The sequence below is a fragment of the Taudactylus pleione genome, unplaced genomic scaffold, assembly GCF_031769625.1.
Source record: "Taudactylus pleione unplaced genomic scaffold, aTauple2 ptg000609l, whole genome shotgun sequence".
NCBI lineage: Eukaryota > Metazoa > Chordata > Amphibia > Anura > Myobatrachidae > Taudactylus > Taudactylus pleione.
The window spans coordinates 18869433-18932817 of record NW_028285011.1 but is presented as its reverse complement, the minus strand read 5'-3'; the positions used below and the strand labels follow the sequence as shown (position 1 = coordinate 18932817).

Below are 63385 nucleotides of genomic sequence, written 5' to 3'. Positions count from 1 at the left end.
CTGGCATGGTCACATCAGATGCAACCACACCAGACTGGGCTTTCCCTGACAGGGTTGCATCTGATGCGACCAGTCAGCAAATCCCACTAAGTGGCTGTGGAAGCTAATCTTCCCTTAGCTGCCGATATCAGAGGGACTGGTCCCCCTGAACCCTCGGGTCCACCTCATTTGTGTCCCAATCACTGCTGGTCACAGTGATCGGGACATGGCGGCACCCCCATCCTGGCTGCAATTGCAAAAAAGAAAGGATCTCTTGTGTCTCCCCGGACCCCCTGCAGTGATGTGGTGGTCTGTGACAGCTGACATCACTGCCAGTGTCGCGCCCCAGAATGCCATGTAAACAGTCCTCTGGGGCCCATACACCGATAGTAAAAGTGTTTGGAGGCCTCCGAGCACCAGTCTGCTGATCTCTGCATGTGCAGAGTTTAGCCGCAGCAGGGGGGGCTGATGATCGGTCCTCCTGCCCTACGCTCCACTGCACTCGGCAAGTCTGAGGGGGTGGGGGTAGATCTGGGGGGAAGGGGGTAATGAAGGTGGCATATTTTGGCCCTGGTGGGGTAGAGGGGGGCTTATGCAGGCCAGTAAAAAAATTATTTGGCTGGGGAGGGTGGGGTTATTTAATTTTTTTTAACATATATATATATATATATATATATATATATATAGTGACACATTGGGGGGGAGGGTGGCCTAAATTGGGCACCCATTTTCCCTGCAGGAGAGGGTGGGGGCTGTGTCACAGTTATCTAATATACCTAGGGGGGTAGGGGTTGTTATTGCTGGGGATCTTTTGACACTGGGGGGGTGGGATGTTAAATTACAATGGGGACCTATGGACAGGGTAGTTGGGGGGGATGCAAAACATCCCCAAGGTATTTTTTTTTAATAAAATATTTTAATAGATTTAAAAAAATACTTTTTAAACGTAATAAATAAAAAAAATGACAATTTCTGTGCGGTTTTGACGAAAATAATTTAGTTAAGTGGTTAAAGGAGTATGGATAAACTAACTTGTTTCAAACAGATGTGCCCTTATTGAATTGAGGTGTGTACTAAGATCATCTTTAATGTTTAGCCATAAAACTTTAAAGCATAACCCTTATGTAGCCCTGTTAGTCTAAGTCCTACACTTGGACATCCTTCAAGCTTTAACCTTATGCCTAAACATTAGCCTAACCTCTAATAACTTCGTAAATACAAATTGTTAAGTTAGACTATGCTTTAATATGATCTTCAGACCAAAAAAAGCTCTAACCGCTTCCCCTAACACAGTATAATTTGTACCATTGGACACTTGTTTTATACTATGTTTTCTTTACCTTTGGGACACGCTTTCACCCTACAGTCTTTTGCTAATTTTCAGAGTCATGAGACACCCTGAGGACTTTACACTATCACAAATCAAAATATTTAGAGCTTGATTGCAAGTCTAAGTCTTGCAGATATCTGCAAACTGTGAGTGCATTGTACAAAGCAATTGCAGACTACATTTGCACCGTAAATATTTACAGAGATGTAAAGTGCGGATGGATTGATCTGTCCATTGATGGACCACTCTTTCTGTGAAATAGGAGTTTCTGGGTGACAACTTGGTGATGACCATGCGATGGCATGAAACTGATCCATCTTGTAGTATACAGTTATTTGTCTAAGTATGCCATTCTTTTTGTAATATGTAGGCATATGCTAGTAATGTAATATTAATTACATTCATTTCAACAGTTGTTTTAATTAATAAATAATGGGTATAAAGAGAAATATTACTATCTAAACTTGTACTTGTAACAAGCAGACTGTGATTATTGCAATTTAATTGTCTTTTGAATAATATACTATATATTCTGGTGCTTTTTCACATTCTAGTATTGATCATGCTTTTATGTTCTAAAGGTTTGTTTTTTTATATATGTCAGATATCAAATATGAAAAATATCAAAAGTGAAATCCAATATACTAATTTTAGATATATTATATTTTAATCATTAAACATACTCTTGCTATGTATTTAAAGGATTCATAGTGGATGTTGTGCACCCAGCATGGGGTGGGTGTAAGTCATGGTTGCCGACTTTCTGGCTGCACCTTCCGAGAGGGAGTAGCCAGATCGGCAGGGCAGGGGGGCATGGCTGGCACAAGGGGATGGCCATTTGGGGGTGGCGGGGGGGGCCACACAATTGCATAATTTTTGCCGATATTGCAGTTATTGTGAAGCCGGGGTGCGGGACCAAAATTACGCGATTCAACGTGAATCGCATCACTGCCCCCCGGCTGGTAATTGCAGGAGGGAGGTCTGCAGGAGGGAGGGAGGCTTGCCTGCCTTTCCGGGAGCCGGGAGGCTCCCAGACGAGTCGGGAGGGTAGGCTAGTATGGTGTAAGTTTTGGTACTAATGATGATGGCTGTGGCTGGGAAAACAGTGGGCAGGCCAGCTTTCTATGTACAAAAGCAGGGATAATTGACATATATGGATGGGAACTTGCATTAGCATAAGGTCATAAGCAAGCTGCCGAGGAAGAATGAGGCTCTTAAGTTGTTGCAGTTCTCTGATCAACCTTATTTGCTTATGCTATTTAGGGATCTATGTACAAAGCCTTGGACAGAGATAAAGTGGACGGATGTAAAGTACCAACCAATCAGCTCCTAACTGTCATTTTACAAATACAGCTTGTAAAGTGACAGGAGCTAATTGGTTGTTTTTTTTTATCTCCATCCACTTTATCTCTCTCCAAGGCTTAGTACATAGACACCTTAGTTAACAATAGGCAGTTTATCACTAGGCATTAAGTAAATTATCATGGAAATTAATTTTGTTTTTATTTACCAGTTACACGGACTATTGTAAATATTTTCAGGACAATGATGTCCGGGTGTCCTGACCTTTGGAGTTTCCTTCTCCAAGCAGCAAAACCATTTTTAATGAGCAATAATATATGTATGTAGTGCACCCTTAGATAAAATAACATTTATACATTCAGCTTAGTGTAACCACTCTATAGCAATTGAACAAGTTTATCCTAAACATGGAAAAACCTCTGTTTATCTCAGAAAGTTGTGTTGTCTGTTTAATTTCAAACATTAATTAGCAATTTTTAAATAAAATGGGTTATTTTTTCAGCTGTTGTGAGTTGCCAAGCAAGAAGTCGGACTGAAGAGAGAGTAGAAGTGTTACTAACAGGAGTTGTTCCTGGCCAGACTGCCATGGCACGATCAAGCAATGATGTCATCACTGTAGAAAAGGGTGCCCATATACAAGAGGAAGTTCAAGTCAGCAATGGTATGATTCTTAAATACTACATGATAATTTGTAACTTGTATACTATATACTAATGCAAATCCGTTCAATAGTTTACAACATGCATACTTAATTTAAGAAATAAACATTTATTTTCTTAGATAAAACATGGTTAAAGATAGCCCAGATTTTAACTTACAGGAAGCACAAACCAATTTTAGCATATAAAACCTCAGTTAAAGATGAATTCACAATGGACCTTAGGTGTTTTGGCGAGTATACTGAAGTGTAAATATTGTGTACAGTTTTTTTTAATCAAAATCGATGATGATTTTAACAAGTTGATGGTTATTTTAATACAAATTTTTTTGCATGTCTCCTTCTTGGTGGCTCTTCATGTACTGTACAAAATGGCCGTCTTTCAGGTTATATTTGCCAGAATATTCTTTTTCCTGATGCAGGTCTATAAAATGTAAAGAATGCACCTTAATTGTATAATGAATTTAATCCATTAAGTAACTAGATATTGAATTTAATTCTTCAAGTAACTAGATATAGGACATTTTAGTCAGTGATGATAGTCTAACCAAATGCCTCCTTTGCAAGGGTGAACAGAACTGCTAAAACTTCTAAAAAGGTGCATTTTGTAATTGTTATTTCTATATGCTAAACATATTATTACAGGAAACTTGATTTTGAAGTTAATTTTTACAGAATTACTTAAGTTTTCATTATTTTTATCTTAAATGTCAGAACATCTATTTTTACTCAAGGGTATCATTCAAACATTGATCACTGTACACTGCCATATTTCTGTGAAAGTCCATGCTACAGTCAAAGTAAATAACCCTGATTAGTTCATCATAAGCTACCATTTTAACCCTATTATATACATAAACAATGAAATCAACAAATGTTTGTTATCATAAACTTTCAATTGTTCTCAACATACTGTACATTTCAATGTACCACCTACAGTTGTGTGAGAGTAGCATTTGACAGTCAGAAAGTAGAACTGTAGATGTTAACAGATGTCACTCAGAATATGCCTACCCTTATTTATGGTTCCATGGGCCACTAGCAATGATGTATTTTCTGTAGTACCCATACCATATTTCTTATATAAATGTACAATTTTTTTAAATATGGGTTTATTTGATTAATGGATATCTGATTTTTGCGAACAATATAGTCGTGCACCCCCATGCTTCCCTTTTATCAAATAACCTATAGGGGCCCATAGTAGATACCTATATATAGGATGCTAATTTAGTGTCCTTATTTAAGTAGTTAAAATATATTTAAAACAAAGTTCAGTTAAGTTTTCATCATGATGTTTGGAAAACATTCTTACAAAGTAATGTAATTAAAGAACAGACAGACTATTTATTAAAAAAAAACTGCTAACACATATTCTTTGCTTTTGGCTGCTGGAGGTTTTCAGCTGTTCTTTTGATTCATTTGCTGGTGTTTTCACAAACAGTGACATCTCTGCGTGGTTATTAATTTGTGCCCTTTGGTGTAAATTTAAGTGCTGTTGCTGAATTGTCTCCAATATGTCATAATAATATACATCTTCATAGCTTTTGCGTTTTCTATCCTTGGCTGCAATTAATTACTCATATTGCTTGGGGTACAATGAGGAGAATAAAATTATATTTTATGTTGCTACAGTATGGTATTTCATTTAAACAAGAAACCTTGGGTTTTTGTGTACAAATAGAAATAACCTTGCTATTGGTATCCAGGTGTATTGATGCTACTGAATTAAAACCTGTTTACGAACGTCAGTGTTTAGATAAAAGGCAGTTATTGATTTGATACATACCATTCTTCCAGGCGAGATTTATAATGACATATTCTGCTACTTTAGAATCCAGAAAAATTTGAAAAATGTAGAGTTCTATTATATTTGGTGGTATTATATTAATAACGTTAAAAACTGCTATAAAATGATATATAGCACTGTCAGACTTTGTTAGCTATCAGTATAAATACAATTTGCTGCACCATGTAAGATTTACAGTGTTATAGTCACATGTGAGTGTTTTTTTTAATAAGATGATTTTCCAGTTCATAAATAGGGTGGAATAATCGCTAAAATTTAACAGGCACTTTTGTAATCCCATATTTTAGCCTCTTAGCCAAGAATAAACTCTTGAGATGCTCAATAATATCAAGCATGTTAGGCAACATTGGTTGAATAAACATAGTCTACATAATAAAACAGAGAGAATTATGAAAAATGATGATCCATGTAAAACCTGAAAATGTCAGACATAATTTAAAGTTCATTAATGTTTTTATGAGTTAGCAGTATTGTACATTTATTTTTTTAAGTTAATAAGACAGAGGGAGCACAATTATTTTAGCAAAACAGTGCGATTGAATGCCTTTCATGTGTGCAAGCCATTACACTGTTCATCTCAACTGCATCGGAAAACAATATTGCTGCTATTGAGTTAATGGGCAAAGTACAGTGAAATCAAGTTCATCCTCCACAGCTCAGGATGGAGGCACCAGTTAATGCCCTTTAAGGGCAAAGAAACATACTCATCTTGTGGAAGTTAGAAGCTAATGTTTTATATTGAACTGAAAGCTGTAAATGTCTCTTTCTTTAAGGTATAGGTATGGTACACATTATCTGAAAACCTTATTAGCCAAAAGTTATGGAAACCCGATAGACAAATTAGTAAATAATTGCTGCTATTTGGTAATGATGTCAGACTTACTGACATGATCGCTGAGCATTGTCTCCTACAGTAATTGTAAGAAGCCGGGTAACCTAATGAGGACAGGAATGTTAAGGACTGTGTGGGGAAAGGCAGAGGTTATTGTTAAATACTTATACAATAGTTTTGGAAATATGGAAATATCTCTTACCTGGAAAACATTCCTTATACTGTCTGTAAATGTGCATATAATCCTGTTAGTGGACTTATCTTGCACACTGATCTGTATTGTGCTTTATGTAGCATAAGTATTTATAAAACCATTGCCACTTATACATTTTTTAATTTGCAAGAAGTCATATGGTAAGGTGTGGCCTTAATTTAAGCATTGATAAGGCTTTACATAATCAACAGTGTTCAACAGATACTTGATTTTGTATTAAATTATTTCCTTATTGGATCCCATTGTATATTAAAATATATACTGTGCTCAAACAAAATGATACCTGTTGGTCCACTAGTACAACTTTATTTAACTACTACTTTATTACACCAGGAAAGTCATGGTTTTCAAAAAAGTGTACAGAGTTTAGATTTAATAATGGCAATAACTCAAAAAGTGCGCGTGTGTGCTGCCAACTCAAAGCGAGTAGCCATGTAATCTGGTCATGTAGATTTAAACTTCAGCTTTAATATCAATAGCAAACACATTGATGAAATATTTCAAGCCAAATAAAACATAATTGCAGATCTACCGTCTTCCTAGCAGAGAGTTGAATTATTTAATTTAATGTGGATATTCTGAATGACAGATGGGTATAAACCTGTCAGACAAGTAGTATATTTGCACTAAGGCTTATACACATCCTAAGCATGTGTGTATATATTTCATTAGGATTAAGCTCAGTAGTAGGTCACGTCCAAATATGCTTGTACTGTAGCACATACACACAAGTGACACTTGGTTACATTAATACAAAACAGTGGTTTCAGTGACAGAAGTGTTTTTTTTTATAAAAGATTATGCTGTAAAGAAAAACACAACATACCAGAGGTATGTGTATGTGAAGAAAAAATTGTCGTAAGGCCTGGTCCAGCACTAAATATAGCCCATTGTGCAATGTCACAGGACCCTAAATAAGCCTGATGTCTGAAAATAATACATTTCAAATGCCTCTGTTTATTATCAGACATGTTAGAAGATGCGGAGATCAATTTGTTGGCGATATCCCTTTATGAAATTGTAATAGCCAGGCAAAAAAAATAAATAAATATAGTCACGTTAATTTTTTGGGAAATGTCCACTCTTTCCCCGAGGATCAAACTGATATCCTCCACAATATATCTCCTCACACATGTTTTGGTTATGAAATATGAGTTCGCTTACAACAAGATTTCAACCATGAGATTCCAGCATGAATGGCAGCTCAGCATACGTAGATGTGTGCATTAATCCAAAAACAGAAAATGGGAGAAAAAACATATAGTTAATATGGTTTTTAATTTTTATAAAAGAAAATTCCAAGAAATCCACTGTAGTGACTACAGTTGAAAGAGTTTCATCAGCTCGGCGCATACGCAAAATGGATGTACTGTATTTTGTTCAGTTTGGTTTAGAGATGAGCGGTTCGGTTTCTCTTGGTTATGTTTGGATCTCTTAAAAACAGCATCTTATTGGCTGTCCTGCTCTCATGTGTTTTGGATAGCCAATAAGATAAAATTGAAACACGCATCTCTAGTTTGGTTATCTACTTAAAATATGTGGCCATATAGGACACTGATCCTTTTACTCTGCACTTGGCCCAAAAACATAGAACTGACATGTGTAGATAAAGAAGTAAATAGCACATTTCCTGGTATATATGAATCATCTCAAGAATTTTTCCATTCACTAAAGGGTAATTATATGTGTGATATTTCCAGGAGTTAAATATAACATAATTACAACTACCATAAATATGTGGATATGGAATTTTAAACTATAACAAAATATTTGAGATGCCTGTTGTTTCAATTAGAAATATATTTTTTTAAAGTATTATTTCTTAGTAAGTATATTTAATATGTAACTGCAATAAAGTGATACCATGACCCTAATGATTCTGATACTGACAACAACCATATCAAATTTGTACTAATTTTAGGTTTCAGCACTGCAGAAGAATTTTTGTATGAAATTAGGTATGAATCTGAAGAATCAAAATCTCAGCTGGAACTATCTGTGGGAATTGAAATAGTGAGAAAAGAACGTGATACACCATCTGGGATTGTTACATTAATTTTCAACATCATTTTTGCACCCAACAAGTCAATGAGGTAAATTGCTACTTATGTACAATTTTATGCTGGGAGTAGTACTTGGTCTCATAACAAGACAGCAAATATGGAGCTTTCAAAACTAATTTCCATTAATGCCACTTTACACTAATTACAGCAGAGTTCAAAAATAAAATTAGTCAAGCCTACATGGCTGATCCCCAGAAGATACACCAGCTAACCTTCACCTGAATCCTCAACAGAAGGTCTCCTAGCTTCCTCTAGCTATTAGATTAATTTAATATGAGAACACTGTCATGTAGAATTAATTTTGACATGCTGTAGCTGTCTTTGAATACTCATTATCAATATGTATTTCATATGAGTGTGTTCTGTGCAGTGCCGGCACACTCAGCTTTCTTGCTCCTCTGCCTTGTTCAGGCCCAGGTAACATTTTAAAAATAGTAAAGATACATTGATTTGTGTGTTATATTAATTATCTTTCAGACACTCTGCCACATTAGTTGTACAGTGTGTGACTGGAGGAATATGGAAGTTCCCCATACAATTTGTTGCCACAGAACCAAATGTGGATGATATTATACAGATTGAAGCAGTTGGCTTAAACAAAGAATCTGTTGTTGGTTTCAGACTAACAAGCCAGACAAGGTAATTTATTTATTTTTTTATTTTTCTTGTTCATATTACTGCCAATTAATAGACATATGTGTATTTACAGTTGAGATGTGCCAGCTCGGATCGGTTTGGATTTTCTTGCCAATTTCGGATTTATCCCACCAAATTTCGGGTCTCAGAAAAAGACAAAACATCATCTTTCATGGACAAACATCATCTTACATCGATCCGAGCCTGCACATTTCTATTTTACAGTGTAGGTCTTTGAGGCTGAGGCAGATGTACTGAAATGATGGGCATTCTATGAGTTAGGGCCCAAAAATACTACAGACACTGAGGTTGCATTTAAAATACAATACAGTTGAGGAAGATGCATCATCTCCTAGGGTTCACAAAATTGTTGGATTCCCTTAGAGAGGTAGCCTTAGGATAGGACTCATATCTAGTGGCAGAATTATCTTTGATGCAGGTGGACCAGTGCTACTTGCTCCAGAGTTGACTGAGGCCCAGTAATGCCAAGACGCTCTCTTCACCCAAGGCTCCTGCTTCCCATCTGATACTTCGGCTTCCGATTGCTGCCTGAGGTGGCCCCCACTCTGCTCTCAAAAGAGCAGAGTGGTGAGACTCATTTGAATGATGGAAGGGGCACAAGAGCAGGACAGAGAGCATAACAGGAGGGCCAGGGAGACTACAGAGGCATTACCATTCCCCTTCCCAGATTTTGCTGTGGAGCCTGGCACTGCATTGTTCTGTCAGTACTCACATGACTTGAAATGAAAAACAACTACAAAAAAATGGTCAAGTGACTTGAAGTTCACTTTGGCCATAACATCTATTCTATAAAGTACTTTCTTTTTCACTCCCAAATTAGGTGAAAGAGCTTTAAAAGAAATACAGTAACAACAACATACGCTGTTGTTCAACTTAGAACCACTCCATTGTAATTAGTAAAATCTTGTGGATATCAGCACACTGTAATGCTGAAGACTTAAAAAATGCAAGAATAAAGCTGAAGGATGCAGATTGTGAACGTAAAGTGGCCCTGGAAAGAATTCTAGAAATGGCCTCATGTGGATGGGACCAAACCCAGTCTAGATGGAGCCAACACAAAAGTAGGCAAGATTAATCCATAATTATCACTAGAAAAAAATCCACAAATATATACACATGCCACCACTAAACCTACTATTACCCTACCCTTTCAACCTTCTTCAACTCACAGCAAACTGAGCAAGATGCTAATATTTTTCAAGACACAACATCAGTTTTTTTTAAGGAAAAATATTATCATTACAGTGTACTGCTTCATATTATGCCACACTGTAGTGCCACCATTAATTCTCATTATGCTACACTTAAGTACCCTAAATAAGTCACAATATAGTGGCCCCAGTAAGTCACATTATAGTGGCCCCAGTAAGTCACATTATAGTGGCCCCAGTTATACTGCACTGTAGTGTCCCCAGTACTTTACATTATACCACACTGTAGTGCTTTCAGTAATTCACATTATGCCACACTGTAGTGCCCTCAGTAATTCACACACTGTAGTGCTCTTAGTAGTTCACTTTATGCCACACTGTAGTGTCCCCAGTAGTTCACATTATTCCACACTGTAGTGCTCCCTATATGCCACTGTTTAGTATCCACAGAGGTCACTCTTTGCAACACTGTAGTGCCCCAGTCAGAGGTTACAGTGCATTTCTACTTAACAGCTCTCTGATTAAATTCTTCTCCAGAGGGCAACTCTGTTGATGTGGTTAAGAGGCCAGTAGCCACAGAGCGCTTTGCAAAGAAAGACAGGCTGACTGTCTGTTACACAAGGGCCACTCCATATACTGTAGACTGGGGCTTGATCCCTGCCATGTCCGGACGATCCAAACCTCACAGCCCACAGCTACTCCTTGCCTTTAACTGCAATGCTCCCCTCCACCCCACTATGCCAATAACCCAAGTCTTTCCACCTTGCCGAGAGTGAAAAAGAAAAAAAAATCACCTTGCCAACAGGCTGCCCCTTTAGCAGAATGTTTGTTATACTTTTGGATGCATTCGGTTCTAAATTTTGATAAAAACTGATTTTCTGTATCAATACAGAATATATTGAACTATGCTTATTATCATTGTTGACCTATAAACTTCTATAGTACAATTGTATCCTATCTGAATACAGTAAAGTATTTAATATTTATTTTCATACATCTTGGTTTTTATTCTTGCACTCTTTTATTCCTAAGAATGAGTGTATTGATACACAACACACATGTATCTATTCATTATTACTGTATGTTCTGCTTGACAAACGCACCAGTGTGCACTGGTTGTTATTTCTTCTACATTTGCGATGGCATTGTCTAGACAGTTTTGTCCTCTTAGGAGATGGGACATACCTACTGTAGCTTATCCCACTCCTCCTAGTTTCACACAGTCTCTACACAGCACCTGAAAGAGCCATAAAAAAGAGCTATAAAAATATATTCTGATATGTTCTATTAATCTGGGGTCATCAAGTGTCTACTGTACATAACAGTAAAATAAGAAAAGTGATTTAAAGATACCATGTGGAGAATATAATAATGTCCTTTCTTAAGAAAGGTTCTACTTGCAATACAGTTAATTAGGAGGAATCCACATCCCTTGTTGGGAAAGAGTTTAACTATATTTTATATAGTTCTTGTTTAAGTATCGGGCCAGCCATGGTGGACAGACCAGAAACACAAAACATAACCTAGAGCAGTGGTTCCCAAACTGGGTGCCATGGCACCCTGGGGTGCCTCAAGGCAAGTGCAGGGGTACATAAGGTTGGTGGCTCAGTACCAAATAAAATTATTTTTAGTCAGTGTGATAGGCAAAACCAGTGCTAATGGCTGCCAATCAAAAAATATGTTGACAAAAAGAAGCAGAGCCCTGTCAACCACAACATAACTGAACCTAAGGGCAGGGCCGGAGTAAAGGGTGGGCGACAGGGGCGATCATCCCTGAGCCCCCACACCTGAAGGGCCTCCACACCCAGCCATCGGGGTTAAAGTGAACCGAAGGAGACGGAACCAGTTCCGCCTCCTCCGGACACCTAACCACGGCGCCGCAGGGAGGCACCATTGGCCAGGCGCCTGCTGAGATTGTAACCAGCGGGCACCTGGCTCCCTTCCCACAGTGGCAACCAGAGCCGGAGGCTAGAGCTCACTCGTGAGCTCCGGCTTCTGGCTTACGTAGTGCACCATGGGAGAGACGTCATGACTCTCCCATAGTTCAGAGGAGCAGCCGGGCGGACCAGAAGGCAGCGGGAGCGGGGCTTAAGGTAAGTATGACTTTTTTTCTTTTTAGCACAAGCGGCTTTTCCACTGAGGGCATTGCTCGGGGGGCATTACTACTGGGGGGCATTACTACAGGAGACATTACCTGGGGCGGGAATGACTCATCATTACTACAGGGGGCATTACTCCGGAAGGGGCATTACAACTAGGGGCATTACTATTGGGGGCACCATTTCTGGGGGCATTACTATTGGGGACTACTTGAAGGTAGGGCATTACTACTGGGGCACTAGTACAGAGGGAGCATTATTATTAGGGGCACTAATACAGGGTCATTTATACAGAGGGTACTACTACAGGGGGCATTACTACTGGTGCCACTACCACAGGGGGCATGACTACTGGGGGCACAGCTACAGGGGTATTACTACTGAGGGCATTTATACAGGGGGCATTACTATTGGGGACACTACTACTGGGGGCATTGCATAGGGGGCACTGCATAAGGGGCAACACTCCTGGGGGCACTACTACTTGGTGCACTGCATAAAGGGCACCACTACTGTGGGCTCTGCTTACGGGGCACTACCACAGTGGGCACTTACACTACTGGGGTCCTCATTGTGCATACCCCCAGTTTGGCACATTTAATAGGGGCCCCCACATGTTTGTTGCCCAGGGGCCCCCACAGACCTTAATCCGGCCCTGCCTAAGGGTTACACATAAGTACAATTTAGTTCATTTAATTTTTGCTGAATTTCTCAATAACAATCTTTTAGCCCATGGGTGCAGTGGAAAAAATGCTAATTTACTCTAGGTGCCGTGATTCAAAAAGTTTGGGAACAACTGACCTAGAGGGAGATGTATCAATCCATAAAGAAAGATAAAGTGGAGAAGTTTCCCATAACAGCCAATCAGCTTCTGTCATCTATCCAGCACAGTCTATAAAATGACAGAAGCTTTTCATTGCTGTTGGCAACTTCTCCACTTTATCTTTCTCTAAGGTTTGATGTATCTCCTCCGGGGGAGATTTAATTTAGCTTGTAAAGTGATACAATTGTGTGAGATAAAACACCAACCAATTCGCTCCTGTCATATTACAGTCTGTTTGAAAAATGACAGTTATGAGCTGATTGGTTGGTGCTTTATCTCTCACAATTGTATCTCCAAGCTTTATTAAATATCCAAATTGATCATATATATTTTCACTTTTGGGTTACAATATTCTAGTGATGAACAGCAACAATGGGCATTGGAGCTTAATAAATAGTACCTTTTATTGTATCAGACAGTTGTATAACTGTTTTTATTTCTTGCTGTTTAGTGGTTAGTGAGTTTATGTGGAATATATTGATAATACCATTGTTCTCTCATTAGTAAGGTGACAGCTTAATCTATATACAAATCTATAAACCACAGAACAAATGTTGTATTCTTAATTGCAAAATGGTGTATTATTGTAATTACATGTCCTTTTTTCACTGGACTACATAATGATTTTCAAGTTTGCTAACTGTAAAATATAAAACTGTTTACTTGTGTTTTCAACTTTTAGTTATTAGTGTGAAATTAGTTGTTAAATAGACATGTATTTCAGCACATCATTTTTTTTAGTAAGTATTTACAGTTGAAATTATTTTTTATAATTGGACAAGCTTTGCTGAGGTTAGGTCACAATGTAAGAGTGGGTTATTTGTATGAATTTAATCTCAGTTGCAAGGGAGGATAAGATTATCATTAGGATATAAAATATGACTATTTATTGTGTTTTCATTGCATTCGGATTTCTGTGCTTACCAGTGAAAAGTTGTTTAAGGTCGAAAGGAGCAATTAAATGGAGAAAGAAATCCTGTTTGCAGAAATGTTTTTTAGGTATTTAAATAAATCCTGATTCCACCAGAGCTTTGTGTTTTATGCTGTAGAAATAATTACTTCTTGAGTGTTATTATGATTACAGCATAAAAAAGAGCTACAATAGTATGCAAGAGCATAACTATTATGAGGCCGGGCAGTACAGTGAGCAATGTCCCAGAGGAAAAAATGTGCTTTAAATAACAAATTTAACATGTCTTCATAACAAATGTATCTAAGTAGTTATGCAACCCTTTCAAAGTCGTCCAACTGGGAGTGCCCCACCAAAATCAGGACAGGTGAAAGATACAGGGTGTTTAAGTTCTATTAGGATAATTAATGCCAATGTTGTGTTCTATTGCCACAGTATGTTGTGTGATGGGTCCCTTGGTGTGTATATAGAGTATCAGATGGTATATATCTTTGTGCAATCACAGGAATTCAGTGGAAGCTGTGATCTTGGTCATAGATGGTTCAGATTGATTACAGAGGACATGTGGTTTGCTGCCATATGCGGAAGCTTAGTGTTTAGGATTCTGAATGGTTTCTGTGCAAAGTCTCTCTTAGGTGTTTAATTAGTAAGGATTTCCTTGGAGGCCCATGATCATTAATAGAAAAGGTATCATAGGTTAAAAAGATAAAATAGTAAAACAGAGCTAAAAATTATGGTACTAGACATGGGTGGATCTACATCCTACAACTACAAGTATAGCTGATTCTTTGGGTTCCAGCACCTGATAAATTCCATTATCTTCTGTGCCCGATATAGCTACCAGGGGATATAGTCAGCACCCTAGCATGTGGGATGGCGGCAATCTAAATACCGGCGCTGGAATCCCGACAGCGTCGGGATCCCAGCACCAGTGTTTAGACTGTCGGCATCCCGAAAGTAAGTATTGGCAGTTAGGTTAGGGTTAGGCACCAGGGAGGGAGGGCTAGGTTTAGGGTGCGCGGAGGGGGAGATTAGGTTTAGGCACTAGGGGGGGAGTTTAGGTTTAGGCACTGGGAAGGGAGGGTTAGGGTAGGGGTTAGGGTTAGTGCTAGCATATTTACCTATGGGTGTCAGGATTCTGACTGTCGGGATGCCGCTGACGGTATTCGTTGCTATACAGCAGTCAACGGTAATGGACAGGTAGGAACTGTTACATGGAGCTAACCCCCCCCTCCGCCCCCTAAAACTGCCACTGTGAGCCAGTGCTATAAGTGAAGGGCCAATGCCAAGTTTCCATTTAGGCTGACTAAGCCTTTTAGCACTTCCTATAAGTGTTACTTCTTATTTCTGCACTGATGTTACTATATTATCATTTCCCAGGTACATCAACTGTGTTCAAATCTTAGGAAATCAGCTCCTGGCTCACGTCTGGGCTGTAATGTTGAATCTCCAGTCAGTGTAATGTTGCTATGGGCCACAGAGAACAGGTTATTTACATTTTTCATGTCACAGCTATATGGTCCTTTGGACTATGCATGTATCACATATATAACTGTTAGAATTTATAAAAGATCATACTAGTACATTAGACTACTTTGAGGCTACAATAACAAATCAAGTTTGGCAGTAAAATGTAACAGTTTCAATAGATGGTGTAAAAATAAGAGGTATAATAAATTGTACAAGACGTATAAAAAGAGTAAAACACTTCTGTCATTGTAAGACTGACTCTTTAAGGTGTATGACCTTTCTTTATTTCCCAGGGCGCGCAAATGCAAGTTGACATAGGTGTAATGGTATTTGAGGCCAAACCGTAGTGACAGATTGAACAGCAGTTTGCTACTGACATTTCTATCCAGATAATCAGTGCTGTAGAAAGAGGAATGCTACACATACATTCAATCCTTTTATACTGCTAAAATTATTCCTATCTATTTTTGATTGTGTTTATTCTGCATTACATTTACATCTTGATCCCTTTGCAAATGTACCCTTTTTCCAGGTAAAATGTAATTACAATTAAATCTTTTTTTTTTTAAATCTTTTGAACAAGGTATCCCGAGCCATTCAGTGCATACTTTTTACCAGGCAGTGATTTGGATTTTTTTGTCTCACCACAATCTGGAGAGTTGCTTCCATTTGGAACTGCCGGAACCCTGATTACAGTTGGCTACAGACCAAAAATGTATATCAAGAAACACAAAGCTACACTAGTAGTGCAGGTAAGTTTTATTCCATACAATGACTACATATTCTTTAAATACATAATAATAATAATAATAATAATAATATTTATTATTAACATAATCATTATCTGTTTATTAGGTGAATCTATATACTACACACTTAGCAGCACACAAAATGGGGAAAGATCTCCCAAGCTAAAATATTTTTTTTTATTTGTGGAAAAAAAAGAAAAAGAGAGAGCTGCATCAAGTAATGCACAAATGTAGTTTTTTATACTCTTCAATATAGTTTATAGACTGTATTAAAATATAATTTGTATATAGCTGTGCTTATGTTATATGTATGCTGTGCATATTTCAGAAATGTAGCATTGGATAAACAGTACGTGAACATTTTGTATTTTATATATGGCATAAGGTGAACAAGAAACAGGATCCCCTACACTGAGCTGTCAGCCAGAAAACAGACCCAATTTAATACTTGCCACTAATAGAGGGGTCTCAAACTCAAGTAGCTGTAAGAGCCATGCAAGGACATTTACGTGAAGGCTGCATTACTTTTAAAGCCAAGATTGATGCATGTGGTCTGTGGGCAAGAAAAACTATTTTTTTCTTTATTGATTTTGTCCCTTTTTTTTCTACTGCAGCCTGCTAATATATTTTAATTGATTGTGTGCCATTTTCTGTCCTTCAAACTCCCTTCTCTATATTATTTGATTGACTTGGTGTAATTTTCTAGCTTAAAAACTCCTTTCCTAGCTATAGCGGGTCTTGTGCTGCCCTACGATGGCCCTTGCCCTCCTCTTATGTGATGTCATGATGTCAAGGAAGAAAGGGGCCTGAAGCACATAGCTGGGCACTGGGTGCAACCTAAGGATATGCCAGGCAAGTAATGGGATGCTTTTCCTGGCATCCAGGAGGTTTCACATAGGCACCACTGGGGCAGTGATGGTGCCGCTCCCTCAGCCTTGCGCCATGTGCAGCAGCACCAGTCAGACACATGTATTATGGCTCTGCTCTTAGCTCTAATCAATAGGAGTACTAATATTGGGGCTGATATATAAATTTTATATCTTACATTGAGAGTGAAACTCAACAGAAGGTACTCTAGTGTCCAGACAGACCCTCTAATGGGTGGCCTAGATGCCCTGAGGTAGCTGTAGGGTTCTCGCAGGTGCCTCCCCAGACAGTGCTGCAAATGAAAAAGGCAAGTTACTCTATCAGTGTCTATCAGTGTATCACTAGCAAAGTGGTGGGGGTCACAACAAGTGTAAAAAAAATCCTTCAAAAACAATTTAATTAAGTTGCTGCTCTTTAGGTTGGGCAAATGTAAAACATGTCTGTGGACAGAATTAGAGTTGGGTGGTGACTGTGTAAGAATATGGCTGTTCAGTATTTGTGTGCTACTGTACAGATGTGCCAGCTAGTTTGTTGCTCCATACGCTATATAGCATGCCATGCATGGCGCGCCACACACCATGCCATGAATTGCGCCACACAGAAAGTTTCGTAATGTAGCGTAGCGTAGCACTGGAAAAAAGTCATAACGTGTAATACAACTTGTGGTTCGGTACACTATACAGTACTGTAGTACAGCGTTTTCCACATGGAATCAGGAATGTATAATAAAGCTGTAGAAGAATGTCTAATAAAGTTTGAAATCATTAAGCTCTGTATTACACACTGACTCTGCGGTTGAAGTTGCACACTTGTACATGAATAAGCCGCCAGTATTTTCTTTGCATGCAAACTGAAAAAAAAAACTTGTGCGCTCCACTCATTGTCCAGAATTAAATGTTTCAGGTTTCCACCTAACTCTAAATGGGACTCATAATTTCTATATGGGCTTGACATAGAGTTAGACACATGTATTCCTTGTTTACGTGCAAAATGCGTATCTTTGTACTATGCACTTTGCATGTGCACAAAAAAAACACTTTCATTCTCATGCAGACTTAGGTGGTTGAATCTTACAATTATGAGTCCTTGTTCTGAGGAAGGGAAGGTGCATGCAAGCTTAGGCCAAGTACAGTAAGGATGTTTTTCTTATAAATACAACTTATCCAAAACAGAACACAGATGCATATGCTCCTGCCAGAATGTGCATTCTGTATCTAGCAAGTGTTTGACTCCTGCTTGAAAATATGCACTGATGATAATGACGTGATGGACTGACTGACTGAATCATGATCCCTCCCACAGTATATAAATTATTAGTAGAGAGGTGCGTGGAGCCCCGTGTTTTGGTTTTGGCAAAACCACTGTCAAAGGTTTTGGTTTTGGTTTTGGCAAAAGCACCCTCAAGTGTTTTGGTTCTTTTCTGTTTTGCTTTTGGATTTCTTTAAAATTAATAAAAACAGCTACAATAATGTAATTTGGGCCTGTTTTTATTCCTACAGCATTAATATCAATAAGTTTAAATTCCAGTCATTTCCAAGTCAATGTTGCCAACTCACAGCGCCTGAAATCACTAGGGAGAGACTTAAGTGCAATCCAGAACACTAGAGATCCGTTTTTAAATCTGAGTTCCGAATTGTGAGAAGACCCTAGTCAAGACTCAGATCTGCTCGGAACCCCAAAGTTATCCCGAACTGGGACTCGATTCTACTCAGAACCCCCTAAGTGTGAGAAATCGAAAACACTCATCTCTATGTAAAACGCACTAGGCAATTTTTAAAATAATTCTTTTCTTTACACAAACAATGGCAATTGGTTTTGTGCACTAGGAACAGGTCTCCTTTGCGAGAAATGTTTTGGGGTGCAGTAGATGGGGGGGATACCACTGCACACAGAACAGTAATATACGCTGCGTCACTTGTCTCAAAACACACTTCTTGAAATACATAATTTGTTAATTGAATTTGAGAACACTGCAGGGTTTTTTATACAACAGGAAAAAACTTTGTTTGCACTTATTTTTTTTTATAACAGGAGAAGACTCAAAACAAAGAGGTCTTCTTGGGGTGCAGCTCAGAAACAGCAAAGTCTTTTTTGGACAGATAATCATTGTACTGCAGTGATAGATTTTCTTGAGAAAAAAAAGTTCACTTTAACAAACAATCAAGCACCACACACAGTATAATTAAGGAGCGGAAAGTGCGCTGAACTGATTGAGGTTACTGTATGTGTAGTCGTAAATAATGTCCTTATACTAAATATAAAACAAATAAGCACTTTTATTTACTCTTAAAATTATCAGGTGGTTTTTAAACCCCTATTGATGATTTAGCACAATAAATATAATAGTATTGTCCTTATTCCCCTGTTCACTGCGGGGAGTCAGTTTCTCCTTATCATACGTTCCCCAGGGATACTGCTATGCAGCTGTCAGTGAGTATAGGTGGTGACAGGTGATCAGGGCCGCCAATAGGGGAGAGACTGCCGGGACTGGAGTCCTGGGCCCAAACACTCTGGGAGCCCGCCCGTCACCTTCTACTGCCACCTGACTGCTACAAACCCCATGGCCCACGGTGACAGACAGTGATGACCCGACGGTGGTGGCCCAGCCGCCCGTGCAAAGTGCCCACTACACTACTATTCCCCTGGCCGGGCCCCCCCTCTGCACAATTAACTCACCCAGCCACGACAACGCCCTCCCGCTCCGCCTCCCGCATTGCCCGGCTAGCCCACTGCTCTCCTCTGTCCTCAATAAAGTTTTTCTGTTAGCACTGTAGTAGGTGGATCATGATGTCATGCTGCTGGATGAGAGAGAGGAGCGGCGGCGACCGGGTGGTACAAAGAGCTGGCGTCCGCTCGAGAGCATACAGGCTGACAGAAGAAGCAGCGAGAAAGGTAAGTTAGGTGTGGGTGTGTTCTTACTCCCAGACCCGGGCCAGGCCATTGACTGATTGTTTATTCAGACTGAGCATGATGTAGTAGACTGTCCCTGCTCCTTGCGTTCTCCTTGTGCTCAATGGAATGGAATCCTCCCCACGTATTCTGGCAGGCTCCAGCTATTTTTTAGATGTGCTCTACAATCTGTAATATAATGCTGTGCCTGCATTTTTTTCTGATTTAAAAACCAATATAGTTATTTCCTTATATATCAAATCCTCCTCAGTGTGTTTCCAAATCAGCATGCACCTCTAGGACAATTAGAATATGGGTCTCCTGCTGCCTGTCTTAACTTAAACAGAAGACAGCATTATACACATGCACAGAATGTATATCACTTCCAGTTAGATTAATAGAACAAAACAACATTTTCTTTTCATTGTCTCACCCACTGTACAGCCTAAATTGCCACATTCAGAAAGTGTTTGTATTAGTGCCTATATAGGAAGCATCAAGCACTGAGGGACTGGCGCAATGCCGATATTTACGCAGAACGAGCGATTGTTTGCAAATGCGCAAATCCCACACTGTGCACATGCAGCGTTTGTGTTCATACAGAGGAACCATTTGCAGAGTTAGTGACATGTAGTCAGTGTTTTTTTGGGGGGAGGGGGGGGCTGGGCGCCCAGGAGCCCTGCCTATTTTGTCAGTCCCGGGTCCCAAAATTTCTGATGGCAGCCGTGGGGGTGATGCTGATGAAACAAACTAGTGTGTGGTCACCTCTACCCTATTTCACTGTGGGGTGTCAGCCTCTCCTTCAGGGATGGCTCTCCGTATAATTTGTGCTCTTGGGATCAATTATACGTTCCCCAGGGAGACTGCTGTGCAGCCATCAGTGAAGGTAAGAGGGGAGGTGGGCAATACATTGTATTGGCGGTGTTCTGCAAGTATACTCACCACTCCATGACCACTCAGTAAAGGTGCTGCCGGTAATCCTGTTATCCCAGATGTTGTTTGGGATAGGTGTTCCAGATGTATTAACTTTGTTAACTTGTCACTCACTGTCATCAAGGTTTTGGCAATGTCCACTGGAGACTCTTTGTGAATGTTGATATAAAGGGTTAATGTATATACTCTCCAGGTCTGGACTGTTCTATAGTGTGTGGAAGTCTGAACACTCTGCCCTCTGTTCTGCTTCATCAGTGCCTGCCTAGTATGGTCACATGTTCCAGCTCATTCCTTCATTGCAGGTATGCTTGTGTGCACTTTGACAGAGCGGGGGTCCCACGGTTGTGTTGGGTATGTAGTCACAGTGTGGTCTAGAGCAGACTGCTTATCCTCTGCCGGGTTGGCACACGTCTGACGACTCAATCTTTAAGTGGGAGCCGCCTTCCTAATGTGTAACCAGTGCACGCTGCTCCTATGCGCCCATTAGCTTCCGGCAGTGTCTGTAAAAGTTAGTGTGGGTGTCCTAATGCGTATCGGCCTCTGATTGGCCTTCCTCAGGGGGCTGTGTCCATGGGTCTGTAGTTAGCTGTTATAAGTAGTGGGATCTGTGCCCCTATTGGTTGCTATGAATGCTATTTGTGCTTCAATCTGTGTTGTTTCACATATGACGTACATATTCCTCATCCTAGCTGGACTGTCTCAAGTTGTGTGTTGGCATGAAACATGCATTAGCTCTGCTGTTAGGGTTGAAGTAATAAACCTAATTCTTCCTTGTTCTTATTGACTAATTGTGATGTCTTTATTTATACATGCAAATATATTTAAAATTATACTGTATTGTACCGGTGTTGTTAATATATCCCCTATTAAGTTAAAGGTGTGTAACTGTTGGACTGGCCTGTTTGATCTTGTATGTACAGTAAGTGGATTTCAGATGATTACTATCTGTAATCCTTTATCTTACTGAGGTTTTTACCCCATGTGTAAATGTTTGCAGAGTTTTTAAGCATAGATAGTTGAAATGATTAGTTCTTATTCTTCCTTAGTATTTTATGGGTTTATTTTCTACCTCCATTTAGGCCCCGTATCGTGGTATGTACCCATAATTACGCAGTAATTACAAAGTTGATTTCATTGTCAATATTTAAACCTCGTGGTATCATGGTTTTCAGGGTGTGTATCCATTTCAAGTCCTCCCTATTGATTTTATTTGTGAAATTGCCTCCTCTCCGATTCTTTTTGATTATTTGGGTTCCTACGTTAAAAAAATCCCACCGGTGGTGTCTTGCCATCTATTGTACCCTGTTTTCTGTTATTGGGTGTTATGTGACTTGAAATTAGTTTGGTCTTGATATCTTTTTTTTTTTTTTGTATGTGATCATTCGTTTTGTTGGTAATAGATCTGCAAGTGTTTTGTCCTGCAATAGGATATGCCAATGTCTTCTTATAATTGTACTAAGTGCTTTGATGTCTTTATTGTATTGTGTGATTAAAGAAATTTCAGGTTTTTTGTTTTTCTTAACTGTATGTTTAAGAATTTTATTCTTTTCTATTTTCGTCATTTCTATGAATGCTTCTACTAGTTTTACATTATACTTTTTCTCTATAAATTGTTTCTTCATTGCATCACCTTGTTCTCTGTATGTGTTGATGTCTGAACAATATTGTCTAACTTTTTTAAACTGGCTGCTCTGGATTTCCAGCAGCCAGTTAGGATGGTGCCCACCATCTGATAGGATATAGCTATTAACATCCACTTTTTACTGATACATTTTAGTTTGTATTTGTCTCTGTTGTATGTAGACTGTGTATGTAGTTGTGAGAACCAGGTTATTCTCATTGTCATTTATGTATTTAGTGAATTCCATCAGTGAAGTTTCATCACCCTGCCAGATGAAGATGACATCATCTATAAAACGTTTCCAAAGGGCCAGATTTGCCGACCAGCTATGCCTGGACCAGATGAATAGGTTTGCATAGCTGGGGGGGGGTCAAATCTGGTCCCCATTGCAGTGCCTGTAGTTTGGCGGTAATATTTCCCACCAAACCACAGGTAATTGTGTTTACGTATGAATGTTATACTATCAGAAATGAATTGTGTTTGTCTTAGGTCTAGATCTTTGTCTTGCAGCAAGAAAAGCTCTTCCGCTGTTGTTCCTTGTTCATGGTCTTTGACACTATATAGAGATGTGACATCACTTCAACACAGCCAATAGTTGTTCTTCCATTTTATTTGTTGAAGAACTTTGAGTGTATGAGTAGTGTCTAGTAAATGCGACTTCAGTTGTACTGTAAGAGATTTGCTGTCAGGGAGTTGATGCCTGACACTATGGGTTGGCCTGGAGGATTCTCTGTACCTTTATGAACCTTAGGAAGGTAATAGAAAATGGGTATAACTGGGTGTGGGATGTCGAGGAATTGATGTTCTTTTTTAGTGAGGATGCCTACTGCTAAACCTTTATTTAGATGTTTCCTCAAGTCTTTTTGATAAGTGTCAGTTGGAACACCTGTGCCATCATTCGTAATCTTGAAGCTTCTTTGTTGCAGTCTTTCATATTCAATATGACAACCCCACCCCCCTTGTCAGCTGGTTTCACTATAACTTTGTCATTATCCCTAAGTTCTTTGAGTGCCCATAACTCTGCTTTGCTTATGCTGTTGTGTTTCGTGTTTTTCAGTTCGCCCCATTTTCCGGGAGTGGCTAGCAAGGGACTGCGTGGACGTACGCAGTCTGCTGGGCTCACTAAACCCACAAGGAATTCTGTCCAAATTATTATCTTTTCTTGAATAAAAGTTATTAATCAACTATAATCCTGGTCTGAACGGTGGCAGCTGATTGTTCTCCAAACGGACCTTTGCTGTATGGTCCAAATGATTATGTACTGGAAAGGGTGAGAACAAGTGCCATATAGTGTAGTAAAGTTAATAAATCTACAGCACACTAGAATAATAAGAAATGCATACCGTATCAGCCTGTTAAATAGGCAAATGGTGTATGGTCTTTTGATCCACTGAGTCCACTGTCTATTCAAGCGTCTTGCTTCAAATACAGTTAGTTACAGGGAAAGAATGAGAATACACTCTCATATGGCCATATTCAATTTGAGGCGAAATTTGATGACGTAATTTTCGCCTATTTGAATTATCCCCATATTCAATTACATTAACTTTTCGTTGGTGCGAAAAGTCAATGATAGAAAAACGGGGATAAGTTTTCACCAGCTTTTTGCTGGTGAAAAAAAGTGCAGAATTGGGGATTAGGGGTGCAGGCTTACAAAAAATAGCCTGCACCCCTGGGAGTATCATTTAAAACAAGACTGCACCAAAACAAGTTTAAAAATAATCAGGACACCCCAAAAAAAATAAGTTAATTTTGGGGGTTTAAAAAAAAAATAGGGAAACAAAGTGCTAAACTGTCTAAATTAATTCAGGTGGGGTCCCCATGTATGCGGCAGGTCTTTCTTCATTGCGGGGACAAGCTGCAGGTGCATTTTTGCAGATTTTGAAAAATAACTTTAGGGACTTAAAAAAAAAATGCTTACCCCCATTTTCATGTATCCCAAATTTGATAGGAATAGTTATTTTCCCCCCAAAAAAATCTAACTGCTATTCTTCACCACTTCTTCATAACCGCAAACATGCACCTGCTGCGGCTATTACAAACTCCGACTTCCTTCAGCAAGCAAACATGGGGGAACCCATAGTGATCCCCCATGTCTGGACATTTTTAGGGGGGTCCCTGGCATATTTCCCAAAAATTCCAGTTTTTTTTGTAGATGGTGCGAAAAAGTCATTTAAAAAAAATAGGGATAATTTTTCAATTACCTTTAGCAGGTGAAATAAAGTGCACATTCGGTGTTTAGGGTTGCAGGATTAAAAATAGCCTGCACCCTTGGGAATGCCCCCTTAAAACGAAATGTGCTAAAAATAGTAAAAAAAATAAATCGGGACACCCCACAAAAAATAACTTTTTTTGGGAGATGAAAAAAAAAAAAACCTGAAAACCACTTCTAAAATAGACAAATTAAATCCACAGGGGTTCCCTTATATGCGGCAGGTGTTTTCTTCATTGCGCAGAGTAGCGGCAAGTGCATTTTTGCAGAATTTTAAAAAAAAATTAGTTTAGGGACTTAAAAATATGCTAGTACCCATTTTCATGTACCCCAAATTTGAAGGGGCCACTTTTAAAAACTAAAAAAAAACGAACTGCTCTTATGCATCACTTCTGCAATATCGGGAAAAAACATCTGCGGCGGCTATTTAAAAATGCAGAACACATTCTGCAGGGCTAAACGGGGTTACCCAGACTGAACCCCCATGTCTGGACATCTTTAGGGAGGTCCCTAGAATATTTCCAGAAAATTCCCGTTTTTTTTCGACGATCCAAATTCGCCGGGTCCCGTTTTTGCTATTTTTAAATTGAATACGGGGATAAAGTGGGCAAGCATCCAATACTTTATCCCCAGAAAATCAGCAAAGTGGACCGAAAAGTCCATACGGACTTTTTGCTCCCAAATTGAATACGGCTCATAGTGTAGTAGTTTAAAATGATTTATTACTAAAAGACATACACAAAACACACATATAGATAGGTCAATACATTTAGTATAATATCAACAGGCTTATCTGAGAAAGTAGCAGAGTCAGGTAGCTTGGGTCACTGCGTCCTCAACGCGTTTCGTCACTTCTGCCTATCTGGCTGGATTTTGTCATATATATGTGCCCATCATCTGTAAAAGCATTAACCTCAGCTGCTTAGTGACTTTTTGCAAAAGATCATACTGTATGTGCCATGTCCTGGCTGGAAACTTTATGTCACAGAGTCAAATTCTCCTTTAATGTAATTTCTGATTGTTAATTCTTTATACTGCTTATACTTAACATGAAGTGTGAGAACATAAAGTCTTCATAAATAATGCTGGCGCCGTAATTTTATCATAAGGAGCAAATAAAACTTTAGCCGGACAATAAATTCCTTGGTGTTCTGTTCTGTGTTAGCTGTATTTATCAGCCACGCCAACACTTAAACAAATGCATTCCACTTTTAGCACAGTCACTTAGTTATCTACGTTCTAATTTAAAAATGCAGCTCTGCTTATTAACAGTATCAGTTAATGTCTATGGCTGCTGCCTGGAGAGGGTTTGTACATGACTGCTAAGTTGATTGGTAGATGTTTGTTATATGTTTTGCAAGATGCAATGTAAAAAAAATAATATATAAACATAAATAAATAAATGAAAATAATTAAAAATTATTAAAAAATGTGTCTAGGACCGGCAATGTCTGAATATACAGTGGACTCAATATATAACATGAAATAAGGGTGTTTATAGCTCTTTTTGTGAAAATATGCATGTTAGTCCAGGTAACTGACAATGGGGCTGTGGGCCTGATTCAGAGCCGGACGCAATTAGCGCTTGCTCGTCCAGAAAATAGGGGTGGCTATTCAAATGAACCGTTCGCTCTTTGTGGTCTGTTCACGCCTCTAGGTCTGAACAAGCGAACAAAACTTGCGGTCGTTTGTTGGATAAATACGCCCCCTGGCCGCTCGCATCCTACGTCATGTCCGTTATTTCGATTAATCGAGTACATCGACCAGCGTATGAACTGCTCGCTATTCTTGTGGTTGGTTTTTGCTACCACAATCTTGCGAGCAGTTCTGGCTATAAAATAACCCAGTGACGTGGTCAATGACGCTGCTGTATTAATTATGCACACCCATAAAACGCCCGTTTTGACCTTTAAGCACGCCTGCGTTCGGATCTCCACTCCCCGTTTTCAAGCACCTTCCCATGTTACCACCCACATATGCCTCATTCTGTCACTCAAATTATCAGGCATTCACTATTTTGCGAGCACATGAATTTCGACCGCACTGACTGGTTCGCGCATGCGTATAACGATCCGTACGCATGCGCAGTTGGGCAAACATCGCTCGGAGCGAACGAGCGGCCGCTTACGAGCGGCTCTGAATCAGGCCCTGTGTCCGGAGCACCGGCTGGTTTACTCACCCTACCTTTCCCTAGCGGCAGTATGAGCTGATGGTTGCTGGAGTCTTGCAGCAGTCGGAACGGGCTCAGGGCCTGATTCAGAGCTGCTCGTAAGCGGCCGCTCATTCGCTCCGAGTGATGTTCGCACAACTGCGCATGCGTATGGGTCGTAATGCGCATGCGCCAACCAGTCATTGCGGTCGGAAATCGAGTGCTCGCAAAATAGCGAGTGCCTGCTAATTTGAGTGACAGGATGAGGCGTTTGTGGGTGGTAACAGGGGAAGGTGCTTGAAAACGAGGAGTGGAGATCCAAACGCAGGCGTGCCAAATGGTCAAAACGGGCGTTTTAAGGGTGTGCATAATTAACAATGCAGCGTCATCGACCACGTCACTTGGTTGTTTCTTAGCCTGAACTGTTCGCATGATTGCGGTAGGAAAATCCAACCACAAGCACTGCGAGCAGTTCAGACGCCTTTCGATGTACTCGATTAATCAAATAAATAGCGGAGATGACGTAGGATGCGAGCGGCCAGGGGGCGTCTTTACAAAATAGCGAGTGCATGTTTCGTTCGCTCGCTCAGACATAGAGGCGTCAACAGACCGCAAAGAGCGAGCGCTCAATTTAAATAGCCGGCCCCTTTTTCTGAACGAGCGAGCGCAAATAGCGTCCGGCTCTGAATCAGGCCCTCAGTCTGCTGTGTAAATGGCCCGTCTGACTCCGCTTTCACTCGTCCAGACTGTGTCCTCTCCCAGGCTCTAAGCAGAGAGCAGCTGTTAATGTTGGGAGTTCTTGCTGCCTCGTGTGCTCGCATCCACTCTATGTTGACATCAGTATGGGGTCCTTCTTACACCAACGCGTTTCATCACGGATGACTTTATCAAGGTGTCTGTGAGGTGAATTTTGCCTCCTTTTATTCCTGAGGGACTGTTTTAATTGGCTAATTAATTGAATAATTGGATAAATGCCTTAGATCCCTCTTTTGCTTGTTCTTGGGAGATTATAAAATGAGGCTATGTGTGTTATACCACATAATCTGAAAAAAAAAATATAATAAAAATTTACTTTATTCGTTTGTGTGCAAAACATAAATTAAACAGATGTATTTAAAATATACGGATGTCTTTAAAATCAATTGATGTGTTCTAAAAAAATAGCTACAAAGAGTCCCTTTAGTCATAGTATCAATTGTGTGCAGCGATGTATACAGATTGTTGCCAGGTCCTATTAGAATGAAAAATACTGTATATATGGAAGTATTTGATAAATGTAAAAGATAAGATGCATAGATATTATGTATGAATGTTTTTATGAAGGATGTTATGATTTAATTAATAAATTGTGTTTAAATTTGTAAGGATATACAGTATACGATATTAACACTGCTGATGCATAGGATTTATTCCTCATCTTCTGTGTCTGTTGATTGGTACACTGTTTCAGACTTTTAGAAATGCTCCCAAATCAAAGTCTATCTATGTTCAGACCTTTTGGATGGAGAGTTCCCATTTTAAAAATCCATTCAGTTTCTGACTTTGAGATTCTTTCTAGTTACTGACCCCCTCTCCAGTCTTTTTCAATTTTTCTTTTTGCTAAGAATTTCATACCTCTCGGATCGTTTGATGGTATAGTAGAAAGTGATTGGAGACGCTGTGTGCTGTGAACCCTTTGTTAATGTTATTAATGTGTTCTCCAATCCATGTCTTCAATTTTCTAATGGTGCTGCCAATGTACTGAAGGCCGCACGGACACTCCAATAGATACACAACAGCTTCTGAACTGCAGCTGAGATTCTGCTTAATGTCAAATTTTATGTTTTTGGCATTTGAACAAAAGCCAATGACTGATTTTTTGCTGTTGATGCCAGTATCTCTGCATACTTTGCAATTTAAACAAAAATTAAATCCCTTTTGTTGCAACAAAGGGGTAGACCTTTCTGGTGGTATACAGCTTACATTTAGAATATTTAGAGTGTTTGGGCTTTCTTATAGATTACTCTCGGTTGAGTCGGGACTAGGTCTTTTGCTTCTGGGTCTAGTTTCAGTAGATGCCAGTGCTTTCTCAGGCTTTGTTCCAAGCCTTTTGTGTAGCTGTTATATTGCATTTTGAAGAGAGTTTTCATAGGACTCTGGGCCTGATTCAGAGCCGCTCGTAAGCGGCCGCTCGCTCGCTCCGAGGGATGTTCGCACATCTGCGCATGCGTATGGGTCGTAATGCGCATGCACCAACCAGTCATTGCGGTTGGAAATCGTGCGCTCGCAAAACAGCGAGCTCCTGCTAATTTGAGTGACAGAATGAGGCGTTTGTGGGTGGTAACAGGGGAAGGTGCTTGAATACAGGGAGTGGTGATCCGAATGCAGGCGTGCCAAACGGTCAAAACGGGCATTTAATGGTTGTGCATAATTAACAAAGCAGCGTCATCGACCACGTCACTTGGTTGTCTTTTAGCCTGAACTGCTCGCAGTGATTGCGGGAAGTAAAACCTACCACAAGCACTGCAAGCAGTTCAAACGCCTTTCGATGTACTCGATTAATCTAATAAATAGCGGAGATGACGTATGATGCGAACGGCCAGGGGGCGTCTTTACAAAATAGCGAGTGCATGTTTCGTTTGCTCGCTCAGACATAGAGGCGTCAACAGACTGCAAAGAGGGAGCGCTCAATTTAAATAGCCGGCCCCTTTTTCTGAACGACCGTTCGCAAATAGCGTCCGGCTCTGAATCAGGCCCTCTTTTCTTTTTTCTTATAATATTGTAACAGGTCTTTTCTTTTCAATTTCTCAATTCTCTTCAGGCTGTTATCTGTTATATTTTCTAAATAGTCTCTTTCAAGAAATCTCTGTTTCAGAAGTTCACTTTGTTTTTTAAAACTTTCATCATGTGTACAGTTTCTTTTTATTCATTGAAATTGTCCCCTAGGATGTTTCCAATCCATTTTGGGTGATGGTTACTCGAAGAGAGAAGGTACAGTAGTTATTGCAGTCTACCTTTTTGAAGAAGGTGCATGTGTGTATTCTATTTTCTTCTATGTAAATTTCTAGGTCCAAAATTTGTATTTGTGTTCTTGCTATAATCAGCCAATTAAAACAGTCCCTCAGGAATAAAAGGAGGCAAAATTCACCTCACAGACACCTTGATAAAGTCATCTGTGACGAAACGCGTTGGTATAAGAAGGACCCCATACTGACGTCAACATAGAGTGGACGCGAACACACGAGGCAGCAAGAACGCCCAACATTAATAGCTGCTCTCTGCTTAGAGCCTGGGAGAGGACAAAGGGGGTCATTCGATGTTCCACACTGCGCATGCGCACGACGGAGGGAGCTCCGTCGTGCGCATGCGCGAGACCCGGGGAGCGACGGGCTTTCCATCGCTCCGGGTCTCGCACCAAAGGGGGCATGCTGTCGATGTTGATTGACAACATGCCCCCTTTGATGGGCGTGCCGGGGGCGTGCCTGCCAGACGGAGGCGTTCCCATGGGAACGCCTACCATCTGTAGCCGGCCCCACTGACATCACTAGCTCTGGTCAGAGCGTTCAGCTCTGAATCAGGCCCACAGTCTGGACGAGTGAAAGCGGAAGTCAGACGGGTCATTTACACAGCAGACTGAGGGCCTGATTCAGAGCTGAATGCTCTGACCAGAGCGATTGCTCTGAATCAGGGCCCTCCTCCATGAAAATGGAGCGGCCTCCTGGCTGCTCGCATAGCTGTGGGTGACCACAGCTATGCGAGCGGCCAAAAAGATGGTCGCGATGGTCTAGACCATCGCGACCATCGGACTTGCGACGGAGACCCTGCGGTAGGGTCTCCCTGCAACAAGCCCTGGAGTGATTTTGGCTCTATCAGAGCCAAAATCACTCCCACTGACATCACAAGTGATGTCAGTGGGGCCGGCTTCAGACGGTAGGCATTCCCATGGGAACGCCTCCGTCTGGCAGTCACGCCCCCGGCATGCCCACCAAAGGGGGCGTGCTGTCAATCAACATCGACAGCACGCCCCCTTTGGCGCGAGACCCGGAGCGATGGAAAGCCTGTCGCTCCCCGGGTCTCACGCATGCACACGACGGAGCCCCCTCCGTCGTTCACATGCGCAGTGGGGAACATCGACCCGCTTGTGAGCGTACTGCCGCTCGCGAGCGGGTCTGAATGACCCCCTGAGCCCGTTCTGACTGCTGCAAGACTCCAGCAACCATCAGCTCATACCACTGCTAGGGAAAGGTAGGGTGAGTAAACCAGCTGGTGCTCCGTACACAGCCCCATTGTCAGTTACCTGGACTAACATGCATATTTTCACAAAAAGAGCTATAAACACCCTTATTTCATGTTATATATTGAGTCCACTGTATATTCAGACATTGCCAGTCCTAGACACATTTTTAATAATTTTTAATTATTTGAATTTATTTATTTATGTTTATATATTATTTCTTTTGATATCAGTACTGACATTTCCTCACCAATATCTATAGTTATTGTACATGATCTTCATCTTAGATGCATTGATCAGCCAAGCACCATATAGATTTTATTTAGTTAAATACAAGCAATGTTGAACCCTATGCTTTTTTCCCCCTGTAATTCCAGAACCAGGACCGAATCAGCGCCTGGTGCTGGTTGCGCTAAATACAGGGGAACACTGCGCAATTTTTACTTTGTATTTACACAACCAGGACTATGCAAAGTTCGGGGCTGGTTGTGCTTTCAGTGGGGGACCCCATGTCATTTTTTTTAAAATGAACACTTAACAAGCTTTTTACACTAAGATACATGCATGCATCTCACTGACGTATGCATGCATCTGTGTCAAATAGAACTGCTAATGCTCAAATCAAAAGCATGAAGCCCTTCTTTTCATTTGGGGATTTGCAGTTTGAACTTGTGTTCGTTTTTCATTTGATTTGCAAATCAAATGTTAGGAAATGAAGGGATCCTATATTCTTGTATGGGAAAACATTGATATTTTTAAGAAATTCAATTTCAGATTAAATTGATTTGACTTTCCATTTGGCGTTTAGTAAATCCTTTCATAAAATTTGTTACCAAATTCGAACCAAAATCGAATGGCAAATCGTACAAAAAACAAAATTGAACCTCTGTTAATATACCCACAGGTTTAAGGGGTACATTTACTAAGCAGTGTTAGGAGACTGAGTGAAAAGTGATAAGATGCCAGCCAATCAGCTCCTAACTGCCATCTCACATTCTGTGTTTGAAAAGTGACAGTTGGGAGTTGATTTCCTGGCACCTTATCACTAAATTTGCATTTTTTGAGCATAGTCTTGGGTTTAGAAGGAAGGGACAGGGGAGTGGAAGTGAAATTAAATGACAGTAGAGGAAAATGAGAGTTGGTAAAGTCTTATGTCACGGTGGTGGGAAAGACCAAGAGAGTGAAAGCATAAGTGGGTATTTTAATACTTAAAATTATACATTAAATGGTTAAATGGGCTTCTAAAGTATGAGAATTCACTATACATTCTTGTACTTTAAATATATTATGAAAATTAATCTACATTTGAGCAAGGCAACAGGATATACCATATTTGAACTGATTTAAATGACTGCATTGTGTAATGTTTTAATCATTGCTTTTTAAATAATAAAAAAAACCACAATAAAATAATGCCTTTTGCACTGAGACCAGCAATATGTTATAGTGAGCTTAAACCTCAAACTGTAAATTAGGCCATGACAGACCAGCCCAAGAGTTATGATCATATGGCAAACACAAACAAGGCACGTGTACCAGCCAATTTCTATCACATTTCAGCCTTGTTTGAATATTCTAGCTTCAGTACAAATGAAATGGAGTAAGTGAAGCTGAATCTTACTCTGCTAACAGTGTCTTATTCTTACACTAAAAAGATAGTTGGACATGGATTTGCAGCTTAATGTATATTCCCACAATTTGCTTATTATAAAAAACTCTGATTTCTTGTATTTCTTTCTGATATCTGCTATTACCCAAAGATTTATTTTACCTGCAGGCTCAGTAACACAGATGTCTTTTCCTATAATATACACATAAGTAATGTTCAAATCAGTATTATGATTTCTCTTGCAAGAATTCCCAGACACTTTCTGGAAATGGTTTATGTGATGTAGGTCTGCTCCAGTTGATATGTGCATGCTCTTTCTTCATTATATAGCTTTACCAGTACAGCTGAAACAGAAGAAAGTCTGTGTAGTGCAATATATATTTTATATATATATACAGTATATATATATATATATATATATATACACACACACATATCTAGGTGTTGCTTTTGCCACTCAGGGTAACCTATGTGGAGCGCCCAAAATGGCTGCCTCACCTGGTATCTTTCATGGGTGGGTTTTGTAACCTGTGCAATTTATTACCCAAATGGCTGCACCAATCCTGCATTAATATAATTTTCCCCGTTCACTGTGTTCATTGTTTATGGTCTGTTTTCTTCTTGCTCTAAACCTCTGTGTTATACTTTTGATGCTTGTGAAGCGACTTTGAGTCCTGCTGGAGAAAAGCGCTATATAAATAGAATTATTATGAAATTATAATACATATTTTATATACAGTCATGTCCATAAATATTGGGACATTGACAGAATTTTCAGATTTTGGTCTCTATTCACCACCACAATGGTTTTGAAATGAAACAAACAAGATGTGCTTTAACTGCAGACTTTCAGCTTTAATTTGAGGGTAATTACATCCAAATCGGGTGACGGTGTAGGAATTACAACCGTTTCAATATGTGCCTCCCACTTTTTAAGGGGCCAAAAGTAATGGGACTATCAACTCAAAAGCTATTTCATGGACAGGTGTGGGCTATTCCCTCGTTATTTCATTATCAATTAAGCAGGTAAAAGGTCTGGAGTTGATTCTAGGTGTGACATTTGCATTTGGAATCAGTTGCTGTCAATTCTCAATATGAGATCCAAAGAGCTGTCACTATCAGTGAAGCAAGCCATCATTAGGCTGAAAAATCAAAACAAACCCATCAGAGAGATAGCAAAAACATTAGGTGTGGCCAAATCAACTGTTTGGAACATTCTTAAAAAGAAAGAATGCACCAGAGAGCTCAGCAACACCAAAAGACCCTGAAGTCCACGGAAAACAACTGTGGTGGATGACAAAATAATTATTTCCCTGGTGAAGAAAAACCCCTTCACAACAGTTGGCCAAATCAAGAACACTCTCCAGGAGGTAGATGTATATGTGTCAAAGTCAACAATCAAGAGCAGACTTCACAAGAGTGAATATAGAGGGTTCACCACAAGATGCAAACCATTGGTGAGCTACAAAAACAGGAAGACCAGATTAGAGTTTGCCAAACAACATCTAAAAAAGCAATTACAGTTCTGGAACAACATCCTATTGACAGATGAGACATAGATCAACTTGTACCAGAGTGATGGGAAGAGAAGAGAAGGAAAGGAACTGCTCATGATCCAAAACATACCACCTCATCAGTGAAGCATGGTGGTGGTAGTGTCATGGTGTTGGCATGTATGGCTGCCAATGGAACTGGTTCCCTTGTATTTATTGATGATGTGACTGCTGACAAAAGCAGCAGAATGAATTCTGAAGTGTTTCGGGCAATATTATATGCTCATATTCAGTCAAATGCTTCAGAACTCATTGGACAGCGCTTCACAGTGCAGATGGACAATGACCCGAAGCATACTGCAAAAGCAACCAAAGAGTTTTTTAAGGCTGAAAAGTGGAATGTTATGCAATGGCCAAGTCAATCCCCTTACCTGAATCCGATTGAGCATGCATTTCACTTGATGAAGACAAAACTGAAGGGAAAATGCCCCAAGAACAAGCAGGAACTGAAGACATTTGCAGTAGAGGCCTGGCAGAGCATCACCAGGGATGAAACCCAGCGTCTGGTGATGTCTATGCATTCCAGACTTCAGGCTGTAATTGCCTGCAAAGGATTTGCAACAAAGTATTAAAAAGTGAAAGTTAGATTTAGGATTGTTTAGTTTGTCCCATTACTTTTGGCCCCTTAAAAAGTGGGAGGCACATATAGAAACCGTTGTAATTCCTACACCGTTCACCTGATTTGGATGTAATTACCCTCAAATTAAATCTGAAAGTCTGCAGTTAAATCACATCTTGTTTGTTTCATTTCAAAGCCATTGTGGTGGTGAATAGAGGACAAAATCTGAAAATTCTGTCAATGTCCCAATATTTATGGACCTGACTGTATATATATTTATATATATATATATATTAGGGGTGTGCACTGGCCACCTTTCGTGTTTTGGTTTTGGATCTGGATCTTTCTTTGTGTTTTGGATCTGGATTGGTTTTGCCAAAACCACCCTTCCATGTTTGGGTTCTGGGTTTTGTGTTTTGGATCTGTATTTTTTTGAAAAAAACCAACATAAAAACAGCTAAAATCACTGAATTTTGGGGTTTTTCTGCTCCTATGCTATTATTAACCTCAATAACATAAATTTCCACTCATTTTCAGTCTATTCTGAACACCTCACACCTCACAATAGTGATTTTATGTCCAAAAGGTTGCATCGAGGTAGCTGGATGACTATGCTAAGCACCACGAGTGGGCGGCACAAACACGTGGCCCATCTAGGAGTAACACTGCAGTGGCAGACAGGATGGCAGTTTGAAAAACTAGGCCCCAAACAGTACATAATGCAAAGAAAAAAAAGAGGTGCAAGATGGAATTGTCCTTGGGCCCTCCCATCCACCTTTATGTTGTATAAACAGGACTTGCACACTTTAACAAACCAATCATTTCAGTGCCAGGGTCTACCACACGACTGTGGCTGAATGATTGCTTCATTTGGGCCTCCACAAAACCAGCTGGCAATTAATGTGTCCCTGCACAAACTGGCTCTACGGAGGCAAGAAGTCGTCTTCATCCTCCTCATCCACCGATTCCTCACCCTCTTCAGTGTTGTGTACATCCTCATCCTCACAGAGTATTAATTCATCCCTGCTGGAATCCACCACCACAGGTCCCTCTGTACGTTCTGGAGGCTGGTCTCCCTGGAAGAGTTGATAATTAATTTTTATGAACATCATCTTCAACACATTTTGTGGAAGCAACCTCCTACGCCTTTCGCTGACGAGGTTCCCGGGCTGCACTAAACCCTCTTTTGGAGTACACACTGGAGGGGGGGCAACTCAGGTACAATAGAGCCAGTTTGTACAGGGACCTCCAAATTGCCTCTTTTTCCTGCCAGTACAGGTACTGACATGTCTACTTGGATGCTGTCACCGATGTAATCCTCAACCATTCTGTCAATGGTGACAGTATCATATGCAGTGACAGTAGACATGTCAGAAATTGTTGCCAGGTCCTTCAGTCCAGACCATATGTCCAAACTTGGTCCTGCCTGCCCTGCATCACCACCAGCGGGTTGCTTAGGATACCTAAATTGTTTCCTGGCAGCCCCAGTTGCGGGAGAAAATGAAGAAGGAGCTGTTGACGTGTCACGTTCCGCTTCAGCTGACAGTGTTTTCACCAGCAGGTCTTTGCACCTCTGCAGGCTTGTGTCGGCCGGAAAGAGAGACACCACATAGGCTTTAAACCTAGGATCAAGCACGGTGGCCAAAATGTAGTGGTCTGATTTCAACAGATTGACCACCCTGGAATCCTGGCAAAGCGAATGAAGGGCTTCATCCTCAAGTCCCACATGCCAAGCGGAATCGCTCCGTCTTAGCTCCTCCTTCACTTTCTCCAGCTGCTTCTGCAAAAGCCTGATGAGGGGAATGGCAGTGTCTGAATTGACTTCACGTGTGGCAAGTTCAAAGGGCTGGAGAACCTTGCACAACACGGAAATCATTCTCCACTGCGCTTGAGTCAGGTGCATACCCCCTCCTTTGCCTATGTCATAGGTGGATGTATAGGCTTGAATGGCCTTTAGCTGCTCCTCCATCCTCTGAAGCATGTAGATGGTTGCGTTCCACCACGTCACAACTTCTTGCTTCAGGTGATGGCGGGGCAGGTTCAAGAGTGTTTGCTGGCACTCCAGTCTTCAGCACGCAGTCTCTGAATGGCGAAAGTGGCCAGAAATTTTTCGGGCCACCCAAAGCGTCTCCTGCACACCCCTGTTGCTTTTCAGAAAATACTGCACCACCAAATTTATTGTGTGAGCAAAACATGGGACGTGCTGGAATTTGCCCAGATGTAATGCCCGCACAATATTGGTGGCGTTGTCAGATATCAGAAATCCCCAGGAGAGTCTAAGTGGGGTAAGCCACTGGGCGATGATTTCCATCAGTTTCTCTAAGAGGTTGTTGGCAGTGTGCCTCTTACTGAAACCGGTGATACACAGCGTAGCCTGCCTTGGAACAAGCTGGTGTTTCTGAGATGCTGCTACTGGTGACGCTGCTGTTGTTGCTGCGTAAGGTGATACATCTACCCAGTGGGCTGTCACAGTCATTTAGTCCTTAGTCTGCCCTGTTCAATTTGTCCACATGTCCGTGGTTAAGTGGACATTGGGTACAACTGCATTTTTCAGGACACTGAGGACACTTTCTGACGTTTCTGTACATTCTCTGTATCACCTGCCTAGTGAAGTAGAATCTAGATGGGATTTGGAACTGGGGTCACACTACCTCCATCAATTGTCTAAATCCCACTGCACTAATGGCGGATACCGGATGCACGTCTAACACCAACATAGCAGTCAAGGCCTCAGTTATACGTTTTGCTTCAGGATGACTGCTGTCGTACTTCATCCTCCTCGCTAAGGACTGTTGGAGGGTCAATTGTTTAGTAAAAGTGGTGTTCCTACTTCCTCTCTGGGATGATCGACTCCCGGCAACAGTTGGCGTAGCAATGCAGGATCCTCCGGAGGCATCCCAGGAAGGAGAGTCAGTCATGCCAGTGACATGGCCTGCAGGACTACTTCTGATCCTGACTAAGGAGGAAATTGACAAGGAGGGAGTTGACGGTGTGGTTTGCAGGTGCTTGGATACAACAGGACAAAGGGTTTTGGGTGTCCCTGGACTGCTTACGGTCTTAGGGAAAATTTCTGAACTTGACAGTAACTTTTTATGAATGCGCTCCAGGTGACGTATAAGGGAGGATGTTCCTAGGTGGTTAACGTCCCTACCCCTACTTATTTCACCTTTGCATATGGTACATATGGCAAGACAGTTGTCCGGATTTGGATAGAAATATTGCCAGACCAAAGAGGTGGAATGTTTGGTCTTCTGCCCAGGCATGACCGTGATGGGAATTTTCATTCCACGGACAACTGTCTCCCCCGGAGCCTGATTTAAACAAACCACATCACCATCAGAATCCTCCTTGCCAACTTCCTCCTCAGCGCCAGCTACACCAGTATCCTCATCCTGTTGTACTTCAACAGTGACATCTTCAATTTGCATATCAGCAAGTGGACTGTGGGTGCTCCTTTCAGCACTTGCAGAGGATGTGCAAATGGTGGACAGAGCCACCTCTTCCCCTACAGTGCTGGGAAGGTCAGGCATCGCAACCGCCACCACACTTGGTCTCTCCTTGGGGATTTGTGATATCTTCTTAGAACGCACAGTTCTTCGCTGTGCTTTTGCCAGCTTAAATTGTTTGATTTTTGTAGCGGGAGGAGGACTTCCATCGTCATGTGAAGCTGAACCACTAGTCATGAACATAGGGATAGACCTTAGCCGTTCCTTGCCACTCCATGTCGTAAATGGCATATTGGCAAGTTTACGTTTCTCCTCAGATGATTTAAATGTTTTTTTAAGGTCATTTTCCTGAACTTTGTCATTTGGGATTTTATATGCCCTCTACTATGACATTGGGCATCGACCTTGGCAGACGACGTTGATGGCATTTTATCGTCTATGTCATGACTAGTGGCAGCAGCTTCAGCACTAGGAGGAAGTGGTTCTTGATCTTTCCCTATTTTATTATTAGGGGACAAAGTTTAGTCCTCCATTTATGTTATATTGATTGATATATATGTGCGGCTAAGGCGCACACAAACACAGAAAAGAATTGAAATTTTTTTTTGGAGTGCACTTTGGGGGTTACAGCACCCTTTAATGGTCAAGCCAGCTGGCCCTTGATTTATGACACAGGCGCACGCTTGGCGCTGCTCCTTTGTTGATGGTCGTGTGGCTACAGTGCACACAATTCACAACACAGAAAATAATAATTTTAAAAATTTTTTGGAGTGCACTTTGGGGGTTACACCACCCTTTAACAGACTTATGGGACACAGGCGCACGCTTGGTGCTGCTCCTTTGTTGATGCACGTGCAACCACAGTGCACACAATTCACAAGCACAGAAAATATTTTTTTATTTTTTTTGGAGTGCACTTTGGGGGCTTACAGCACCCTTTAACGGACAAGCCAGCCGGCCCTTGATTTATGACACAGGTGCACGCTTGGCACTACTTTGTTGATGCACGTGCGGCTACTGCACACATAATTCACAAACACAAAAAAAAAATATTTTTTTTTGGAGGGCACTTTGGGGGAGCACCCCTGATGGACAGATCACCCCCTGGACAACACTACAGCAACCCTCTAGGACTACAGCCTTTATGGGACACTGCACAACACAGTCCAGCCAGCCCCTATAGTCTTTGGAGTGGACACAGCCCCTATGGACAGCTGACTGCACAACACAGCCCAGCCCGCCCCTATGACAGCAGCACAACACATCCCAGCCAGCCCCTATGGACAACAGCAGCACAACACAGACCAGTCAGCCCCTGTGGACTGAGTGGACACAGCCTATATGGACAACAGCAGCACAACACAGCCCAGCCAGCCCTAGCTCCCACCCTCCCTCTTCACTGTCCACAGCCGGAGTGAGAAATGGCGCCGACGCGGGGACCTTTTATAGAATCCAAAACCTGCGAGATCCGGAAGGTGGGATGATGACATTTTGCCTCGATTTCCGTTCCGAGTCAGGCACTTGCAGAGGATGTGCAAATGGTGGACAGAGCCACCTCTTCCCCTACAGTGCTGGGAAGGTCAGGCATCGCAACCGCCACCACACTTGGTCTCTCCTTGGGGATTTGTGATATCTTCTTAGAACGCACAGTTCTTCGCTGTGCTTTTGCCAGCTTAAATTGTTTGATTTTTGTAGCGGGAGGAGGGCTTCCATCGTCATGTGAAGCTGAACCACTAGTCATGAACATAGGGATAGACCTTAGCCGTTCCTTGCCACTCCGTGTCGTAAATGGCATATTGGCAAGTTTACGTTTCTCCTCAGATGATTTAAATGTTTTTTTTAAGGTCATTTTCCTGAACTTTGTCATTTGGGATTTTATATGCCCTCTACTATGACATTGGGCATCGACCTTGGCAGACGACGTTGATGGCATTTTATCGTCTATGTCATGACTAGTGGCAGCAGCTTCAGCACTAGGAGGAAGTGGTTCTTGATCTTTCCCTATTTTATTATTAGGGGACAAAGTTTGGTCCTCCATTTATGTTATATTGATTGATATATACGTGCGGCTAAGGCGCACACAAACACAGAAAAGAATAGAAATTTTTTTTTGGAGTGCACTTTGGGGGTTACAGCACCCTTTAATGGTCAAGCCAGCTGGCCCTTGATTTATGACACAGGCGCACGCATGGCGCTGCTCCTTTGTTGATGGTCGTGTGGCTACAGTGCACACAATTTACAACACAGAAAATAATAATTAAAAAATTTTTTTGGAGTGCACTTTGGGGGTTACACCACCCTTTAACAGACTTATGGGACACAGGCGCACGCTTGGTGCTGCTCCTTTGTTGATGCACGTGCAACCACAGTGCACACAATTCACAAACACAGAAAATATATATTTTTTTTTTTTGGAGTGCACTTTGGGGGCTTACAGCATCCTTTAATGGACAAGCCAGCCGGCCCTTAATTTATGACACAGGCGCACGCTTGGCGCTACTTTGTTGATGCACGTGCGGCTACTGCACACATAATTCACAAACACAAAAAAAAATATTTTTTTTTGGAGTGCACTTTGGGGGAGCACCCCTGATGGACAGATCACCCCCTTCACAACACTACAGCACCCCTCTAGGACTACAGCCTTTATGGGACACTGCACAACACAGTCCAGCCAGCCCCTATAGTCTTTGGAGTGGACACAGCCCCTATGGACAGCTGACTGCACAACACAGCCCAGCCCGCCCCTATGACAGCAGCACAACACATCCCAGCCAGCCCCTATGGACAACAGCAGCACAACACAGACCAGTCAGCCCCTATGGACTGAGTGGACACAGCCCCTATGGACAACAGCAGCACAACACAGCCCAGCCAGCCCTAGCTCCCACCCTCCCTCTTCACTGTCCACAGCCAGAGTGAGAAATGGCGCCGACGCGGGGACCTTTTATAGAATCCAAAACCTGTGAGATCCGGAAGGTGGGATGATGACGTTTTGCCTCGATTTCAGTTCCGAGTCAGGCAGGAAAACCCGAGCCGGACTCGGTTCCCGACTCGGATCGGGGGGGTTCGGATTTCAGAAATCCGAACCCGCTCATCCCTAATAAATATATATATATAGTTATAGTTAAGATGAATGGAGATCATTGACAATATCAAGTAATTAACTATACATAAATATTGATTGCTACGGAATGGGATTTAAATAACGGCGCCCGGTTCAAATTGCAACAGCGGATGCCCGACAGGAGGAGATACCGACTGGGGCAGGTAAGTATTCTAACCCTTCCCTGTCCCCCCCCTTACCCTCCCTTAGTTGTGCCTAACCCTAACCTCCCCACTAGTGCCTAACTCTAACCTCCCCTCCAGGGGGTGCCTAACCCTAACCCCCTCTTACCGGTCCCTGAATCTAGCCATCCTGGGGGCTGCCTAACCCTAATCTGTCCCTGGGGGTGCCTAACCTTAACCCTCCCCCTAGGAGTGCCTAACCCTAATCTCCCCCCCAAAACCTAACCCTATCCCTGCTGGACTCCCTAATCCTAACCCTCCCCCCCCATGGCAAACGCTTAGGGTGCCCCGGACTTACCTTTGTTCGGGCTGGCGTCCTTTAGCATGCCTGCATTGGGATTAACATAGTCGTCGGTATTTTGATGCCTATGTTAAATCCCTTGCCAGGTTTCTGCTGTCGGGATTGAGAGGCCGCCGGTCTCATAACTACATCCCGATTGCTACATACAACATGTATGAGTTTTATGAACTACACTTGTAAAAAAACAATATACAGTACTAGAAATGATCTTTTCTCATCCAAAGTACACAAGTAATGTGTACTCTCTTTTTCTCCTTCTTATAGTATCAGAAGCACACTCTAGCCCTGTTTGGGCTCCCTACCCATAATGCTGCTGGCAAAATATATATCGAGGAAACAAGTTTTGCACAATAAAATCAATGCAACCAAAACACCAGTTACATAAGTGGTTTAACTAGTTTTTTCCATTTTAATCTCCATACAATGTTTCTGTACCTTAATTGGGAACTACTTAACGGAGACAAATTTTCAACAAATAAAGAGATTAATCCTGTGTAGTTTACTTGGATAGATTCTTTTTTTCACCTAGTTACAGTTGCCCACATAAATCACAGCGCTGGCACAAATAATTACCTTTGAGTCAGAGCAGTAGACTTGTGGCTGGAAGAATAGGTTTGAATTTAGGTTTGACCATATCCTCTATGCTATTACTTTTTGTAATCGTTATTTTTTGTAATCGTTATTTCTTGCAAGTCATTGCCCTTTTGTAGAATTTACCAGAAATGCAATTCTGTTACACTATTGAGCTATAATATAAGTGTTATAAAACACTAGTTTAATCATGTCCCCTTCCGTTCATGGCTTCTGTAATAACAGTATCTCTCTGGCATTGTATTTTGGTTTTTCTGTAGCTCTTGCCTCTGTACCTGGATCCGTGGGCGTAACTACCATATGTGCAAGGGGTATAGCTGCTATGGGGCCAAGAGCTGAGGGGGGGGCCCATCTTCCTTGTCAAAGTTACATGTGTTATTTAAATTTTTCACCATTGTACATAGGGGCCCTTACAAACATATGCTATGGGGCCTTCAAACATCTATTTACACCCCTGCTAAGTAAATAATAAAAAGTCTTAATACTCTGAACACCCTGCAGCAACTAGGAAGAAGATGAGAAAATCCACAACAAGCACATGAAAGTTGCGCTAGGTGCTGTGATATAAGGACCTATTCACCAAGACCTTCAGATTATTTGGTCAAATGTAAAAAAATATTGCAGATATCGCCCACATTTAACAAAATAATCACATCAAACAACAGTCCACATACAATGTGTGGGGGTGGGGGTGTAGTGCAATGTAAGTAACTCCAAAAACCAAAAGTTTTCAGAGCTTGTCTTCATAGAGTAATATCATGTGAAGATTGCGTTACCTTACCTCTATGGGGAAGCTCAGCTGGAGAAGGACCTTTTGATCACTCTCCAGTGATGTAGCTGAACCTGATGCCCATTGCTATTTGTTCCCACTGCACATGTGCAGCTAGACAGCCATTCATGTGTACTAGAGCTGCTGGTTCTAATCCCGGAATTAAAGTGTCCTGGCAAACAATATTCTTTATTGCAGACCACACTTTATAATACATTTTCCTTATACAGTGATGCCACTAATGGGAATTAGTAATTTGTAAAAATAATATATTTATCTATTGTTGTAATTACATATTGAAAAAAATCAGGAACTTTTCCCATTTAAAAAATCATTAGGGATAGAATCATCATATAAAATTATATACTTTTCCCAATTAAAATATCACTTAGTGATAGAATCATCTTATATAAAATTATATACCTAAATAATTGCAACATAAAAATATGTAGCACATCTCAAGTAGTATACATGGGATGCAGTCAATATCCAGGTTTGCGGGATGCTGGCGCTTAGAATTCTGGTACTGGAATCCCGACACCTGTCAGAATCCCGATACACCTGCATCCAAAAGGTAAGTAGCGAGGTTAGGGGGTGGGTTAGAGGTTAGGGTAAGGCACTAGGGGGGAAGGTTAGGGTAAGGGACTAGGCAGGAAGGTTAGGTTTAGGGTGCGGGGAGAAGGTCAATATCCTAACCCTGCCGGGATGCTGGCATCTGGATTTTGACAGCCGTGATCCCAAGTGCTGGCATCCCGTACTCAAGCCTTATACATATGTTATAAAAAATATATTCTCAATTTACTCATAACTAATCTCCATTTATTAGAAAAACAAAATGTCCAAATAAGTAATCATTGACTTTTTGAGTCCCAGTAAATCACTATGCACATAAATGTTTACTCATAAGCACACCTATGATAGAGGTTCAAGTTCAAAAGTCTTATTTGAGAGTTCTAAAGGCTTTGCCCTCCATTGTGGCTTATTCAGAACAGAGCTACAAAGTGAGTGTGTTGGCTTTGACATTGCTGTATCCAGACTGTTTTATTATGATGAAGGTAAACCTGGTTAGGTGGTTAGGAATAGTGCCCAGAGTTCAACCATTTCACTCCCTCTATTTACTGCTGGTTCTTGTGGTCTGTTAGGATATAGTGAGTGAATCTGACTTCTCAAAGAGATCCCTCCACTAATTGATGATGGCCAGCAACCTTTGGTTTCCCACACTGAAGTTGACCTCAGTAGAGGATAACTTCATTGAATAAAAGGTACAGTGCAATAGGACACTCTTGTTATCAATCTGGGAGAGCGCAGCTCCTGCTCACTCTCAGATACATTAACTTTTAGTGTGTAGGCCCAACTGATGTCAGTATGGCACTGACATAAAGAGACATTTCAAGGTGTCAATTAACTGTTGTGTATATGGAGTATATCAAGGTGGTAGTAGGGCTAGCAACTCTTGAGATATTGTAGATAAAATGTTTGTAGTAGTTATCAAACTCCACAAACCTCTGGATTGCTTTGATCTGCCTATATACAGGCCAATCAAGTTCAACATAAAGCTTCTTAGTTTAATTTATATGCAATCTACCGATATGTTGTGCCCCAGAAGACTCACTCTGGACTGGTTGAAAGAATACTTAGCCATCTTGGGAATTAGGAGCCTCTGCAATACCTCTCACATTGTCGTGAACATCCTCAAGTATGTTTGAGAAATTAGGATACAACCCAGGTAAATTAGAACTGATGTCTTCAGTAGGACCCTAAAGTAGGAATATACATATGCATGAAAGATGCCTGGGCATTGCATAGGCCAAACAGCATGGTCCAGTTATCATTATGACCATGCTTTGGATTAAAAACTACCTTTCATTGGGGTCCACATCCAGGAAACAGATGAGGCTATGGCCCTCACAAGTACAGTGTGTTTAAGATCACGGTCTAATAGAGCCTCACAAAGCGGTCAGCAGGAAGGATGATTGATTGATTGTTTATAGTGTTTTTATTGAGGCCCAATAGTTTATGCAGGATCTTAGGGAATTGTATTTCTTCACCACAAAAAAACCCTAAATCAACTGGTAACCTGGATTTTTTATTGAGACCCAATAGTTTATGCAGGATCTTAGGGTATTGTATTTCTTCACCACAAAAAAAACCCCTAAATCAACTGGGAACCTGGATTCCATGATGAATCCTCACTCCAAGATTTCCTGTATGTAGGTGGTCACGGACCTTGTCTCAGGCTCAGACAATATTTCTTGTCAATTGGATTCCTGATGCTAGGCAGCAGGTCAGTAGGGCATTCCTATTCTTTGTGGAGCAGTAGTGTCTCTGGATACTATTGTCAAAACCCCTGCTGAAACCTGCCTGAGGAGGCAGCCATTGTGGTCCAGATTTAGGAGCCTATGTATCAATCTTTTTTTTACATAAAATTATGCAGAAACTGACAGACCTCAAAGAGCGAGCGCTCTATTTAAATATCCGGCCCCTTTTTCTGAACGAGCGAGCGCAAATAGCTTCCGGCTCTGAATCAGGCCCTGAATTCCCTCTTGTACATTTTTACCCTCCAATTGATTACTGGGTTGTGTGTGCAGAAACAATGATAACCAAGGAGGAGTGGTTCCTGGATAAGATCAGCTCCCACTGACTACAATTGACATACACCAGCACCCGGAAAGGCTCATGCTTTTGTTATGGCTTGTCCATCCACAGCTTCTACAGGCATATATCTGATTTTCAAAATCAAGGGTAGCTCCATCTAGCAGCAGAAATACAAATCTATTAAAGTCTTCATGGCTCCTGAATAAAAACAGGCCTACAAAGTAAGCCCACCTTGAGAGGGTGATAGAAAGCATACATTGCACAACGGAACATGGAGGAAGACTTGCCCCAATAATGACTAAATGTGCCTCATTTTGTGATGACTATAACTGAATCCACCTAAGACATCTTCATATCTCTTGGCAACGAGTCCTATCCCTGGATGCATAGGCTGAGAGGAGCAACTGTGAAAGAACAAACTGCATTGGAGAAAGTGGAATCATTAAAGATGAAGCTGAAGTAAATATAAAGACAAACAACACAAGATTCCTTAAAGTGAAAGTTACCGAACCACTAGCAGATAGAGGAACGACAGTACTATTACAACATTGTAGTACTTTTAAAGTCTGCTAATTATTATAACCAAACTTCATTACCAGTACAATGTATATTATGTTTATACAATTTGCCACTATGTGCCTCCTTCACTTATTATCTACATCAAGTGAACAGTGGTTTTGGTGAATGGATGAAAGTGACTGTCACTGATATTGATGCTTTTTGGTGTGTTATTAGACAATGTATGTGATGTAACTTCTTCACAGTGTGGCATCTCCTCCTTCTACTTCTCCTTTTTTTTCTTCTCCTTTTTCTTCGAGAAACAAATTGATTTCAGTGCTTTTACTCAACCACGCTTAGTTCCACAACAGTCTATGTGAGCCTGAAACTATTTGTGGTGCCACTATTGTTTAAATGTCTAATGTGATACATTAATCAATTATATTTTAAATGGATCTTTTCTTAGTCACTTAAACTATCAACTGTTTCTACTGTGGTTAAATAAATATTTATGGTCTTGTGGATAAAAAAGGGCTACAATTAAAATCAGTGTTTTATGTAGAACCTAAAACTGTATTATCTAGCTACACCAGGGGTCAGGGAACTTTTTTACCTTTTACCCCAAAATATATTTAGATACGCCGACGTTACTGCCTTGATTTGAAAGGAAGGAAATCCTATAGTAGAGCCCCCATATAATGCCCCTGTAGTAGTGCCCCCATAGTTATGCCCCTGTAGTAGTGGCCCCATAGTTATGCCCCTGTAGCAGTGCCCCATAGTTATGCCCCTGTAGCAGTGCCCCCATAGTTATGCCCCTGTATTGCCACTTGTACAAAAAAAAACACTTACCTTAATCCCCGCTTCTGCATCAGCCGCCATCCTGTCTGCCCGGCTGCTCCTCGGAACTATGGGAGAGACATCATGTCGTCTCTCCCATAGTGCGCATGGAGAGAGCCGGAAGCTGGAGTTCAGAAGAAAACTCCAGCCTCCGGCTAACATGGTGCTGCGGGGAAGGAGCCGGGTGCCCTCTGGTAATAACATCTCAGCGGGCGTCCGGCTTAGAGCCTCCCTGTGGCGCCGGGCTGGAGGTCACTGACGCCGTGTGCAGTGGGTGCACCGCTGCACCCGGCGCCAGTGACCTCCTTTCCTGGGGGTAATGGACAGACAGCCGGGCATGCAATAATTCGTATGCATGCTCGGCTGTCCGTCCATTACCCCCAGGAATTTCAGTTTTACCCCAAATGGGGTAATTTACCCCTGTTCCCCGACCACTGAGCTACACAAATTACTATTTTGAAAGCATGGACATGAATCTAACTAGGGGTAGCCCTAAAACACTACTCAGATGACTAACTGGAATAAACACATACTCTATTAGATGGGAATATATAAAGGTCTACTGACCTGACTGCTAAATTTGTGATAGATATTTTGAACACGGCACACAAACTCTTAGGTTGGAAAAATACTGGTCCAATTCTACCAATATGGAGTAATAGAAAATGCATTGAATTGGCTAAGTTATAAACAAATCAAACTTAGTTAAGCTTCAAAAATATTTAAATTGCTGAAATATATATATACGTAACCAAACTTGGCATTTATGGACATTTGATATGTAATGCTCCTATTAAAATAATCCAGGAACTAGGCTTAGCTAGGTTAATTTCAATATTATGTGTCCCTGCCATTTGTTACCACTTGCTGAACTGGAATTGGGAATTTGACCTTGACCGATAAAATGATTAATGAGTCTTTATGATGGTGGACCTTGATAATGACACATCCTGTGTAAGGTGTCTACAAATTAATTGTGCATCCTTCACACAGTATATTTCACACCTCTCAGACTATTAAAATGGATGAAGAAATAATCCTGACTGTCCTAAATGTGGTAATGAGGAGGCTTCCTTTTGACATTTGTATTTGTTCTAGGGTTCAAAATTCTGGTTGTCAGTAATAGCATGTATATGCAACACAGGAATAGAGAATCCATAGAGAAGTCCTAAAATATTCCTAATATTCCTTAAATCTGCTGTCTTCATATATTAAATTACTAATTGTTAGTCATTTTATTTGACATTTTTTAAAATGGTCTAAAACAATTTATCATTATATTGGCATTTAATATATTTTTGGAAAATTCCATACAGTTTTCAATTTTAGTTCCATTTTAATAAACACAATGTAATTCTTACGCTTAATATTAAAACACCTTATTATTCCTCTGTTCCTCAGAAAAGTTATTTGTTGGGGATTTTAGTTTTCTTTATGTCAGTTTTATTCATACAAAAAGACATGATTAATATTTGTTTATACAGTGCATGGAGACATTTATTACAGCACTAAAAATATTATTCTGTATAAATGATGAAATATACATCCAGCAGAGAATGGTTAAGTCTAAACTATATGACAGAGATACAATAATGTTTAGGAGTGGTTCATGAATCATATTCACAGTGGGCATAACTCTAGGGTGTATTTCCATGAATCCAAAAAGATAAACTGTTTCACCTTCAGCTTCACTTAACAAAACAATTAGGATTCCTTTTGGGAATAATGTCTGCTAAAACCAGAGTTGTTTAACTATATTTAAATTATCATATTGTTTAACTGAAGATAAACTACCATAATCAGGAATTAGTTCATTAGTGTTCAACATAAGCCAGCACTAATGATATGCATGAACATAAGATTTTTTTTATTTTTTTTTAATGCTATTTTCACTAACTGAAATCTGATATTACAGGACTGTTTCATTACAGCTGTTCACATCTCTATTTTTAGTCCCTAATCACCTTGTTATACTTTGCATTTTCTTTTGTATCACTAGGAAATATGATGTTCATATTATCACATAGTTAAAGTTATTACCTAGTTAGTGCACATGTGTATTCATTACTGGCTCACACATTATAAAAGATCTGCAGGTGGTGCTAATTATTTCACTTGTGATACTGCGGACATCTGTAAAATATGCATTGTTAGGGTTCCCTGGGGACTAGACTTAGGAAATGTAAGTGCTGACTGATGATGATGGCAGTTATGAAAGCAAGCATACGTAGGATGATAGGTAAAACTTGCATATGTGTGATTATGCATAATTAGTTCCATACACCCAACACGGGAGCAATTTTGGCCAACTTGTGTTCATCTCTACATTAGCACCTATGTTATTGAATGTTGGACAACATTTCACTGATGTCTACCATGTTTACATGTTAATTTTTCCCCTGTGGTGAAATATATACATTGTTCATTCAAGTTTGTTGAATGCTGATTGACTAATTTTTTTTCATTATATTCATCAAGTAATTGACATGTCTTCTTATGTTTTACATTTCACAAATAGTTTATAAATAGTATCTTCATTATACTTTTTCCTAAAACATATTTATTGTCATATTGCTCATTCTTTTTTATTACTAGGTAATAGTTTTAATTTTCATTATTAAGTAAATGATTAACTATTTCAGCCATGAGTTTAATTCCCATTTATTGTTATTATTTGTTTGCTTTTCCAGACATCCACCATGGAATGGACCTATGAAATCAATGGCCTTGCACCAAAGACCACTCCACCAACAAATGTATCATCCAAAATATGCTCCCTGGGTATCAAGCAAGTGTCAACACTTCAGCAACGCAATTTTCTACGAGAAAACCTAAAACTCACAACAACAGGAGTGTCCTCACCAATTAAGGGGGCTTCTTTGGTTTTAAGAACAAAGTAAATACTTTGTAGAATCCAAAAATGTTTTTACATACATATCATGAAATAAAAATGTATATTAATAAAAATGTTTTTTTACATCTGCAATATACAGACCAATTAAATATTAAAATCAAAATTGAAAAGTACAATGGAATATGCCAGCATTATATAAATAAATGTTAGTAATTAAATTAAAAAAATAAATCTGTGCTGACACAGTCCATCAAAACCTAGAAAGATGTTTTTTCCTCTGTATCAGAAGAATAAAGGTGGTGGAGATACAAACTTTGTCGCTGTAAGACCCATTTTCCAATTTTAGTGATAAAAATAAATTTGATAAGCTAATTCCCACACCCCCGAGTTCCCTACTCTGCTCTCAAAAGAATATAGCAGAGGACACTTCTGAGCATGCACAAGCCATATTAAGCCCAGTGCATCATTTGTACAAGGGCACAGTGATGCCTGTCTGTCTACTTTTCCGAGCCCCCACTTGGACCTTAAAATCAAGGCCAAGGCCTCTTCTAAGTATGCACTAATAATAGAAAAAGGTTTTGTGAAACTAGTCCAGCCTCTATTTTCAAGATAGGATATTACACAGTTGTGTTGATTTTTTAGATGTATACAACAGGATTTGTATACAGATTAGATATGAGCTGCAAAAGACAGTTCTAAGACCAGGATCACCTGTAGATAACAAACCTGAGAGTTGTGTTGTCAACAGAACTAGAGCGGTCAGGTGAGGTGCTTCTCTTCACTTGTGGAAGACTATCAGTTTAGAGTTGGAGGTTACACGTGGACATCTAAATTAAATTGCAGAAAGATAACCAGAAAAGCAGACCAAGACAGATGGTGATAATCTAGGGATGATAGATACATCTGTATGTTATCTTTACTGAAACCCAAAGGGGGGCTTTAATGTTTTTGAAGATGAGTGTTATATTAGAGAACTGCTGAGTGCCTTGTTACTTCAACTGATAGGAAGCAGAGATAAGGTAGATGTAGAGAAATGGACACCGAAAGATCAGTTTAATAAATAGGATGAATAGGACAGTGCCTCAATTCCTAGGAAAGTGTTTGTATGACATGTGAGTGGTCGACATTGTCAAATGCAGCAGACAGGGCCAAGAAAATCAGAAAATGCTTATACTTTAATTAAAAGAATTAGACTGTTTTGGTCTAAACATCTTTTTTTAATTGTCTTTCAAGGATGGGTCTCTAAAGTGTTGTTATTATTGAATAGGATTCCTTGTGATGCCAATAATTATGTGAACAAAATTTATGTTCCAACCACTTCACTCTGAATTCATTACCAACTATAAAAGTCAATATAGGAATTGGGAAACCATAACCATTTGAAATATTTCATTCATTTGAAATGTCCTTGCCAGGTCCAACAGCTACTGATTGCTGTCCAATCTGAAGTACTTAATGTTAGATGGCTAAACACAGCGGGCTTCACTGTTGTTTCCTGACAAGCCTGCACATGTCAAAAAACTCTACCAGCTTCAACAGATTTAACAAAAATCAAGTAAAAATTACTCTTTGTAAGCGGTCTCTTAAAAGCTATGTGTTTTTCCTCTCCACTGTGCGGAGATTTCACTTCAGCTGCAGACACAGAAGATTGTAATCAAATGGTAATTATGGATCTAGCAAATCCAAATGAATACATTTTATGAGAGTCAGTTACCAAAACACTTATTCTACCATTTTTTAAGTATAATTATTTTTGATGAATGTCCTGTTGTACTTTATATGGGAAAGTGTATTTCTGAATTCATTTCAACCAATGTAATAAGACATTTAAATGTACACATGCAATGAATACTATGCTGATGCTTTCTCTCTCATGTGAGTACTGTACCTTAAAACATGAATGAGGTTAAAAAAAAACAGTATTTTAGGAAAAAAAATAAAGTATTCAAGTGAGTCTCTGTACTGTTGTAGTAAACTGGACCCCGTGAGACATTTTTACTTTTTGCACTATGCACAATTCGAGATGGATTTGCAATCTTGCCAAAGTAGGTGCAAGGTAGGAAATTAGACACATTTGTGCAAAAATTTGACACATTTGTGCAAAATAACATGCTCTGTACATCTGCCTGTTCTGCAGTTCTTAAATGATCTTTAAAGTGTTTGCTTTACAAACATTACAAAACAATATCCTTTTCATGCACTAGCACTACACACTAAAGCTAGTTACAAACTGTACAATTTATTTGTTCGGGACGAGAAACGGGGCGATTTTTCAACAAATTGCCAGCCCTAATATCTGTGCTACACAATATGCTTTTTTTTATTAGAAGCTACCGATTTTCCACCACACCACACTCATTTTGCATATATCCGCCCACAGGGAGGATGACATAGTGACAGGAAAACACAGTAAACATCAGCAGATTATTCAGATTGCAAACACACTGCTTGATATTGGGAAATTAAGGCCGAGATCGAATAATTGAAAGAATGCGTTTGTGGACATTTTTTAACTATTGTATAGGCGAAACACTAAAACGATCGTTCATACACACTATAGAGTATATTAGGCCGATCACCCGATTGTTGGCAAATCGGCCCAATAATTGTATAGAGTGTAGGTAGCTTAAGAAGTGTTGGATACTGATGATTACAAGTTATTAAAACTGGCTATTAATTTGTGCTCATATAAATTAGATTCTATTATTTTGATGGGAATGTTTAAAATACTTATAGAGTTCTGCTTAATTCTTACTGGAGCATGCTAATATATCAATGTACTTAAAATAAAAAAACTAAAATATAACTTGTCCCCTTAAAATAAATATTTTTATAATAAAGTAACTAAAACTTTTTTAAATAAATGACTCTATTCTTATGTTTATCTTAACATAAGACACCAGTTACTATACACACCATAGTATATCACAAAATAACAAGAATCGTTACAATATCCTTTAGCAGGAACTGAGGACATTCTTATATACAGTAAGATATAGCAACCAAAGTAATACATTTTGTAGTTAATGGGGTTTTTCATATATATATATATATTGTATCAGAGTCAAAAGAAGTACATACTACAGTTATAGTCTGAGAAAAGATATGAATAACAAGGAGTTAAAGCAATAGTGAAACAAGAGGTAAAACTATATAATATAAGGAAACAGACATATATAGTATAAGGAAACACACATCAAACAATACAGTCTGAGCTGCTAAGGATCACAAACTGGTAATATGCAAAAAAAAAGGTAAATTCTATGAGTTCTTGGTTTCCCAACAACTAATATCCCTGTGCTGGATTTATATCTGTTTTACTCCACCTGAATAGCTGCTAGTCCAACTTGCCAGTAACCACCTGGCTCAATTAAACCACAAACTCTAGAATAAATTAGGAATAGGACTGCGCTGTTGGTGTGTCTGTGAATGACATTAATAGTATTGCTTGACTGAAAATTAAAAATATTGAACAAGGCTTCTCAAATTTCTATCTATTAGTGTTTAATAAACATGTACCACATAAACAACACATATTACACTACACACACATATATAAAATAATAAAATGCAAAATAGCAATTGTAGCTTGTATTTCTGCCACATATGATCCTCAGATACTTGTATCCAAAGGAGCCTTTAAATAGTGAGGATAATAAGACCACAATTTTGAAAGTTCAAGAGAAATAGTTTCATATTCGCTCAGTAGTACAGTATATACTGGATGTTTAGGTGCTCTTACCCATCTGTATTATATATGTATCCAAAGGTCCTTTTTGTAATGGCTTAAATAGCCTGGTTTAGCCTGCGGTTTCCTCACTGCTCCAAGGCCCGGATCTGTAGGTAATGTATTGCACTGCTGTAATATTGTGCTCCAGCACTCCTGGGGGACCTCAGCGTAGCTGTATAAAGCGGCTGCTTCTAACATCGGGTGCTCCCCTCTGTGCTTCTTTACCTTTGTCCAAGTGATAAACCTACATCTTGGGTATTATAAGAGCATAAAGCGGCTTTGCAGAAGTCTCAAGTAGTTACAAGCAGTAATAAACCCTTTCACGTTGGATTGTCATCAAGAACAGAGTAAAAACTGACATCATGAAGCTGCCTGTATGCCTCCGCGATGTATACAGTACTATTCTGGATGACAATGCCACCCCTTTGTCGGCCGGCTTAATAACCACTGACATGTCTACTCTCAAATCTCTCAGAGCTCTGCGTTCCCGTTGGTAATCTGAAATCTCCTTCCACCTGCATATGTCTCCACTGAGAACCGCATTCTATCATCAACTAAAGACCAGAAGAATTGAAGTCCTCTCCAGCTGATTCCAGCAAAACAGTGGGATAACGTCTATCCATCCATAGGGACTGCACATGTTGCAGGATATTACTAACCCGTATATGATGACCCACATCCCCCAATCTGAACTTTTCTAATCAGTAACTATACTGTGGACTACACATTATTTGAGACTCTATTTCTGAGATCTCATTATTATAGTGGAGGAGTATATACAATTCTGCTTTTATTCTGGTGGACTTTTTATACAATTTAATATGTATGTGAAAATTACCCCTGTATACCATTTGCACATAGGACCAGGGGCGTAGGGAGGGCGGTTCCACCAGAGCGCAAGCTCCAGGCGCCGAATTGCCAGAGGGTACCCTGAAGTCGGACTGTGGAAGCAGCTGTCAAATAGCTCACAGCCTTCCGGGTCCGTGTCCAGCCTGTCAGGTGCTGTGGATACAGAGCTAGAGCAAAAGCAGCAGCTCTAGTCATGCCGTCCTGCTGCTCTAGTGAGAGACTCCGTGGTCAGAGGAAGTTGAACTGGGCTCTGATTGGTGGAGCTCAGCACATGCTAATCTGACCCCAGCAGAGGGCGGGGCTACAGCAGCATTTCAACGGGGATCTATCCTGTAACATGGAGGAAGAAGCTGCCGGGTCCACTTAAAGGTGAAATAGGTAACCCAGTTATGTCTGTCTGGTTATGTCTATGGCCCTCCATGCCTGTATGTGTGTATGTTGACCCTTCCTGTCTGTATGTGTGTGTATATATATATATATATACACACGAGTATATATGTATGTATATATGTGTGACCCTGCCTGTATTTATGTATGTATGTGTGTATGCATGTATATATGTGTGACCCTACCTGTATGTATGTGTGACCCTGTATGTGTGTGTGTATGTATGTGTGACCCTGTATGTATGTATGTGTGACCCTGCCTGTATGTATATGTGACCCTGCTTGTATGTATGTTTGACCCTGCCTGTATATATAGATAGATAGATAGATATATACACACACAGCAGCTATATAATATGACCACTATCTATCTATAGGCAGGGGAGAGGATTGGCTGGAGTAACGGGGCTAGCGTGGCAAGGGGATAGTGAGATGGTTGGGGATGGAGCCATCTCAGTAAATGTACCCTGATATCATCAGTTACTATCCACATGGACATTGCCCGGGAATAGTAACCTGCCCATGCCCGAAGCTTGGCGATGAAGCAAGCCTGGCGAGGGTACAAGATTCTAAAGTAACTTCCTTTTAAGGGGGATAGTGTGACAGGGGGCTGTTGTATGATGATGACATTGCTTACATTCCTAAACAAACAGTGATCTTCTAGACCATGTGATTACCTACATGAAGAGTGAGTACCGACTGAAGTCTGTCTGATCAGGGAGGGTGAATTTCTGTAGAGGATCCCTATTGCAAAGAAACCACCATATAGGTAAGGTGTATTTTTACACGCAAAACCGGATTTTATTAGTGGAATTACTTAGTGGGCTGGAATATATCTAGCCCGCTATGCCCCATTTTGATGCTGCCCCTAATGTTTATTTTTATCTCCCTTTCATCCCCACATGCTGGACATGCCTCCTCCCTAGCACACTTGGGGGGGGGGGACCGTACCACACACGTGCTCTGGGTGCCCTGGCCACATGCTAAACCTCTGCATAGGACATTGGTATTGTTGCAATATCTTATGTTTATATCTTATTTGTCATTATATGTATATTTTAGTATGTTTTTATAATGCTAATATTAAATGGTATATCTTTTTTAGAGTATTCACACCGTTCCTTAATTAGATTTGGTGCACACTTTGCACTGTTTCTTTACTCTTTTTATATAAGGAAGGGTCTAGTGGCATATAAATGGCATCTGGAGGACTTAGATGGCATATAAGGGGTATCTGGATGAGTGTGATGGCATATAAAGAGCATTTATTTAACAATATATTTAATTAATGCTGATGGAGCAGTTCCTCCTTTTGGTTCTTCATCTTCTCACAATCAGGAGATAAGGCATCATGATATCTCATCTCAGTGTGTTACACTCACTAGTGAGCAATGACACTGAGTTAGTGAAGTAGGTGACCCAGAGACAGCTGGGTGAATCTCTCATATATTAGCCATCGCATCAAGTGCCTAGCAACTTATTACATTAAACATGAAATCATGAGCCAGTGGACTGGTGCAGCAGTCATGCTGCCCTAGGAAAATGCACCCTGGGTGATGGCACTGGCCTCAGCACCCTCAATCTGTAGCAAATTTCATTTAATCTCCGGTACCAGTTAGGATCTCCTGTTTCTTGGACACTGGGGACAATTTGCAAGAATATGCTCAAGAGAAGCAAAGTAAAGGCATCATTTGTTTTTGAACCTTCTCTCTTGCTTTTGAGGTGTTAAAAGAGAGTGCACCAATTGCATAGGCTCATCCTAACTTTGCACTGGGGCCAGGAACTGATGAGTTAGACAGATTTTAGAGCAAAGGGAACTTCCTTTTTCAAAGGTCCTTTCCCAAAGATGTAAATGAATTTGGTACACAGAAAAATGTATTCATCTCGGAGGATGGGATTTCTCATGCTTCTAACTCATCCTTGATGTGGTCTGCCAGACCTTGAGAGAAAACTGCAATAAAAGACTCATTATTTCACTGTAATTCAGAGGCTAATGTTCAGAAGTGGACTAAATATTGAACAACAGGCTGTCATCTCTGATGTAATCAGATTGTCAAATATTTGCCAAAATGCCTTTAGGAAGTTTGTAAAACTGTAGAGGGGGCAGGTCTGGTCTGTTGGATCCAATTCCTAGATGACACATTTTTATATGGAAAGGAGAACAGTGCCTATTAATGGATTTTTGTAATAACTTGAATATTAATGACTTAAAATCCACCTCTCTTTAAATTGGAGTAAAAATGTAATCTCCTTTTTGGACCTTGTTATTTTGATTGGTAATGGTACTATACAAACAAAAACATAGGAAAAGCGCAGACTCAAATTCATATCTTGAAAGCACTAGTGAACATCATAATAATTGGTTGGACAATATACTATTGGGCAAATCTATGAGACTAAACATAAATTGATGTGAGGTAAAGATCTTTAATGAACAAGTCCATGGGGTAAATTTACTAAGGTGAGAGTTTTTAGAAGTGGAGATGTTGCCCATGGCAACCAATCAAATTCTACAGTACATTTAACTAGCTAGAATGTGATTCATTGCTATTAGCAACATCTCTACTTCTAAAAACTCTCACTTTAGTTAATATACCCCCATGAGTGAGATGTTTATTTTAAAGGGCTATTCAACAAATGTAAGAATGACAAGCATACAGTAAACTAGAAAAAGAAAATAGGGGGCGTGGCCTAGCTGTCCTGCAGAGAAGTCGCACTTTCATGGAGCTCTCCCTCCCTGAGCCATAAATAGGCACAAAAACCTCCTATTCCTGCCCTCTCTGTCCCCCATATTACCTCTTGCTCTCCCCCCTACCTCTGGTGACCGTTCAGCGATCTCCGCCGCACCATCAGCAGCCGCCACCTGGTGAGGCCTACTTCCCGCCCTACAGCCGTGGGCTAAATTTCCGGCCAGCATGCCGCGACAGTCTGGCCGGCATCTCCACACGGGCGTACATGGACTGGAACTCCGTCCCAGCCTCGCATCCTTTGCCTCTCCCCCTACCTCCGGAGACTGTCCCGCGGACCCCATGGCTCCATGACCCACCGGCGATCATCTGGAACTGCAGCCGTGGACTAAGCTTCTGGCCGGCGTGCCGTGAGAGCTCGGCCAACACCTCTATGTAGCTGTGCCTGCTCTGCACCACACGATCCTGCTCCCCCTACCTTTCCTCTGCCACAGGGAGAGTGCTGCGTGGCTCCCTCACCCACCGACGACCATCAGGAGAGGCCTACCTCCTGCCCTGCAGCCGCTGGCTAAGTTTACGGCTGCAAGTGTGTGCACCTGGCGCTCCCAGACCGGGCCTCTCACCCCCACCTCCCCCTGCTGGATTCTGCCCTGCGGCTAATACAGCCTCATCAGCCACCGGGACTTGACCTGAGTTGCCTTGGCCGCAGACTGAACTCTCGGCTGGCGCGCCATTGATTATTGGCTGACACCTCTACACCCACTGCCAACCGTGTCTCTCTCTACCCCACATCACCCAAGGTGAGCTATCCCCCAGCATCACCTGACCCCTGCAGCTCCTGCAGAACACTATCACAAGCCACAACTAGACCCTGGCTGAGTTGCCTAAGGCCACCCAGTGAGCTGCATAACCACCGTGCTTACTTACCTGCATTCTTCACTTATCTTCTCCTTTACACTGAAAGTACCCAGAACTGTCATCATTTCTGGATCCTCCTTGTCATCCCCCTGCACACTTGGGTTCATACATTTGATATTCTTCCTGCTGGGACCACTGTGACTTTGGTGCTCTTGATCCCCCTGAAAGCAGACGCCATGGCTCAGATGTCTCCCTTCTAACTTAAATTTACCTGCCCCTCTTGATCCTGAGATACACCTGCGGAACACTGCCTTCTCCTCTCCCTCATACTTCTCATCTGCCCTCCACATCTTCTCTCTAACATGCCTAGAGCTGGGAAGAAATCCTCTGGAGGTGACCTCCTTCCATACCTCTCTCAGCAGAAAACTTCATCTAAACCCAAACACAATAAGCCTGCATCCTCTCACGGATGCTCTGACTCAGAAGATGATGACCTTGGCCCCCTTACACATCGAGACTTTCTTTCCCTCCTAAAGGAAATGAAAGATGTCAAAGCCTCTGTCCAAGCCCTTCACTCACTAAAAACTGATGTTGCGGAGATCGGGGACAGAACCGATCAGCTGGAACATCGCATGGAAGAAGTAGTCTCATTCCAACAAACTATGGATACGAACTTCCGTCATATACGTCAGGATATCACTCAATTACAAGAAGCGCAGGAAGATCAAGATAACAGAGCACGAAGAAATAACCTTAGAATCCGGGGAATCCCAGAGGAGGTTGAACCTGCCCATCTTGAACTCTATCTCAAAAACTTTTTACACAGCTCTCCCCGGAGACCCCTGAAGATCATCTTCTTCTTGACCGAGCTCACCGAGCATTACGTCCCCGCCCACAAGATCAATCTCAACCTAGGGATGTAATTCTTAGGATGCACTATTTCACCGCCAAAGAAGCCATCATGAAAGAAGTCCGTAAACTTCCTACAGTAACCTACGACAATTCTACCTTACAAATTTTCCAAGACCTCTCTCCGATTACCTTGGCTAAACTTCAGGCCCTTCACTACCATGCTTCATCAAAAAGATATCAAATATCGTTGGGGATTTCCATTTCGTTTAATGGTCTGGCATCAAGGTAAACTACTCACAGCTAAATCGCTTACTGAAGCTCAGCTCTTGCTCTCTACTTTGGGCATCACCCCAGATGGAACTGTGGATGCGACCCTGTCTCCGTTACCACAGAGACCCCCTGGAGTGGATTCTCGTCAGCCTCCATGTTCTGAATGGGCAACCATCCCCGCTTCATCCTCACCATCAGCTATACCCTCTGGGACTTGATTCATTTCACCAGGTTTATTTACCGTTTAACTATTTTTTGTATTGGACCCATCGTGGTCTTGCTCCCTCTACTGAGGGATTATCCATGTTTTCTCTTTTTTTTTTTACGAAACCTAAGAAATTTTTATTATTCCATAATCTGATATATCAGTTTGTTTCTATATCAAAATATATTTTTCTGTTGCATTACTGTTTTATTGATTATGCTACCATTAATTAATATTTATTTATTTTCATTTATTTTTATCATTATCTCATTTGGTTGTTATCTTATATGTTTTTTTTTATTTATTTTTCTACTTCCCCTTTTTTTTCCATACATCTGTTCCGCATACTTTGCATTAATGTTCAATATGTTTTTTATTATCTCGGGCCTTTCAAGAGGGGACTTTTCCCATCCCAAATACTTATGTTGACTTTCCCTGTTGTTCGGCCACGCCTCCCTAGGGTTTATAACCCTTTCGCTGACCTATGTGCTTTACTGTCACATAGTATCCCTTCCCACTGTCAGCACTATCGGTCCTGGCCTATTTTGCCAAGTGACCACTCACCCTGCCCTTCCCTTCCCTTTCAGTTTTTTCCTTGCCCCCATCCCTCTCTTCCACTGACCACATACTACTCTCTCTTATACACTACATCTCCATTCTCTCCTGTCTTTCTAATGCTCTCTTATTATGCTTTCTACTTCTGGTTTGCCACCCATGGGTCTCCGCGTCTTATCTTTTAATGTGAAGGGGCTCAATAGCCCCTAGAAGCGAGGAAAACTTTTTGCTTCTCTTAAACTACATCAAGGTGATTTAGTTTTTCTGCAGGAAACTCATTTTCTGCATAATTCCCACCCAGAACTCTGTTCCAGGGCATACTCTGATACATACCACGCCTGTGACCATACTAATAAAAAGTGTGGGGTCGCAATCCTTTTTGCTCGTCACCTCACCTTTGAACTTTCTGATTCATTTGAGGACAAAGAAGGCCACTTTCTTGTCCTGGTGGGTAAGCTTAACCATAGACTGTGCACTCTAGTAAATGTTTATGCCCCTAATCAGGGTCAACATACATTTTTTTCCAAATTAGACTGGGGATTTCAACACAGTTCTGGATAATACCCTAGACCATTCTGCTCCTGTGGCCGCATCTTCTCCCCCTTCAGACTCTCGACATTCACGATCTCTCCACAGCCTTATGCGATCCCAGCTTCTGTATGATTCCTGGAGAACCAAAGAACCTTCTGCTCGCGAGTATACATTCTATTCCCACCCACACAAATCATACTCCGGTATTGATAAGATCCTGCTCAGTCATGAATTCACCTTACATTTCCAGTCAGTTCAGGTTCACCCTCTCGTTTGGTCTGACCATGCTTCCATTTCCATCGATATCTGTGGTCTATTGCCCCATCCTCGTCCCATGACCTGGCGTTTTAATGATTCTCTACTTCATAACCCAGAAACAGTTTCTTCTATTAAATCTCATATTAAAGATTACTTTGAACTTAATGATTACCCAGATGTTTCTAGAGCTACTCTTTGGACAGCACATAAAGCAGTGCTACGGGGGCACCTGATCAGTATGGCATCATGAAAAAAAAAAAGAATCCCTTACTCGGATCAATGAACTCTCTCTTCAATTACACACTTTGGAATCTACGCACAAATCCACCCCCACTCCTGCTAACTTAGTTGCCCTCCAGGAGATCAGATCTAAACTTGATCTCCTTCTTTCTGAACAGGTGGCCAAGAGCCTTCGATGGCTTACTCAGACTTTTTATGAAAAAGGTGACAAAGCAGATAAAATCCTTGCGGCTCGTCTTCGTTCGGCCAGAACCCACAAAAATATTATCTCTATGAGTAATTCTCATGGCTAACTGATTCATGACCCAGTAAGCATTCGAACTGCCTTCCAATCTTATTACTCTAATCTCTACAACCTCATGGCCCCCTCAGATCCACCGCCAATTATTCCTACTTCCCAGTTAATCTCCGACTTTCTTGCCATGTCCCAATTACCACGTCTGTCCACTAGTGCTCTCGAACATCTTAATGCTGAGATCTCATCCGATAAAATTGAACAAGCCATATGTTCCCAAAAGTCTGGTAAATCCCCCGGCCCTGATGGGTTCACGGCAACATACTATAAGAAGTTCTTGGATTTACTTGCCCCCCACCTGCACATCCTCTTTAATAATGCATTTCGAGGTACCTATTTCCCCGCTGAAATGTTGGAAGCCAGAATCATTGTGATCCCTAAGTAGGGCAAAGATCCACTTAATTGCGCCAGCTATAGGCCTATCTCCCTCCTTAATTTAGATCTAAAGATATATGCTAAGATTCTGGAAACTGACTGAATGCCCTCCTTCCCTCCCTGATCCACTATGACCAGGTTGGGTTTGTCCCAGGCCGTCAAGCTAGGGACAACACTAGACGGACCATTGACCTTATTCATATAACAAACTCCAGGAGATCCCCTACTATCATGCTCTCTCTTGATCCAGAAAAAATTTGATAGGATCTCCTGGGGTTTCATGAGGGCCGCCCTTGAGGCATTTGGCTTCACGGGTGAGTTTCTCATGGGAATATTAGCATTGTACTCGGCCCCTTCTGCTAAAGTTCTTATTAATGGTGTTCCCTCTAATTCGTTCAACATTACTAATGGTACCCGGCAGGGCTGCCCCCTATCCCCTCTCATATTTGCTCTCGTGATAGAACCACTTGCCTCCCAGATCAGATCTCACCCAGATATATGGGGTGTGCAGGTGGGACGCACTCACTCCAAGATTTCTCTCTTTGCGGACGATATCTTGCTTTCCTTAACCCAACCACAGATTTCCCTTCCCAACCTTTTCACCGTTACGGCGATCCTATAGTGCTATCTCTAATTATAAAATTAATTACTCTAAATCAGAGGCCATGCTGCTCCACGTGCCCTCTCCAATTACTGAGACTCTCCAGGCTGCCTTTAAGTTCAAATGGCAACCCAAACGGATTCGATACTTGGGGATTTATTTCACCTCTCGCTATGATCTTCTCTATCATGAGAACTTTCCACCTCTTTTTTCCAAAATGCAAGCTGATCTAAACTCTTGGAATCACCTTATTATTTCCTGGCTGGGCAGGATCATATCAGTTAAAATGAACATCATACCCAAATGGCTTTATTTGTTCCAAACACTCCCTGTCGCTGTACCGGCCACCCTTCTCCGAGATATTCAGAAAGCTCTGGTCCATTTTATCTGGAACCACAGACCCCCCCCGAATATCGGCCAACGTTTTGAAGAGACCGGTAGATGCTGGTGGCAGAGGCCTTCCAGATATTAAATTCTATTACCTAGCCTCCCATTTCTCGCAAATTGTTACCTCTTTTTCACCCCCAGGATCCACTTCCTGGTTAGACCTAGAAGCTGCCTATATTACCCTTCTTGACCTTACCTCCATTTGGGGCCTCTCCCCCTTGCAGCGCCCTGTCACTATTAAACAACTTCCTGCCCTTAAATTTAATATCTCCCTCTGGGACCGACATTCACTCAAATTGAATATTACCTCCTCCATTTCTCCCCTAACTCCTATTTGGTTCAATCCCTTGTTTCCCCCTGGGTCTTCTGTTAAAAAAGCATACTTATGGTCCAAAGCTGGCTTTAAGTTTCCTATAGATTTCTCCACACAGGGCCAATGGTTGTCCCTACCAGAACTCCAAACACAATGTTCAGC

At 40.9% G+C, this 63385-nt stretch overlaps 1 protein-coding gene across 1 annotated transcript; it reads left to right on the top strand.

Annotated features, from left to right (window-relative positions):
* Positions 1-3113: 3113 nt before the first annotated feature.
* Positions 3114-51706, top strand: CFAP47 (cilia and flagella associated protein 47; the record flags this gene model as incomplete). Its single annotated transcript, XM_088454081.1, has 5 exons — positions 3114-3272; positions 8047-8218; positions 8666-8827; positions 15882-16050; positions 49668-51706. Coding segments are annotated over 5 exons (872 nt in total), but the record flags the coding sequence as incomplete, so codon positions are not given.
* Positions 51707-63385: the final 11679 nt, after the last annotated feature.